General features: G+C 38.9%; 1 protein-coding gene across 1 annotated transcript; it reads right to left on the bottom strand.

Moving 5' to 3' along the window:
• Positions 1-35,538: 35,538 nt before the first annotated feature.
• TBX18 (T-box transcription factor 18) lies at positions 35,539-64,639 on the bottom strand. Its single transcript, XM_070419319.1, has 8 exons — positions 63,947-64,639; positions 62,574-62,778; positions 60,353-60,454; positions 57,180-57,351; positions 49,139-49,306; positions 45,994-46,058; positions 39,940-40,034; positions 35,539-38,677 (listed from the first exon to the last, which is right to left on the bottom strand). Exons 1-8 carry the CDS (start codon positions 64,242-64,244, stop codon positions 37,953-37,955), a joined length of 1,830 nt encoding a protein of 609 aa, XP_070275420.1. The 5' UTR covers positions 64,245-64,639; the 3' UTR covers positions 35,539-37,952.
• Between the last annotated feature and the right edge of the window lie 7,450 nt (positions 64,640-72,089).

The following is a 72,089-nucleotide window of genomic DNA, read 5'->3' as shown; positions in this document are numbered from 1 at the left end:
CTCTTCACTGCTACCTCCTTTGCCAAAATTATTCTCATCTCTCACCACAATGTCCTTGTACCCAGTCTTGCTGCTTCCACCTTTCTCCTTACAGTCCGTCCTTCCAAAAGAAATACAGTGAACTCTTGGATCGTAAACCAGACCTTGATATTCCCCAGTATTTATGTAGTATTATCCTGTGTTAAGAATTGCCCTATGATCTGTGAATAGAGAAAGATCACAATTCAATTCAGGAAATAAACATTCACATTGTACCTCTAACCATAATCAGAGTGACAGGTGCTAAACTAATAGTATGAACAAACATGCAGAGATTAGTTTTGACTATAGCATTAGTAGTTGACATGAAGCAGGGTTGAAGAAATTATTGGCTGGTCATGCATTCAACAATAATTTATTGAGCACACACTATACCCAGAACTGAGCTTCTTGGAAAAAATGTATTTTAATTGAGCAGAATAAGCAGGACTTGAAAGGGACATTATATGCCGAGGGACCAACACATGCAATGCAGAAAAGCAACTGACATGTTTTTCTGAGAATCTTGGGTGCCCCAGTGTGTGGAAACCAAGGTTATAGGTGGGGAAACCACAAGGACAGAGCACAGGAATGATGAGAGGGTCTACGTTATGTTAAACCTGGAAGGCCCAGGTAGGCCTGAGAGTCTAGAATTAACCTGGGGGCAATGGCAATCATTAAAAGTATTTTGTTTTGGTTTATCTTTTTTAAAAATATATATTTTTTATTGATTTCAGAGAGGAAGAGAGAGAGATAGAAACATCAATGATGGGAGAGAATCATTGATTGGCTGCCTCCTGTACACCCCCTACTGGGGATCGAGCCCACAACCCTGGGCATGTGCCCTTAACTAGAATCGAACCTGGGACCCTTTGGTCCGCAGGCTGACGCTCTATCCACTGAGCCAAACCAGCTAGGGCTTGGTTTATCTTTTTAACAGTGGAGTAACATGATCAAACTCTCAGGAGCCAGGATGAAGAATGGTTTAGTGGTAACAAGACAGAAGTCAAGGAGATCAGTTAGGAAGCTGCTATAATAGTTTAGACAAATGATGATACAGACCTAAATTGGAACAGGAACAAAGAAAGGAAAGGATTGTATCAGAAAAAAAAGTCACAAACTGACAGCTTGCAAATCCAACCTTGTCATAAATGTTTTGTTTGAACTATGCAATGTAAGCTTGTTTTGCCTGACTTCATTGTCAACAATTTAAAATCCGGAGACTTCACATAAAATCTAAATTTCCATTTCCTCTTTGGAAATACCAGATCCGCAGTACTGAGGCACAATGCGGTATCACACTTTGCCTGGCAGTAAGAAACACTTGCTCTCTTCTTTAGACGGACATGCCCTCTCCACCTGGCCACGTCCTCTCTGGCTTGTTTTATTTGACCGACTGGGCCTCTATAGGCATTTGAGAGATAATCTGAGAAAACCAAAAGGCCCTGGTAGTTGGTGGCTGTGGAGAGTGAGGGAGAGGGGCAGGCTCCGCTTCAGGAGCCAGCAACTGGAGAGGCAGCCACCTGAGACAGCGAGCGCAGGAGAAGGAACAGGTTTGAGGAGGATGATCATTAGGTCAGTTTTGAACATGCTGAGTGAATCTGTTATTAAACTAATCTATCATCCAGTTAGGTGTTATTAAAGGAAAAACCATCTCCTATTATAAGCTTTTAAAAACAGATGACTCTCCATTAAACCAACCTGCTAATTCTCTTTTATTCTGCCAAAAAAGTCTTTGATCCAAAACATATAAATGTACTGTGTGCATAAAGAGATGTCATTTTAATCGAATTTATATTTGAAGTGTCACAAGGAATTTTTATTCTTCCTGTCATTATTTATGTAAAGGAAAGTATTGCCAAAATTAAAGGCAAAGGAAATTAGCTTTCCTAGTTAATGTCATAGGACATGAAATATTTTTACTCTGATAGAATGAAGAATTAGAAGATTTTCGAAAAATTCTATACAGAGTTCATTTAATCTTACTAGAAAGGGCTATAGAGCACAATATTGAAAGGCTGATTCTTTTTTTCCCCTAATGAGGAAAAATGCCAAGATAAATGAGTTTTAACCCTGGAATTGGAAACAGATTGTTTATGGAGAGTTCATAGGTTATTCCACATTCCAGAATGTTCTCTCTCTTGCTTCCTCCTCATCACTCAGAGTACTTAAAGGTCCAGCCCCAGCCACACCTAGCTCATTGAGAAGTCACAGAATCCTCCAGTCCATATCCATCTCTTCTTCTCTAAACTCTTCTAGTTTCTCTAAGAGTTCAGCACCCTCCATTTTGCCTAACGTTTTCATTTATCTTTATGTTACTTCTCTAAGTCAGTAGGTTCATTGAATAAAGAAAGCAAAGCTACGTTTCTTCTCTGGTCCTCAGAATACTGTACACACACCAAGTGCTTGGTCAATTACTCTTGCCTGGTGGAGAGACAACATTAAGTGGCAACATAGCACAGGTTGTGGAGCCAGCCTGATGCCAGCTCCTTCTCTCACTAGCTGTGTAATGTGGGCAAGTTATTTCTCCTCTGCAGCACTCTCATTTGTTAAATGATAGTACCTGTGTCATAGTGCTGTTGAGATGATAAAAATAACATGAGGAATGCACTTAATGCCTGGCACGTAGTAACTCTCAATAAATGTTAGTTATTGTTATTATAAATCTAGGTTCTGATACAGATTGCCTGACCTTGGATAAATTATTGCACCTTCCTATGACTCAGTTGTTTCTTCTGGAAAATAGGGATACTACTAATACCTGCTGTGTAGGGTTTTCCAGTAATTAAAGGAAATGATGTATGTAAGGTACTTTTGAATAATGCACATAAGAAGAACTCAGCGAACGTCGGCCATTGTTATTATCATCTTATTTATGCCAAAGCTATAGGGGGGGGGGGGGTCGAGCTCAGGGAAGAGAGTAAATATACTTAGATGGGGGAAAAGCAATCAAGATTTCTGGCATCAGGTAGAAATGATCTCCAACAATGTTCTCATATATTTTTAATAAGTCCTTTGCCAAGGAAGAAACATCAGTTTCTACAGTAAATGAAAAACTGGCCCCATGTGGATAGTTCAATTCAGCAAAGTGGAAAAAGCTCAGTGATTTACTAGGCCCTCATCAGTAATCATTTGGATAAGACAAGGCTGAGAGCTATCACTGCAAATATATGGGAAGAAGGTTTGTTAAGTAAATTAATAGCATGGACAATAACATATCTAATTAAGTTTTAGAATAAATTTAGTTTCAGTATTATAGAAATACCCATTCATACATGGGAAATTAATGTGCTAACTCTAAACTACTAATTTCTCAAGGTCTATTATTTTGAAATATGTTTACAATCTAGTTTTAGTGACCATCCATCTTGAAAGTAATAAATTGTAATGTTTAAAATTTTAATAAACATATAGGCATTAGACAGTATTTTTTTTAATTATGTTAATGTATTATATTAATTCAACATAGTAGCATTTTAGCACCAACCAAGTGTCAAGTTCTTTCCAAATATTATTTAATTTAACCTAACAATATTCTTGCCAGTATATATTACAGTCCCAGGGGTGATAGAGGTTAAACAACTTTCTTTGGGTCACTCAGATCATGTAGTTGAGCTAAGATCAGAACCCAGGTCTGTCTATTCTAAAATTCATGTTCTCTTTCTATATCATATTCCATTTAGAGAACATTCAAGTCAAAAATGTGCTGTGCACCAAATATGTATTTGACCACCTCCTCATCACCTTCATCTATGTATATAAAAGCCCAGCGACTGAATAGCAGAACGACCAGTCGCTATGATGCACACTGACCACCAGGGGGCAGATGCTCAATGCAGGAGCTGCCCCCTGGTGGTCAGTGCACTCCCACAGTGGGAGGGCCATTGTGGGAGCAGCCACAAGCAGGACCAGGGTGAGGCCGAGTCTCTGTACCTATCAAATACCTGAGACAATCCAGACTCCGGCCTGACCCCACCCGCTGATCCAGGCCCTCTAAGGTGTGTTCTAGAAAGACCGTGGGGAGTTGGCATAGGCGGATGGCAAGAAAGGACATGACTGTGGACCCCCAGGGAGGCTATCCTGATGGCTGCCTTGAATATCCCTGATGGTGTCACTGACCTGGCATCACACATCAGGACATTCACCAAGTGGTTTTAGGATGCAAAGCTCTCCACCAGGTTCCTCCAGGACACAGAACACGCCTTTACCCAAGATATTACCCTGGAATATCAGCTCAGACTAATTTCCTCATTCAGCAGCTGCTCAGAGGGCAGGTCCACAGCCACTCCGCTGACCAGGATGAGTGGTGCTCCCATAGTGGGACATCCTTGCAGGCCATGCCCCCCACCAGTGCATGAATCCTGCTGCTTTGAAAAATTTAAATGCATCCTCATAAGGCAATAATTTTCCTCTATATAATACATTCAAAGAATAGACAGTACATGCCCATAGCATAGATCTCAAAAATGTCATATTGAGCAGAGAGAAGCCAGCACAAAAGCTCTAGAACAGGCAAAACCAGTGTATAGTAATATAAATCAGATCCGTTTGCTGAGGGCAGTGGGAGTGGAGGCTGTGGTGGGAAATAGATGATTACAAAGGGGTATGAGAAAACTTTCTGGGGTGAAAAAAAGATCTGTATCTTAATTGGAGTTGTCATTACATAGGCCATACATGTTTCAAAACTCATCAAATAGTACCCTAGAATATAGAAAATTTTGTAAATTAAACAGTTTGATATTTAAAAATGAAATAGAGAAATTCCTAATACAGCAAATATAATAAATGTTAATGGTCAATATTAGCAAAAAAAGCTGTGCTATTTTAATATAAAAAAGGTAGAGTTCAAGATAACCATTATAAGGTATAAAGGAAGATATTATGTACTAGGAAAATAAAAATAAATTAGTAATATAAAATACACCTATAAAATACATAACATATATATATATATACATAAATGTACATATATCATGTATTTAAGAGACAGAAGTATGAAAATAAATCACTTGGTTAATAATATAGAGATTTAAAAGTTTAACACATCTCTCTTAGAATGTGATAGATCAAACAAATAAAGAAAACATATGTGTAGCATTATCAATAAGTTAAACAACTAATAAACAGAGAAACATATTCTTTTTGAGGAAAAAAACATTCAAAAAATTGTACTAGGAAATATGTAAAGCCTGAATAAATTATGTAGTATTGAATTCATACAATTCATACAGACTATATTCTTTGACCCTCAGGCAATAAAATTAGAAATCAATAACAAAGGATCATTAAAATAATCCAGAAATTTAGAAAAAATACTATAACATAAATTTTATGTTATAAAGGACATTCAGCAAATATAGCTCTAGCCAGTTTGACTCAGTGGATAGAATGTTAGACTGTGGACTGAAGGGTCCCAGGTTCGATTCCGGCCAAGGGCACATGCCTGGGTTGCAGGCTCTATCCCCAGTGAGGGGCATGCAGGAAGCAGCTGATCCATGATTCCCTCTCATCATTGATTTTTCTATCTCTCCCTCTTTTTTCCTCTCTGAAATCAATAAAGAAATATATATATATATACATATATATATTATAAAAATATATAAAATATGGAAAACTGAAAGACAAAAAAGCACTATATGTCAAAACTTGTAAAAAAACAGATAGGAATTTTAAACATTCAAAGGCTTTTATCATAAAATAAAACTAAAAACAATAAATTCAAGTTTTTTGTAGAGTAAACCACTCCCAAAAATGCCATCCTCTCTCCAAACAGTAAGAAATAACATAAAAAGAAAATAGTAGTAATCAATGAAGTATACAATAACAAAAGATTAATAAAACTAAAACTGGTTCTTACAAAAATCAATATGATAAACTTTTTATAAGACCAACCATTACAATAAATAAGCTGTAAATAAACAAATGCATACTAAAAAATGAAAGATAACAATAAATAGAAACTCTTAAAATCACAAAAGAATATTATATATGACTACATGCTCATAAATATGAAAGCTCAGAAAAAATAGATACATTTCTACAAAAATATAAAATGTCATAATTGGGACAAGAAGAAATTTTGACAATTGAATTCATATGCCAATAATCTCTACAGACATAAAGTGATTTTAAAAAATTATTTCCCCACCTACAAAAGAGCTAAACACAATTTGTTTAAAAGGTGAATTCTATTAAACTTTTAAGAAACAGAAATTTTCTATTTTATTCAAGTTATTGCAAAAAAAGAAATCTGCCTGATGTACCTTATAAAACTAGTATAAAATGTATTCCAAAACTAACTCTTCATTTTAAATTAAGAAGAGAAAATATAAGCCAATTTTACTTAGAATTCTAAAATAAATATTAGGTAACTAAGTCCAACAGTACATTAAAAATAATTCTAAGAATTCAAGGTTTAACATGAGAAAATCTATCAAGATATTTGGCATATTACTGAAAAAAAGAGAGGAAATCCCATGATTATTTTAATAGATACAAAGAAACATTTAATAAATCTCAACAGATATTTATAGTTTCTTAAAAAAAAACTCACAAAAATAAGAACAGAACAGAATGTTCTTAACATGACAAAGGCAATCTACCCAAAAATGTAGACCAAAAGACCAAATGACATAAGTAATAGGAAAATTTTAGAAATATTGTCATTAAAGTCAAGAATAAGACAAAGATGCCTATTATTATTTACTATAAAACATGGAAACAAAAGAGATCCTCACAAATATAATGAGACAAGAAAAAATAATAGTAGGTATTTGGAGATATGTAGATATTAACTCCAAATGAAATCAACAGGCATTAGAGTTCAATAATGTTTCCAGATATAAGATCAATTTGCAAAAATATACCTTTATATCAGAAATAAGCATATGCAACAAAATTAATAAAATATCTAGGAAATTTAAAATGCTTTACTTATACTAAAATAAAAATTAACTCTATTGAAAGATATAAAAGAAATCTAGAAGAAAAGATATACCATGTTCATGGATGAGAAGATTAAGCAGTCAGATCCATTCATTCCTTCTGATTCATTTTTTTTTTTTAAATTTAAAGTCATTCTCATACACTGCTGGTGGGAATTAATATAAAATGGTGCAACCCTTTTTTCATCAATTTGGCAGTTTTAAGAAAGTTACCCATAAGACCCAGCCATTCCACGTCTAGTTATTTAACCAAAAGAAATGAAAGCATCTGTCCATACAAAGATTGTATTTGTACAAAACCAAAGACTTAAAACAACTCAAATGTCTTCCAACAAGTGTTTATTTTGCAACTTGTGGTATATCTGTACAAATGAATACTATCTAGCAATAAAAAGGAATGAACTACTGATATACATGGCAACAGAGAGAAATCCCAAAATAATTGCTAAGTGATAGAACCCATTAAAAAAAGAGTACATATTTAACTTCTTTTGTATTTTTAAAAAGTCTAAAAAACACAAACTAACCAATCTTAATAGAAAGCAGATCAGTGATTGCCTGGAATTTTGAGGAGTAGCAGAAGCAGTGGGAGAGAGCGATTATAATGGAGCACGAGAACATTTTGGGGAATGATGGATACATTTATTATTTTGATTGAGGTGCTGGTTGTATGCAACTCCTTATAAAAATGTCAAAAATTATCAAATGTACTTTAAACATGTGTAATTATTGTAAGTCAACTATATCTTAATAAAGCTGTAAAATAAAAAGTTATAGTTAATTTTTTGTGGGAGAACTTGACAAAGTGGTTCTAAAATTCATGGAAAATTTTTGAGTAAAAAAAGATTATTATTACTAGATATTCAGACACCTTCTAAAGTCATGATAATAAATACAATATATTATTGGCACAAGAACAGATTAAAAGAAAAATGAAACAAAAAAGAACTCATAAATATGTAATTCAACTTGCTGAATGATGGATGTGGCATCACAACAGTGGACTATTCAGTAGATGCTTTTTGGAAACAAATCACTGAGGTAACAAATCACTGACAGACTAATAGAAGATACTTGATTCTTCTAAAATCAATTAGAATTTATTTGAAATATATAAGAAACTTCTATTAATTATTAAGAAGGCAAGAAATTATTTTAAGATAGCAGAGGAAGTATGCAATTAATGTTATAGAGTTTGCAAAGCATTTATCATATCAGCTATCTCATTTTAATCCTGAACACTTTACTGTGAGGTTAATATTATTATACCCATTTTTCTATTACTCATTTTCCACTAGATTGTAAATTCCAAGGGAGCCTGAACTTTGTCTTATGTCCCCAGAACCTAATAACTTCCTGAAATATTGTGGGCACTTAGATTAAACACAAAATTTAAAACTAAGTCTTAGAAATATTGTGACTTGATTACAAGAAGACCTTTTTTATTTGACGTATTTTAGTACAGAATGATATTATGGTCTAATGCCTGATATACGGAAAGTAAAGCCATCTCATTTATTCTATGGATAACCTACAATCAAACAACATATAGATAATGCTAGAGGATCTATTAATATTCATTAATGAAATCACTTTGGGAATTTTACATGGAAAAGAATCATGTGTATTAAGAGACTTTTCCCCCTCTTTAAAATATAGTCAGTTGATTGACTGAAGGACTTGTATGCATGCATATAAGCACAACCAATAGACACAAGACACTGGGGTGGGAGGGCGGGCGGTGAGGGCAAGTGCTGGGGGGTAGGGGAGGCCGGGAGGAGATCAATGGGGAAAAAAAAGACATATATACTACTATTTGTAATACCTTATACAATAAATAAAATAAAATAAAATAAAATATATTCAGAAGACATAGTTCACAGGCTTAACAAACAAAGGCAATCATTTTTAACAGTGTTTTAAAAGTTTAGAGTATTATTGAAAACAAAAACTCTGGTGTTCCTTTAGGAGAGAATAAATAGCAAAATCTGAAAGTAGAGGCTGAGTGGAGAAAAGCCTTTAAGTAAGTAATTGGGAAGCTAAGGGTCTTATAATAAGCAGGGGAAATTGCTGGAGTTTTAATTTTAAAGTGAAAAGTATCTTGTAAATAATCTCAGAATAATTTGCTTGTAGATAAGCCAAAGCTAGTACTTATTTTGTAAAATATCTTGAGAGGAAAAGGAGGAAACCATAATAAAGTTAGTGGTTATTGTACAGGTTGAGTAAGAGTTAACATACGATGCCTAAATATTATGTTTTTAAAATAATCTTGTTATAGACCTTCTCTGTGTTTATTTCATCTCTTACCAACATATAAATTTATAGAAACATATTAATGAGTAGTGCAGTTTTTCAAAAAAAAAAAATAATAACCGGCCTCATTCATGTTTTTATTTCCCTTTTCGGATACCTCACCTAAAGCTAACCAAACCACAGTGGCTTCCTTGTCCACCTGGTGGAAATGCCTGGAATTGCAGGAATAGTTTTCAGCGGAACAAACCTCTCCAACACATTGCAGAAGGAAGTTCATTCATGCATTCAACAAACACTTATTAGGTACTAAAAAAGGTGAGATGCTAGAACACAATCATGAATTTCAGTGACCACAAAGTCACTAAAAGTTTTAAAAGGCTTACAGGTACATTATACAATATGTGTAGAAAAGGGTTTAAATGCAACTCTAAGGAGCCTAACACATATAGCACTCAATTATTCAATTCAAAGTGCTACAATCTGTTTGCTCTAGTTGCACATCTTTCAGCACTTTAATTAAAACCATATGTCTAACAACTAGATTCCAGTTCCTGTGAGACGAATTTTGCCCAATATATCTCTCACAAAGGTCACTGTCCACTCCAGATTCTGTTGGGCCACTTTGAGTACCTGTTGCAACTGATAGTTGCAAAAAAAACCGAAAAGAAAAATAATTATGTGTTCTGATGAGCAATTTAATACAGGATGAGCATTATTCATTTCTTTTCTTTTCTTTTCTTTTCCTTCTTTTTTTTTTTTTTTTTTTTTGGATATTGCTCAAGTTCACCACTCCTCAGGGGAGGAAAAACCTAAATTTATTTTATTTTGCAACAACATAATCTAAAACACTCTAACCTATGAACTAAAAATGCCTCTTTTAAAACTTGTTGAAAACTATGACTTTGCTGACTAGTTCAGAACAGTTGCAAATGCATAGTCTATAATTTAGGGCCTGAGCAAATTAAAACTATTTCCTGGCCTGCCCAAGGCCACATAAGTTGCCGTAATAGGTTCTGGAGCCAGTTTGCAAGGGAACTAGTGGATGCATGAACACTTTTTAAAATGCACATTTCTTTTGTTTGTTTCTGTATCACTCAGGGATACAGAATGAGCCAACAGCCCATTTTAGGATGGGCTGCATCTCTTGATTAGGATGCAAACACTTGATTCAGAGATGGTTTTCTCTCTTTGGACCAACTCTGGTCTTGAAATAGGAGGCACTGATGTGCATGTTCATGTGTAACCTGCTTTCTGACTAAAGTGATGAAATGGCCACATCAGAAATCCACTTTCCAAGCTGTCAATTTGAACAGCCCGAGGCAAAGTCATCCATGAAGAACACAGCTACAAGACATAAATAAGATTTAGATCTATAACAATTCATTCAGGATTTTTTATTTATTTAAACATTTACTGAGCATATACCAGGTATAAGATACCTGGTCGGGTCTTGGGATAAAATAAAGATAAAAAATGCAGAAATGCTATATTATTTCACTTATAAACTAAGTGAAAAAAATAAACTAACAAAACAAAAAAAAAGATAAAAATTGCGCTCAAAGAGCTTACTGTCCAGCAGCCAAATGCCTACATTTCATTCTTACTGAGCTTATGAACACTGTCCTCAGATCCCTCCAGAACTGCCAGCTGAAGCTCACTTTCTGGGCAATACTTTGCTTAACTTACAAAGAGCATATAAAAATTGAAGTCCTTAAGGAGGGGTAGAATCTTGCTCAGGGGGAGAATTTCGTTCATTCCATCCTATTTCCTGCCCATCTTGATAGAACAAGAATATAGGGGAGGAGATCATGGGAACAGTATTGGCACTAGAGTAGGGAACAGCATAGAGAAAACTCCTCTCAAGGCACAAAGGGGGAAATTGGCTTTGCTGAATTGTTCTCCACTCAAGGCAAAGAAATCCCACTTTGATAAACAAATCTTTGGGACATACATGCTCCATGATCTCAGTACTCAGCAAACACTTTAATCCTGCATACCACCTCCTGGGAGCTGAGCTAGGACCCCAGGTAAAAATAGGGTCCCACCCAATGGATGAGAAAGAATGAGAAAAGTCAAGAGGAAAGAACTGAATGTAATGAAGTTAGAGAGGAAGTGAAGTGGAGAAGAAGGAGGAAAGAAAAGGAAAAGGAGCTCAAGACAAAAGACAATTGAGAGTACAGCAAGTTGGACAAAAGGAAAGAATAATAAAGTACTAAAACCGATTGCCTTAGGTGCACTGTTGGGATATCCACATTCAGATCACTGCCCTGTGATTTATTCTTTTCATAATATTGGTTTGCTGAGATATAGTCTAAACGTAAATGAGCTTACCTTGAAAAGTCACCAGAGAAATATCACTTCCTCTGTGAGATCTTCCCCAGCCTCCAAGGAAAAAGCAAGATTCCCCTTGTGTTACTGTAGCATTGGACTCAGATCTGTTATAAGATGGAATTTTTCCTATTGTTCTGTGGTTCCTATTGTCCCTATTGTAATTAGAGTCCATACCTGGCGGGGGAAAGGTCTAAGTATCAAAAACTCTAGGGAATCACTAGAGAATGGAGGCTGACACCACACACCTTTCATAGTGAGAGACACCAAAACTGACCAAACACAGACACTGCCACCAGCACCACCACCACTCTGTGATTCTAAGGGAGGTCTGGGGGGAAGGGAGAGGGGTCTTGTAAGATGCTCAATATTCATGAAGAAAGAAGAGAGGAGGATGGAGGCCTCAGAGAATTACTCTAAAAATGCGATGATGCTTATAGGAAAAGCAGACTAGCATTTTGTTTCCTGGTTGAACATAATACCCTGACCCTAACTTCTGAAATGAGAAAGGAAATGGCATGGTAAAGGATTGCTAGGTGGAGCGGCACAAAGAGCATTGTTTGGGCATTCTCAACGTTATAGACAATAGGTTCTGTGTGGACATAAAGACACAGCGTTGACATTAATGAGAAAGTGAGATTTGAAATAGTCTTTCTGGGATTGCCACAGGATGAGGAGACTGTTGGGGGGACACACAGGGCATAAAATAAAGGAATGTAGTGGGGTTCCACCACCTGGGTATTGGCTGGAAGATGTGGCCCAAACTCAAGAGACTACTGATTCATATATAGAATTGCATGAGATGAACAGGGGCTCATTAGTAAACTGCTTTCCTCATCATGCCCAAAGACCATCAACTAGAATAGTTTACCACCAACCAAAGTGAGGACTGCAGTCTTGCCCTGTGGAATGATGAAAGATTTTCTCCTCTCCCTCTTCTGCAGCCCACACCAGAGGAGCGAGAGCTCTGGAGAGGGAGTTATCGGTGTCAGAACCAACTACACTTGCTTCCAACCACAAGCCTATGTTGGGGGAGTGAGAGGAGAAGAGCTTAAACCCAAATAGGAGGTGATGATTGTTCTAAAATGGACGGGCTGAGTATTGAATATCACACAAGGCTGTTCTGGTAACTTAGAAAGCATGCAGGGAGAGAATCAGGTTAATCTTCCAGGAAGGATATACACAGCAGGAAAGGTAGGTTAGACAGAGTACAGTTGAGTGATACATTATTAAAAGAAATAATTTTATGTTTTTACTTCAATCAGTTGAGAGTCCTCAGTAAACTGGTTTCTTATCTCAATGACAGGACTTATCAAACCTGACTTGGATATGCCTACCTGCCCTACTACAATGTGAATTCCTTGAAGGCAAGGACCATTCCTCAGTCATCCTGATATCCCTACCATCAAGCCTAGGGGCTTCTACTAGTAGGTATTCAGTACCTATCAAGTCAAAACTTGTATGCATATATGCATAACCCATGAACACAGACCATAGTGTGGTGAAGGCCTGGGGGAGAGAGCCAGACTAGAAGGGGTCAATGGGGGGAAAAGGAGGACATATGTAATAAAGATTTTTTTTAAAAAACTAAATTTTAAAATTCATTTTATGACAAGGCAAGACTAGGTTGTCTATAATTTTTGTTCACATTCTGAAATTCAACAATTTCTCCTGTAACCCTCATTTGAGAACATGGGTTAAAGCAGTTGGAACTAAAAGCACACATTAATTTGATGATACCACTGTATTATCTTTCACCGGGTGTGGCAGACTTTTACAGTAATGGCCCCCAATTTGTTCACACCTCTTTGTATCCAATGTCAGGTAGTCCCCTCCCACACTGACTCAGGGGGTTGGCCATATGACTCGTTGTGGCCTATGGAACAATAGCAATTACAATACAAGAAGTCCTTTGGAATTGGAGCTTGCTTTCTCTTCCAGCTCTTGGAATCCTGCATCTTCCATAAGAAGCTTGAGCTAGCCTGCTTCATGATTAGAAAAACATGATCCAGTCACCAGCATCACCTCATCCAACAGCTAACTGTCACACAGGTACACGATGCCATCCTAGATCACCTAATCATCAGTCAACCTACCATAAGGTGAGGAGGGAGGCGTGAGTTCATCAGAGGCCAAAAAAACTGCCCAGGTTGACCCACAAATTTAAAAAAAAAATCCATTTGGAAACATTTATGCATCTTCCCCACAACATTCATTTCTAAGGCAATATGAGTAGGGATATGATGTAGGGACATAGAAGGCCAATTATTATTCTGTTATGTCCAAAGAGGACAATCTGTCTTTCAATGGAATACAGGGGAATTTGTAACCTTGGATGAATTCAGGATCCACCCCACCCAATCTTTTGATCCATTTAAATAAATATATTTTGGAGGGGTAACAAAAACTTGAATGGCTGTATTTAGGAATCTCTTCTGTGTGTGTGTGTGTGTGTGTGTGTGTGTGTGTGTACATTTGGCTCTCAATATTTTCTGGGACTGACTTCTACATAATATATTTCTTATTTGTTACTTAAATGTTCTTGTGTCTTCAAATAATACATAAAATAAAGAAGTTCGTTTGGCAGGGCAAATTTGCTCTCCACAAAAGGGCCAAACAACACACCATCTTGAAATCAAAAACTCCCAAATCTTTTCCTACACCGGCTCTGAAGTTAACCATTTTAGGAGCTTAACTGCCTAGAGAGGGAATGAAGACTGAAGGAATCAGAGTTGGCAAGAAAAAAGTTTCTCCCTCTGAAGGTTCCAGCTGCACATTCAGTAAAGACAGGACATTTGAAGCAAGAGCCTAATCTACCTGTCAGGAACATTTGATTTCATTTAAATACCAGACAAACTGACAACCACTTTCCCACAACTGAGAAGAATCTCCCAACATGAGAGGCACTTGAAGACGTGTTAAAATTTTTGCAGCTATTAACACATTCCTAAGAAAAATACTGCTGGAGACACAAGAAAGCCAAGGATAACAATCTCCTCTTTCCAATGAAAACGTTCCATCTGTTTGATTAAAGGAAGATAAATGAAGGGCTAGGGCAAACTCACCTCACATTCTGTGCTACAATTCAGTTTGCCTTGAGACTAAATTCTCCAGCTTAGGACAAATGCAGCCGGCCTGTCTTCATGTCCCTGCGTTCCTGGAGCAGGGGGTCCGATGAGGAACCACTTAGCATTCAGCGGAAGAGCCCAACTGGCTCTGAAGGGCCTCATTCTCCAGCACCCTTTGCCAGGCAGAGGCTGAACAGAGAAGGTGGGGCAGAGCCTAAGTGCATGTGACCTTCTTACATTTATTCCTATTCCAAGGGATTCCGGGAGGTGCAAATGAGCCTAGGGAAAACATAGCCCTCTGAACCAGGAGACCTGAGCTCTGGTCCTAGCTCTGCAATCACCCGGTGACTTGGGATAACTCCTTTGAGGTCTCTGGGCTTCAGTTTTCTCTTCTAGTAAATAAGGTAGAAAACTATATTCCAAACTATGAGTTGTCACCATTAGAAGGACATCATATCAACTTAGCAGTGGTCCTCAACCTTCTGGCCCTTTAAATACAGTTCCTCATGTTGTGACCCAATCATAAAATTATTTTTGTTGCTACTTCATAACTGTAATGTTGCTACTGTTATGAATCGTAATGTAAATATCTGATATGCAGGATGGTCTTAGGCGACCCCTGTGAAAGGGTCGTTCGACCGCCAAAGGGGTCATGACCCACAGGTTGAGAACCACTGACCAAGTGGGTTGTAACCGGCAATTTTTTTAAAAGGGGGATAGGATAGGATAGGATAAAAGATACATTCTCACAATATGCTTTATGAGACTTCTGTTTCAGTTATTTAGTTGTGTGTGTGTTGTTAAACATAATTCTCACTAAATGCTGTTTTTCCCCCAATTGTGGTTTGCTTTAAATATTATATATATTATGTTTTTAAGAAGCTTTGATTAATACTGGGTTAAAAGATATCTTACTCCAGTCTTTTGGAGTTTGGTGAAACATACAGCCACCATTTTGATTAGCCTACATTCTGGGTCAATGACCTTGGTACACTTCACCACTCAATATGAATCTATTTTGATGTGTGTTGAAACCACTGAAATGTGTGTGTTTGTGTATTGATGTGTGTGCGCATTTGTGTCTTTATCTCACCTGATACAGGACCTGTCCACATAGACAGCATTGAAGTACAATGTGACTGACTATGGTAAAACAAAACAATAGGTAATAGCCTTCAACATTAGTGGAAGCATCCTGGATACCATGGGACTGTGTTTGCCTAATGCACAGAAGGAGGAAGTGAGAGGGCCATACTCATATTGTTATAGTCTAGTAACCACAAGGAATGCTTCTTAGGAAGTACACCAGCACACAATAGAAGTAGTTGTTTGTAGAAGCAAGTTACATGGTCTTGTGACTGAAACAAGAGTGTAAGCCTAATAAAGCATTTTACATGCCTAGTTTATTCTATGTTTCTTTCCTAGTACCTGTCACTGTGCCCAAGACACCGTAGACACACAGTAGATGTTCGTTGACATCTTATGTGACTTTGATAGCTTGGGACAATCTTCTATCTCAGTAGCTTGGCTCTTTGCCCCTCCTAACGAATGAAGGACAGGAATAACTATGATATCCATCTCACTGGCCAGAATCCGGTCACATAGCATCACCCTAACATATAGAGGCATGAAATAAACATGAATATCCAGTACTATTGGCCTCTGTTAACATGATCACTCTCTTCTTCTTAAAACATTTTATTAACATGGTTTTCAGAATACAACTCTCTTGGTTTTCCTTGTATCTCACTCTCCGGTCCTAGGTATCCTTTCTGATTCCTTTTGCTCTGAGTGTGTCTCTTATAGATAGCATATAGCTCAATTTTTAGCCCACTTACATTTATTGCCATCCTTGATAAATTTAAATGTGTTTAAATTTTCAGCTTCTATTTGTCGGGAACAGAGTAATAATAGGTAAATAGTGAGACAGATTTGGTGAGATCTAGTAGGTATGTCACCTTTCCAGGGGGAAGGGTAGGAGTTGATGAGAGAGTGGCCTAGCACATTGATCGGTGGAGGATTTTTTCATAATATACCTACTGGACCCCAAGAAAATATTACCATTAGACGTGTAAGAAAAATGACTAATCGTATGTATATTTCCACCTCCATATTTGAGAACTACCTATACTTAGAACTAAGTTATTCTAGGTAATATTTTAAGTACACTCCATATTTTGAATGCTCAAATAAAAATTGACATATAAATGAATACCCCTTTATAATGGAGAGACAATGGTCTAAAATGTAATAGTTTTTACTGTATACTGCATACATGGTACAATGGCAGCTTTTCCCCCTGACTAACTCTACCAAATAGCCTATAAAACTTGATAGTCATTTTTGTGTGTGACTCATGGCACCCAAACTTCTCTTTTATAGAAATCCCATTGGCCAATGTATATACTTAACTTAGTGATACTCTGCTTACATAGTGCTAATTATGTACTGGGCACTGTTCTAAATGCTTTACATTTATGAGATGATTTAACCTCACAGCATCTCTATGAGGTAAGCACTATTATTATCCTATTTTTCCAGATAAAGAAGCTGAGGCTCAGAGAAGTTATAGAACCTGTCCAAGGTCTCAAAGCTAGAAAGTGTAAGGACCTGGACACGTGCTTGCAAATGTAGCACAAAGTTCCTTTCATAAGAATGTGGTGCAGCCTGGTTGGCGTGGCTCAGTGGTTGAACGTTGATCTATGAACCAGGAGGTCATAGTTCGAGTCCTGGTGAAGGTGGGGCATATCCTGGGTTGTGGCTCCATTCCCAGTGGGGGATGTGCCAGAGGCAGCTGATCAATGACTCTCTCTCATCATTGTTGTTTCTGTCTCTCTCCCTCACCCTTCCTCTCTAAAATCCTGAAATCAACAAAAATATATATTTTTTAAAAGAATGTGGTACAGAAATCAAATGATCTATTCTATACCTATAGAACAAAAAGAATATCTGAGAATGTCAGGTGAAAAAAATGATAATTCAGATTATTTTAAAGACAAGTAAGGAATTCAAAGCTCAGAGAACTTGCTATGTGGATTATCAACTTTCCTTGATTCTCCTTCTCTTATAGGGCCTTCTATTTTGTATTTCTAAGACTAGGAAAGCTGGAAGAATCTATACAAAGTTGAAAAACAAAATACATATCCCCTGTTGAAAGTTGGGGTAAAATTAGGTGTCTTACAAGATTCTTATTCTTCTTACAGAGCTATTTCAGAATGATGCTCCAGTAAGTTGAGCATCAATCCTCACACCCTCGTTCTAAGTTCTTTCTCTTAATAAAAAGTCCCAAGATATGTGCTATGAATAGACTATTTGAGTTTGCCCAGAAGCTGTCTGTATGCTACGCATGTGATTTTCTTGCTAACCTCTTCATGTTAGCATTTTTTATTGTTGTCCGTAGTTCAAGAGCAATGAACATAATTGCAGAAATACTTTAGGATTATCAAAGATGATCCATTCTATTTCTATTCAATTAAATAATAGATAAACCAGATAAACCTCTGTCCCACAAGAGTTTTATGTAAAAGGAAAGAGGCAGGGTAAAGTTGATTAAGAATAATTCCAGTACATTCAAACATCATCAGTATATATGGTATATATCTTTTTAAATAAATGTAATCATTATTAGTAGTATTGTATTGTCTTGCCCCCTTCTCTCCTCACCCAGTATGAACATGAAATACTCGACATCCATCTGGTTGACTGGAAAGGGGATGATAGAATTGATGACACAAAATCACTCATCTTCATAAGTGTGGACCTATTCTATTGAAGAATCAATTTTGAAAGTTTATAGTACAAGTATCAACATATAGGCAGAAAGTGTTAATAGGGCCTGGTAAATAGCCTGTAATGCTAAATTTCTGTATCAATCAAAACTTATAGTCAAGATGAAAAAGCTATAAAGAAAATACATTTATGTATCTCAGACATTGGTGGATCATGAGGAAGGGAGGAAAAGCAAGTACTCTTTAGAAAAGACACAAAGTAATGGGAAAGTATTTCTAACTCAGAAACGTTTTGTGAGAGTTAAGCTTAGGAAACAGATTTCTGGTGGACTAGCATTTGGGTCAGCCAAACAATCAATAAGAGGTAATCTGGGGAGGCCATTTCGTCCTTCATTCTGCTGGAGGCAAAACCGTGTTGATGTATAAATGTGCCTCCTGGTTTCCAATTGTTGTTCTCACACAGCAATGAGGCGTGAAGCCTGGGAAACCACAGATATTTGGATCTAAGAAAGTATTTTATTTCCCTCTCCAGCGCTGTAGAGTTGAAAATAGGCAGTTTATCTTAGTCTTGTGAGTTCTCAGAGATCTATAATCCTTTTCCTCTGAGCTTCAAGCTCATTAACTTAACCTGAACATAATTTTATTATCAAAAATGGTTCCCCGCTACACACCAGGCCAAAAGGGAAGATGGGTGGATTTCTTCCCTCCTGACAGGCCACACAGCTTACCTTGTAGCTTTCAGTTACCAGAAACAGACCATGTTAAAACAAAGCAGCAGCAACCTCTTTGCTTAGTTATTTAGCCTCCATATGCTTTAAGTTTCTCACTAAAAAAGAAAAAATTGGTCCTCACTTTGATACACACACACACACACACACACACACACACAACTCCCTCCCCCTCCTAAAATCTCTGTATCATCTTAATTCCTTTAGGACTGAGTCTATCCCAATATCTTCTATCAAGGGGGAATAAGAAGACAGAACAATGAATTCAGGGCTTTCCAGCATGGTTTTTACTTTCCAGATTCCTTAGAGACCTCCCTCCACAACTTTTTTCCCAGCTGTACTTGGAAGCTGTAACAGATCCAGAGACCATTTTAGAACCTCATTTGTATTGTCCTGACACTTAAGAATCCAGTTTCTGTTACAGGGATGTCATCAAAGTTGGTGGGCTCAAAACATGACCTACTTTTTAAAACCCATCTGTTAGGAGCCTATAGATTTTTCTTGGTTTGTTTGTTTCTGACTGTCTACAGAAAGGGCAATAGCAAACATTCTCACTTTCCAACCCCACCTCCCAAATAGCAATCAGCTGAATGCTCACCAAGAAGGAGCCGACTGTCTTTCAAATATACAGCAAGCAAAAAAAAAAAATGTTTTTAAATTGATTTTCCTTAATCAGGAAGGAGGGCAGGAAGTAGTATTCAGTTTAGTTTATGCATATCCAGGCTATTTCCCATCAAAATTGTACTCCAGACCAAATTGGAGCATTAGTAAGTAGAACACAAGATCTATCAGTTAGCTTGCCAAACTTTCACCACTGAGGGATTATGGTTCGCTCTAACAATGAGTTTCCTAACATCCTGCAGCCAAAGAAGGAGAATGTAGGAACTGCAAATTGATTTAATGAGCAACTTCACATAAGCCACTATTGCCCTGGATAACAGTTCTTCAATGTGTCCTCTCCATTGATTTTACCTTAGTTAAATGGCTAAATGTGTGCATGCACACACAGACATACACACTCACACACACACATACATGCACACATACATGATGAAACCTCTAAGTTCCCCAAAGTTGATCATTTTTGGACTGGAATAAAGCCACAGATAGGAAGGGTTAAAAGGAAGAAGGGAGGGAGGTTGAGAGGGATGGAGGCAAGGAGGTAGGGTGGGTGGTAGAGAGAGCAGAGGAAGGGGAAAGCAGGAAGAAAAAACAGGACATTCATATATACTGGCTATTCAGCTAAATTGTTCATCTCTATCTATAAGTCAGATTCCAGATTCTATTAACATTCAATTTCACAGCAAATGAATTCCAAAACTGACTCAGTAGTTCATTATAATATGGTTCAGGAATCTATTTTAGAGTGTTGTTGCTTTTTTAAAGCCCAGGCTTCTCACAGTCCTGCCTCCAATCTCCATTACTACAGAGAATCTTCCTTACATACAACTGATCCCACGATCCACTTTACTCTTCAACTTTTATGCTCAAACCTGTCAGTGGCTCTACATGACCCCCTGGAAAATGTCCAGAGTTCGTGCTCTCATATACAAGACCACGTCATCTGGCTCAAATCCTCAATTTTCAACATATCTTGACTGTGCCTCGATTTTGAGGCTCACAAAATGACTCTTCCATCTCTATGATTATATCTAAACTAGAGGCCTGGTGCACAAAATTGTGCATGGATGGGGTCCCTCAGCCTGGCTGGCCATCAGGACCAATAGGGGCCATCTCGCCCAGTCCCTATCAGGGCCCATTGGGGCCTGCCAGGGGGAGGGACTGGGGAAGTTGGCCATGGGAGCACACTGACCACCAGGGGGCAGCTCTTGCATTGAGCATCTGCCCCCTGGTGGTCAGTGCACGTCATAGCGACCAGTCGACCCGTCGTTTGGTCGTTTGGTCACTTAGGCTTTTATATATATAGATTGCCAGTGCACATCATATATACTGGCCAGACAGTTGGACAGTTGAATGAACATACAATTGGTCACTTAGTCTTTTATATATATAGATATTAAATAGTCCCCAAGAGCTGCAAATGAGTTAAAGAAGATAAGTATTTCCCCAAACAAAATTGAAGTTCTGATAGTAAGGAAGACAAGAGTAACGGTTATTGGGTTGGCAACTTGCAATGTCTCTCAAAGGGCCTAAAGCCAATAGTGCAAAGTGATTGCATATATTTTCATAATGGAAATTAGACAAAAATTTCCATGGTGCAGGGCTAAGTTCTGCCTCGTGGCATATGAAATTATGTAGAATTTTGCTACAAGTCAACCCTAGACAGGTAGGATATAAACTATCCCAAATTATTACATCCAAATATAAATACCTTTTATAATATTTTTGTTCTCTTTTCTGAGTTCTGAAGCCAAATTAAGAATTGCTCAGAAACAGAAGGTGCTATACCAAATAGGTTAAATTACCAGAACTATGACAACTCAACTATTCCATTAAAATAAACTTAGTTTGGGGATATAAATGAATATCAAAATTACCCAGCATTTTAGCAAGCAGCTTGAGTCCCGTCACATTAAGGGGACTGATATCTGTGTTGAGTCAAGAAAAAATTACATGCAGCATCAGTCTGAAGGGACTGAAATAAATCAGTTTCTACTTGAGAACTTGCAATAAAATGGAAAATAAATGCAAGCATAGTGTTTTTAAAAACTTATCTACAATCACTTTCAGGTGAACTCCTGGGGGGAGGATGTAGTGACCCAGTCTACAGACTCTAGTGAGTCACATTCTTGAAAACTCTGGCAAGCAGTGCTGAACTGTTGCTGGGAGAAGGAAAGGAAGCCTTTGCATAACCACAGTGAACTACGTGAAAGTGTGCCTCGAAGGAACTAAGGGGAAGTCTCTCCGGGGCTGGCACCAGCAGAGAAACTTCCCATCTTTTTCCACTTTGTCACCAGTATCTACTGAGTTGGGCAGGTCTCACTTTTTGGTACTCTTAGTTTTGGCTTCTGCACCATCTTATCTTTATAATGTAAGCTCCCAGAGATTGGTGGGTTGTTTGTTTGTTTGTTTGTTTTAATTTTAGCATGCTTCTAATCCAACACCAGAGAGAACGGTTCTGTGCAGAAATCTGAAAAACACAGGCCCAGTCCAGGGACTCAGCCTTCCAAGCTGCATTTGCAACTGACTCGCCGTGTGGGCTTCAGGCCGTTCATCTCTATCCTTCCATTCATCTCAGAAGTGGGAGTGATAGCAGCCATCCTCACTTACGGCACCGTTTCCTTTGTCATTAAATATTTATGAAGCATCCACATGCATGACACAAAGTTGGAGCTGTACAGGCTAAACCAGACAGATGCTATTTCTGTCATTAGAGAGTTTTCATAAAGCAAAAAACAGGCAGGATCTGGGCACATAAGCACAGGGTAAGAGTGCGTGGATGTGTGTGTGTGTGTGTGTGTGTGTGTGCGTGCACTGAAGAATAAAAGCTGGAACCATAACCCATTTGACATACTTCTAACTACATGTGTTTGCCTTGATTTTAGGTTAACTTTGGCCATTAATAAATGAAAATATATTTGAATTTTAAAAACTTTGGATTTCACACTAGAGCATAACTAGATTCACCATCTTTTCTGTTTGCACAAAGGGGCATTCGCTAGCCCATGCCCAGAAGGTATTCACATAGCGGGTACACAAGAAGAATAAGGAGTGCTCAAGCATTCACAGCACCAATGCAATTGCCCTGTGCTGGTGTGAGCTAAGTGCATCATACCACTAGGGCATTATTCATTATGGTGCAGGTCATAATGGGAATGAATTATAATATTTTTCTGCTAAGAAAATAGTTTCTCTGGGCAGAAGAGGGCATTTAGAGATGTAGTAGCCAAGAGGGTGCAGATTGGAAGTTACTGTGTTAGTATGTCTCCAGCTAGGAAGCACCAATCCTTCCCACTAACCTTGTGCCAATCTGTATTATTAAGAGACAGTCAATTACGGAAGATACGTTATAATTTTTTTTACTCAAGCAATAGTTGCAAGTTTTCATCTGGGCCCTCGCTGCGTTTCCCTTGTTTGCTTAATCTAGGCTTTCGGTCTTCCTGAAAGATGAAAGCTTGCCATTTTAGCCCCAATGCCTCATAATATGTGCGTTAAACTCACCACTGCCTCATTACTTATTAATGTCAAGTTATTATACTTCAGTGGAGGATGGGGGCCGAAGCCGCAATGGTGACAGATGTTCCAACAGATCAGCTTATATAATGAGAAGTTGGGTCAAATCTGTCGAAAGGGGTGTTTTTTTAAAAAACACACTGACTTCAAAGAAATGAGTTGTGGCATCTGTAACATCTACGGAGCAGTGCCAGTGAGGCAAGCGGGTCTGCAGCCGAGCGGTGCAAGTCATGCGATTATTGGAGCTTGCAGCGCAGTGACTGGAACAACATCTGGGCTGCAGCAAGCTGGCCAGGACACTTTAAAAGAGCTCCTGCGGTGCCTCAAACTTTGATTTTACAGAGCTGTGGGGAAAGAAACAGGCTGCATTCAAGAGCTCATGTGTTTTGGCTCACACATTTCTTCCTCAGTCACTGCGGAGGGCCCCACTCAGCGGGGGAATCTGAGGGACACCCTGGGACTGTCGTTCTCCATCCACTTTGCTAGCTCAGTGGGTTTGCGCTGGGGTCTGGGCAGGTGATCCTGAAAAGGGTCTAAAATAAGAAGTGCCTCTCACCAATCCATGAAAACTACTTATTCTTTCTCAGCAAGAATCTCTCAAGGGATGCATTTGTGCAAGAACTTGACACCTATCAGTTGGTTTTGGATAGTGTTCGAATTGGAAACTAAATAGTACAGTGTGTGTGTGTGTGTGTGTGTGTGCACGCATATGTGAGTGTGTGTGTGTGTGTGCACGCATATGTGAGTGTGTGTGTGTGTGTGTGAGTGTGTGTGTGTGCTTGTGATGAAGGAGTGAGGAGATTGTGTCCCACAACTGAGAATTAAGAATATATATTCCCAGTATCCCAGCCCCAATTCCCAGCATCACGATGTTTAAAAATCATTTTCCCTTTGTAGAGTATACATTTATTCAACAAGAATTATGGTGAAATTACCATGTGCTACACACAGTAGAAAGTGTCCTGGGCAGAGAGAAGACCCGGGACTGAACTGCAGCCTGGCTGCTTGCCAGTTCCCTGCACCTCACTTGCCGCCGAGATGCTAGGAAAGCATTCACAAGGTGCTTCGGAAACCCTGAGGCTCACTAACATAGACCAGGTGACGGGATGGCAGGGCTGAAGAACCCAGTTTCTGAAGCCAGAACGCTTGGGTGCAAATCCTGACTTTGCCACTTACAGATTTTGTGACCTCGGATGCATGTGCAACCTCTCTTTAGTACTCGATGTCCGCCTCTATAAGATGGGGATGATACTAATGGTAATAATAATAACCTATTGCAGAGCGTGCTGTTAGGACCAAATGTGTTAATACAGAGGATGCATTCAGAATTTTACTTGGCACATAGAAAGCATTATATAAATATTTGCTTCTTTAAAACACACATATGCATGTACACAGCACTGCCCCCTACATACACACACATGAAAGGTGTTATTTTAGAACTGAAACCATCAGATGTGAAAACCAAAGCTTTCCTCTCATTTCAGCATCCTTCTCTTTTCAGCTCCATTTGGCCAAACTCCGTCCTGCACTTCCTGACTCCCTTGCTTTTCAAACTTTCTGTGTGTATCTTTTAATCAAGATAAGCTTCCTTTCCTGATTTTTTACGTATTATAAAGCTTGGAAGCTTTCCACTCCCAAAACACAAGCAGGAGCAGGACCCAAAGGACATGTTGTACATGCAAATCAGAAAAGGCAAAGGAAGCACGGGGCCTCGAGAGAAGCACTGGGCAGAGGAAGGCGCCGGGGCTGAGGAACCTGAAGTGTAAGACTCTCACTTAGCAATACCTGCTAACACTTAACGACGCGTGATAAAGTGGCTGCGGATGAAGCAGACCTGGCATGAGTCCTGGCTTGAGCATTCGCTAGCTGTGTGACGTTGGTAAATTATTTAATCTCACTGAGTATCAGTTTCCTCATCTATAAAATGGGAAATATTACTTCCCTCCCAGCACAGTTACATGGATTGCATTATTTAAAGTAGATAATAGAATATTTGAAAATAGTAAATGCCTATTAAAGAGCAGTTGTGATTATTAGCATTAGCTGTACCATTTCCAAACAGAATCCTCATCCCTAGAGAAATCCCTGCCTCCCCCCACCCTCTCTCCCCAAAGCTCATAATGGCACAGGTGTGACAACCCTTAGTGGAATCAACTGACAACCTCAGATCAACATTAGGGAAGAGTTTGGAGAAAGGGATAAGGAAGAAAGAAAAAGGGAAACCTGCTAGCGCTCTGCCCGTCTTCATTTCACACCACAGATGCTAACAGAGCCTGAAAAAGCTGCCTCCTCATTGCTTGATAGAAAGGAAGTGGGCTAAGAAGAAACCCTGGGCTATTTACTCTGGAAAACAGAGACTTACCTATAATACAATCAACATGAAGACCAAATTTCTAAAGATTTAGAAAAAAAGTATTGTTTTCAAAAGGTCAATGACCACACTTCTTTGTGACTGGAAACACACACACACACACACACACACACACACACACGTACACACACATACACACAAGCCAAATATGCCATAAGAGCAGGAGGAATTAAAGAACGACTTTTATAAGATCATAATCTTAGCTATTGCATTTGTTCCAGTCTCTAACAGGGACAGTCCCTGGGACAGCAGCTCAGGTTCTCAGGCTTCAGGTCCTACAGAATAATCCCAACGTGGACTCCCATAAATGAGTCACTTGGGGAACAGCACATTTTTCTTTTCTTCTTATAAATTCAGTAACAGCAGAGAGAAAGCATGATCTCTAGAAGCCACAGCGATAATCCTCCTTATCCAACCTATTTTCACTTCAGAAGGAAAGAGGGTGTCGGGGCCCAGAAGAATTTTCTTGAAGTTTATGATAGGTCAGCTAAACAGACAAGAGGTCCAGCTTCCCCTTTTTTATAGGCTCCCCTCCCCCCGCTTTCTAATGCCAACTCAACTTTACTTTTTATTGAATTCACATTCGCTCAACGTTCTTAATGAAGACTCAGTTCCTGCGACTTACAGATGATGGTAGTTTAGTACTTTGAACATCACTAAGCAACTTGCTGTATCACGCAGGCTGGTCCCATCTCATCAAAAGAAGTTACTATCTTATACCCCAGCCTAGAAACCTTGGCATGGGACACTCTCAGAAAACCTGGATTGTATCTAAAACCATGTGGCAGGGAAGCCAAAGACAGGCCATCCTGGGAAACTTCCTGTCCAAGGGGTAGGGAACCAGCCATAGGGAGCAGCTCCACTGGCCAGCCCACTAGGGTCCACATTTCTCTGAGTAATTTCATTTGTTTCCATATCTTGCCCTACCCTGACCCCTCTGCTTCTATTATAGTGACCAATAAATACAAAATCCAACCTCATATTATTTCTTCTTTCCAAAATGCATGCAAATCTAGCATACCAGATATGCCTAATGCTTATTTATCATAAACCAATAATCATTTCATGGAACATGAAAGAAACTCCTCTTTGGAATGGCAGCCACTAGACACTGGTAGCTACTGAGCACTTTAAATGTGGCTAATGTGAGTGCAGAACTAGATTTTTAATTTTACTCAATCTTAATTAATTGAACTTTAAATTTAAAAACAAGCAATGTAAAATATTTTTTCAGTAAACACAACTTTATTGTTTTACACTAAAAGTTGGAAAATTTAGCATCCAAATTGAGGTGTGCTATCAATATAAAATAGACAATGGAGTTCAAAGACTTAGTCCTCCCAAAACATAAAATCTCCCGTTAATAATTTTTATATTAATTACAGGTTAGAATGATGATATTTAGGGTATATTGGGTTAAATAAAATATTTTACTGAAATTAATTTCACCTGTTTCTTTTTTTTTAATATATTTTATTGATTTTTTTTTTTTTTACAGAGAGGAAGGGAGAGGGATAGAGCGTTAGAAACATTGATGAGAGAGAAACATCAATCAGCTGCCTCCTGCACACCCCCTGCTGGGGATGTGCCCACAACCAAGGTACATGCCCTTGACTGGAATCGAACCTGGGACCCTTCAGTCCGCAGGCCAAAGCTCTATCCACTGAGCCAAACCGGTTAGGGCTCAACTGTTTCTTTTTAATGTGGTCGCCAGAAAATTAAAACTACATATGTGGCTCTTTTTATATTTCTAATGGGTAGCAATGCTCTAGAAAAAGAAATTATAAAGAGAGTATAAAGAGTAGTTTCTACATTGAAATGGGGAGGGAGAAGGATGGAGTGAGAATGAGAAAATACTAATTTAGCCCACCTCACTAAATGAAAGAAAACAACTGTATCTGAGACTAAATCACTGACTCCTAAATGCCTGTAGAGGTAATTTTCCATTCCATGTTTCTAATGAAAACCTTGCACTGGCCACTTCTGGGTGAGGAGATTGCTCTGTGTGACAACTGACTGGACATGGCTTGCTCCCCTCCCCTTATCAAAGTGCTTAAAACGGTGTAATAAACACACAGCTTACAGCAATGGCATTAAACGTTTCCCTACACGGTATCCATGTGGAGCTTAAATTAGATGGAAGGATTACAGGCAAAGTTTGTGTCATAACGATTCTTTAAAGTGAAACCGTAGATCAAAGTTCATCACTACCAAATATACAACTTGAGAACAAACTCAAGTGCTGCTATTAATCATGGTTTCTGGGGATTTGATGACACAGATTACACTGCTGTAAAGAATACTGCTGTGCATCACATTCTTGCAACTGTCATCAACGCTTCTGCCAAGTGTTCACAGAGCAGGAGGGAAAGCTGTTCAGCATTTACTGTAGGTACCTCTCTCACTGAGCAAGTCTGGCAACAGGTTTGTGTTCATGACAACCCCGCGAAGGTACCCTCAAATCCTCTGCTTTCTCAGAAGGAGAGGAAAGTCTTGGTGAGATTGAGAGCAAAGTGGAGGGAGAACATGTAGGGACAAGTAAATTGAGATCACATTTAATTTCATTTCCATTTAACTTTCAATCGGGTACATCTTTCCACAAATATTCTACAGAATATTTTAAGTAAATTACAATATGCCATATTTTAAAGAGCTGAGGCTATGTAAGATTTTTGTTACATTTTTAAAATCTTCCAAACAGAAATGCACCTTAGAGTCAATGGCATCTCACAGTCGCTGCAGTACATAGGCAACATCTATGATGAGGTCATTGTCTCGTGCATGCTGTGTGCCCATTCAGTCATGCTGGCCCTATTTTAATCACTGCCTTTGAGTTTTTTGCCCTGTCAGTACAACAGGGGTTGAGTGTAACCACAAAATAAAATGTGTTTAAGAAGATTACATCAGGATACAGCATTGAGACAAAAGGCTATTGTGCACATAAAAAGACATGGAGAGAAAAGATGGAGCATAAATCTGACATCAGTGAGGTCATCATTGTAGGAATGACAACAGTTCCACCTTTTCTTATGAGCAATAACCAAGTGTTTTATGGGACCAAACAAGTAAAAGAAGTCACCATATAGATTGTTGGAGACATGTGCGGAAGGAGAGCCTACTGCATACCAAACAATGCCATCAGGAATGCAGAAGAAATTGCAAAGCAATGAAAGACTTGTGTGATTGGTTCATGTGTTGCACAGAATGATGCACAAGGCCTTGCCTCAAGTATAATTAGCATCATGTTTTCTTCCTTAGTGGTTCAAAAAATGCACATCTTTGATTCCAAAAAATTAATTATGAAAGTAAAGATACAAACTGAGAGTATTGAAGAGCGTGTGCCCTCAGTTTATTTTGGGCCCCAGTGATACACTCCCAAGGGACTTCCTTGTTTTTGGTAAACAGTAAGTTGTCCCCTGCCCTCCCTTCTAACCAGGGGGTGCTTGGATAAAAGTTATGTACTTCTTTTTTTTTAATGATTGTTTTAAAATATGAATCACTTTGGCCCTGGCTGGGTGGATCAGTTGGTTGGAGCATCATCCCATACACTAAAAGGTTGTGGGCTCGATTTACAGTCAGGGTCCATACCTAGGTTGTGAGTTTGGTCCCCAGTCAGAGCGAATACAGGAGGCAACCGATAGATGTTTCTATCTCACATCTCCCCCCACCTCACACACACAAAAAAAAAACACAAAAAAATCAATAAAATATGAATCACTTGGGTTTTTATAGGTAAGCAACATTAAATTATAGAAATGATGAAACATCCCCTTGCCTACATATAGAATAATCTTCCCTTTTTTCTTACTTAAGGTCTAATAGATATGACCATAGAGATTTACTAAATAATGTTGGTAGGAGGATGCCAGAAGAATTGATTGCTTGCTAGTTAGATGACAGATGAGACCCAAACCGGTTGCATTTGTGCATCAGGCTCATTAGTGTATCAGGCTTACGTTTTTAATGTCATCCTCTCTAGAGGTTTCACGAGAAGCATTCCCCAGTCTTTTGTAGTAAAGCAGTATCACAAACATACTTGGCTTGCAGACACAAAGAACTTAAAAACCAGTGCAACTCATGTTAAATGAGGGGCAGCAGTATAGTGTGTCTAGTACACAAGTGTATGTGTTTGCGGTTTAAACTTGAAACCAAGACCAAGAGTGTCCTTTCTTTAATCACATTCCCCCTAGTTGGGTGCCTGCAATGGAAACAGTCAATTACTGAAACTATAGCTTAGCCTGTTGAAGCTCCCTAAATTAAATAATCTCCAAGTTGCATGTAATACATTTTTGCTTTAGGGGTATTTCCCCTTTGAATTCACAGAACATCCTAACAGCTTTCGAAGATATTCATAATAAAATACCTACAGTTTGTGGGAGAAGCATCTTATTTGGATGCCAACCACAATTTTCTGTTTATAAGACTTAGGAGAGAGAGAGAGAGAGAGAGAGAGAGAGAGAGAGAGAGAGAGAGAGAGAGGCTTTCTCATCTTTTCATGAGGAAGCTACATTCCTATTCCTGTACTGATAATGGCAAATTGGCAACTAACCAAGCAAAACCTTCAAACCTATCAAATTTGAGGTTCCATCCTGAGTCTACAAAATTTACTCATTTTAAAAACACAATGTAAAACTTTAAACAATAAAGAATTTTATTTTAAAAAATGCATTGGCCTGGCCAGCATGACTCTGGTTGAGCATCAACCTGTAGGGTTCGATTCCTGAGCAGGCCATATGCCCAGTTTGCGGGCTCAATCCCCAGTGTGGGGCGTGCAGCAGGCAGCCAATCAGTGATCCTCTCTCATCATTGATGTTTCTATCTCTCTTCCTCTGAAATAAATAAAATATATATTAAAATGCATTTATTCACACATTTATTCATGTATCCATTCTTTCAAGACTCACTTTTTATCTTTATCGTATGCTGTGGCAAACATAAACAAGATACAGCTCCCTCCCTATGGATCTCCCATTATAGCTGGGCTGGTTGACTTACATGAAAAGCATATGTTGAGATATATTTCTTTCAAGACAGGCATGCACAGAGTGCTGTGACAACATTTTAGAGGGAGAATGTATTTCCCTGGGGAAAGGAAGATGGAAGAGATGGAAACTGGGAAAGGTTTGAGTAAGTCCTCACAAAGATGAGAATGTAAGTTTGAAGGTCATTCAGACCTGAGGGAAAAACAAAGACAAGGAAGCTTGAAAATGTTTGATGTGATTGGTGGAGACTATCACTGTATTTGCTGGATATCTTTCCTGAAGCTTGTAGATGAGTCAAAATTGTTACCTCTGAAGGTCATTTGCTTCTCCACACACAACTCTCCTACTTGATCTCTCAGGATCTTCTAGCTCTAAATTTTTGTATTTCTGTTTCCCTACCCTCCCAGGATCCTCAAAGTAAAAATTAGTAGACGGCAGACATTCACATATATACAGCTTCTAGTTCCTGTCTTCTCCACACAACAAAGTCATCAAATTCAGAAAATAAAATGGGCAGAAGCTACAAGGGACCCACCGTGATGTTCATTCATTCTGAGCCAAGCTTCCCTGAGGCAAGGGACTACTGGAACTGTGCAAAGTCCCTTGACAGAAATGCCTCTCTTTATTGTTGCTGAGTGAGAGCTGCTATTTTGTTTGAAAAACATACGGTTCAACTAATTTTACCCTGAAATGCATTTAGGCAAATTAATAAACCAGAATCTGCAAATCTCTGCAATCCATTTCACCAAATACCTTTAACAAAAATGTGCACAAGTTTTCCAAAGCCCTAAACAAGCAAGGTTTTCCTTCCTGCTATTAATAGAGAAATATCTTATTACAGTTCCGTAAACAGAGCCAAATTGAGAAAATTGCATTTAAATGATGTTAGGGTTTCCAAAAAAAACCACAAAGCAAACTCAGAGTTAAGGCGATAATGCATCCCTGTTGTATCTTGGCACAGGAGCAAGCATTTTGCAGTGACCATCTGGGATGTGTAACATCGTAATAAGGGTGAGGGCACCAACTCACAGAGAAGCCAAGAGGCAACACTTTTTCCTTGCCAACTGTGATATATTACATTATGAAGGTTTTTTTTCCCCCAGGAAACCAGCATTTCAACTTTTACAAGGCATTTAAAGACACCAAACATTTTTCTCACTCCTGTACCCCAAGTGTCTAAAATAATGCCAAGCAAATAAATGCTCAATAAGTATTTATTGATTGAATAAATATTGAAAGTGCCAACTTTTTCTGTGGTAATAAAAATTTGATGATGCTTTCAGATCCTTTTACCTTCCTTTCAAGACACTGAAAAATGTATAATTATTTACCCAAGAACATTTCAGGTGTGTTGGGAGGAGGGGTAATTTACCAAGTACTATTAAACTTATACACCTGAAAATCACTTTAAAAGTCCACTTCTGTTATTGTTACTTCTACTAAAAATGAAAAGTCAAACTCACAAAGTCCATTGAACTGTCCTGACCCTCATACCAAAAGCACAAGCCACAAAAAAAAAGATAAATTGGATCTCTTTAAAATTATAAACTTTGGTGATGCAAAGGAAATCATCAATAAATTATAAGACAGGCCACCTAATGGAAGAAGATATTATGCAAATCATATCTGATGAGACTTGTATCTAGAATATATAAAGAACTCATACCTCAATAATAAAGACAACCCAAAGAAAAATGGGTGAAGGATCTGAATAGATATTCCTCTAAAGGAGATATACAAATGGCCAATGAAGCACAGGAAAAGATGCTCTACATCATCAGGAAAATAATATCCTCAATAAATATGAAAATCAAAACTACAGTGAGATATCATTTCATACCCACTAAGATGGCTAGAATCAACTGTTAGTAAGGACATGGAGAAATCCGAGCCCTTGCACAATGTAGAATTGTAGAATGGTACCACCTTGTAGAGTGGTACCACCACTTTGGAAAACAGTCTGTAATTTCCACAAAACATTATGATAGGACATAGAAATATCATTCCTAAGCATATACCCAAGAGAAATGAAAACATATGTCCACACAAAACTTTTACACCAATGTTTTCAGCAGCATTATTCATAACAGCCAAAAAAGGGGGGGAGGGGACAACCAAAAGTCCATCAATTGCTAAATGGGTAAATAAAATGTGTTATATACCTAAAATAGAATATTATTCAATGATAAAAAGAAATTAAATACTGATAAATTCTACTATGTGTGGACATTTAAAAACAGTATGCTAAGTGAAGTAAGCCACTTACAAAGAACCACATATTGTATGATTCCATTTACATGAGATGTCCAGAATAGGTAAATCTAGACAAAAAGTAAATCAGTGATTGCCTAAGATTTTGGAGTAAAGCAGGTTGGAGGGAAAATGGGGTGTGACTGTTAATGGACATGGAGTTTTTTGCAGGGTGCTGAAAATGTTCTAGAATTGATTATGGCAATGGTTGTACAACTCTGACTATACTAAAAACCATTGAATTGTTCACTATAAATAAGTGAATTCCATGGTTTGTGAGTTATATCTCAATAAAGCTGTGATTTAGAAAAAAATGTATTGGACTTAAGTTATTCTATTGACCATATTAATATAATTTAAAACAGGGACATAGAATGTGTCTATTCGTCCAGCTTTGTGTAAACTCAGAGAAATGCAGAGTAATCAATTATTTCATTTTATTGTATCTGAGTTTCAGCATGAATAAAAACCTTTCAAAATGACAAACACAAGTGTTTTCTTGATGAAGATTTTAATGAATTTTTGAATGAACTTGGAATTACTCTAGATATTTTATTAGATTCCATACTTATTCCAAAGTAAAATAATTTTATGGTATGCAATTAAGAGCATCATGGAAACAATTTTTATCAATCTTTTCTCATTCACTAAAGGAAGGAAATATATTAAGTTCAGCTTCCTTTAAATACTAAAATACAATATGTCCTACATATTGTAACTAAACAATGCACAGCTCCATTTAAAAGACAAATTATAAGTAGGCCAATACATTTAAAATAAGCCTTGTGGTGCCCTAGCTAGGTTTCTCAATGGTTAGAGCATCAGCCCATGGACTGAAGGGTCTCAGGTTTGATTCCTGTCAAGGGCATACCTTGGTTGCAGGGCATGTACGGGAGGTAATCAATGTTTCTCTCTCTGTCTCTCCCCCTCCCTTCCACTCTCTAAAAATCAATGGAAAAAACATGCTCAGGTGAGGATTAACAAAAAACAAACAAACAAATAAATGTAAATAAATAAAATAAGCCTAGTGGTGTTATATTCTTTGTAAATACATATATTCCATATTCTAAAAGATATATTTTTATAAAATTATTTTCCTACTATTAAGCTGAATATTACCTTTATACTAAGGTCATTTGAATTTGAAACTGAAATAATAAAGATTTTTCATCCCAGCTACTTCTTTCACACAAAAACACCTGAGACCTAAAGTGGCTAAGCTTTTGTCCAAAATCATGATTGAGAAATCCATGGATTGAAACCAAATGTCCTAATTCCCAAGGAAATGATGTTCTCTCTACACAAAAATTCCTTTATTATTTGAAAATCTATCAGCATGTAGATGGAAACTAAGTTTACATATTTGTTAGATGTTTCTATACGTGAATATATATTATTTGTTCATTTATAGCACTAACAATGCTCTTAAGCTTGAGCTCCTAGAAGGCTGCAATCATGTATGTCTCACTCTCAGCTTATCTAAGAACCTCTTATAAAGAATGGTAATCAACAAGATTAAAACACAATGTAGTAATAATTTAATAAAATTATTTGATTTCCAGTGGAAGGCTTAAGAAAACCTCCATAAAGATGGGTCCATAAATACCCCAGGAGGAAACTCAGCATGGTTTTATTTGAAATAAAGGATTCTTTACAGACTTATCCAACTAGCGCATTAAAGGAGCATCCTCCGACTCTACCAAGACTCTTAGAAGAAACTCATGAAATTATTACTTTTATTGGCTTTATACCCGGTTTGGTTAGAAATCCCTCTTCTTACACCTTCTTTCCCCTATTCAAATCTTCCCAGAATTACCCTATTCCAAATATTACTCTTTTATCCTAATAAAACCTCCAGCTACCTATAAAGCTTCTCTTTATCTATTTCATATTAAAGTGTAAGTTGCTAATAGGTCTAAATATGAGGAGTGATGTCTCAAGAAGAATTCAGTTTTAAAGTGAGGTTCCTTTTGTTCAAAATTGTCCTTAACTAATGTAGTGAGTGTAATTAATGTAAATAGTGATCCTTTGCTATATCAGCAACTCTGTGCTCCAACCTCCTCTGGGGGCCACTGAAGTCTCCTGACCCCCTACATTCCAGAAATAGGGGTCAGCAACTGGGTGCCCCACTTGTGAAAAGCTGTTGACCTCTGGGAGGGAGCTTGTATGGAAGCAAGTGTTAATTTTCAAAATGTGGCTGGGTGTGATAGCAGCAACCTCACCTCATCACAATGCCCCTTGGAATGTTTTCTCGTCAGAAGGTCTAGAAGTGATCTGTCATCACTGGTCAGTGGTACAAGCAGCTCATTCTTGTATCTTTGCCCTTCTCCCCTGGACCTGAAACAAAACATACCACACTGCCCTCCTCACATTTGAATTTGCATGTGTTCAACCTCTGTCAGGGGTTCACCTTCAGTGGCATGGTCAGAGCACCAAGAAATTATATTTAATACATGAAAAAGGAAAAAGGAAAAAAAAAAAGGTCATTTCTCCATGCCTTCTAGTGGAAAGCTACAAAATTTGTGTTTGGGGTATGCTATGTGTGTGCTTATTCTTGGAGCAACATTTAGAGACATTTTAAATGATTACCCTCTAAAGTCATAAAAGGCTTTAGTAACACACTTTAATATATAATTTCTTAAGCACTTTTAAAAATAAAATACAGATATATAATTATAATTACCAATGCATGTATGTCATTTAATATCATGATAAAAAGACTAGTCATTGAAGTGACATGTGATTAATATTTACAGAATAACCAAAGGAAACAGCATTTGTACAATATTGCTAAATAAAAAAAGATTAATAATACTCATATTAAGGTTTCATTTCAAACCACCAACAGCAAAAGGAAAATGCTTTCCTTATTAATGCATATGTGTATAGATCATTACTTCCATTTTTTCTGAATATGGAGAAATCTTGTCCTCCTTGAATTATACCAAGCACTAAGGCTGGGATGTACTCATAGGACTTCTCCCAAGTCTTTGTCAATCTATTAATACCACACACAAATAGCTTATATAGATCCACCTATTGGAAATATTTCATGTCCCTTCATGCTAATCTTAAATTTAAAAATCAAAATTAATTTGACGAACTGTTACAGAATGCATGAGGAAACTTATCAATATCTATAAACAGAGTCACAACCTGTGCAAATCCTGTTGAAATAGTAATCCCCGAAACATCTAACAGCTGTGCTGCTTGAAAGACCATCAAGAGCTACACTCTTAGAAGGTGCAGGCTATTGGGTCTGCAGGTAAGAAGTTGCCATGCTGCTAGGAAGTCGTGCTTTCCGTTTCCAGCTGTTTACCTACTTCCTGGGAAAAGTAGTAGCTCTCTGTAGCATCATGGAGTTTGGAACCAAATTTTTGCCATTAAAAACTGGCATTATATTGAACCATTCATTGAGAAATCAATCAAAATAAAAATTTTTACTTTTACAACCTAAAAAAAAAAAAAAAAAAAAAAAAAGAGCTACACTCTTTCCCCATCTAAACTAGGGATGAGTTAAAGCAACTCTGTTTAGCACTAAAGGCAATCACACTGCTTTCGCTTGGAAAATATATGAACTGCAATGAGTCGATGGACAGACACATTGTTTTAGTTTCTCAACAGACATATGGTAATGTTTCTCACCATGCATTCGTAGCCTTTCCTATTCATCTCATAAAGAGCTATCAAGGTTACTTGTTCTAAAATTTTAAGCCATGTATACATTATTTTAGGAATTTTTAAAAAATGAATGCTGTTTTCATTTTTCCATTTTCGAAGTTAAAAATGCTGCTGAGGTTAAAAGTTTTATGGCTCCTTTATCATAATTGGTATCTTCCTCCTTAGTCCTCCAAGAGGGCCTTTATAGTACCGGGCTTTGGCCTTTGCACTACAGCTCCCAAAAGACAGATTGCTGGAGATAACCCCCTGAAATTCCTTACAGTGTTACTTAACACCATAAAGGCCTAGAATCTATCTGTTTTGGGATTCAGACAAAGAGACAAGGTTAAGAAGGGGAGAGGTTTCAATTTGTAGGAGTTACAAGACATAAATAAGTAGCATAAATGCCTTTTTCCTTGCTAATAGACTATGGGTCAGGAATCTCACAGCAAGATGGAAAAAAATATGCTGAATGAAAAACCACACTATAAAAATCTAAGGGATAATTGACAATATTATTCCTCTTGATTTAAAAAGATAAACATTTCTTATTGGAATCAAAGAATTTGATGTGGATTTGTTTTCTCTTTGCCATTCCATTCATATATCCCTTCCCCAATGAAAACTGGAACTTAAAAATGTTTACAGAACATTCTTTAATGGACTAGTTGGTAAACTAAATAAAATGAGCAAAAATCCAAAATAATGGAAATTTATTCTCTGCAGATGAATAAACATCTCTTATATGCCCAATGGAAAATGGGAAAAAAAATCACAAGCCTCTCTTCCACCTTCCTTAGGGAAATAATTATTATGGGTTATGGATTTACAGAACCACGGTCATATACTATCTGTGATAAGCAAACAGGAACACAAAAGCTAATCCTTCACAATTATAAATACTTCAGAACTAACACTAAAACTTCGACTGGCTTTTGCATTTTAGTTTCTCACACTGTGCCCAACAATAACAGAAATCACAAGATTCTGTGTGCTGGTTACTGCTGTTTATCAACACTCAAGTATGAAACGGCCTAGAGCATTTTTCTGATAAACTATTATAAGTCTTAGCCTGGTTCGTATCATTGCCAAGTTTTAAGTTTGCTGTTTGGTTTTTGAAAGAGTCTGAGAACTCTGGTTAAACATACTACATTTATGTCAATACTCTGTGCAACTGGGTGAAGTAGGGGGAAAAACAGAAAGAGGATGTGGTTTTGTAGACTTCAAAACTCCACATGCTCTGTACAGTATACATATACACCATAGATAATTACAATCTCACCATGAGAAAGTAAAAAAAAAAAAAAAAAAAAAACACAAAAAAAAAACTCAGTGAGCATTCATTTTCTATTATATGTACATTTTACAAGCTACTCATAGTTTCTTTTCATATTGCTTTTTTTTAAAAAAAAAAGAGAGAGAGAGAAAATGAGGACAGAAAATACATTAGATCAATTTGAATGTATATTAGACTTAAAGGCTTCATCAGACCATATGTGCAGACACTTGAGATGATGACAGAGTTAAACTTCCTAGGGTCCTAGAGTCAAAGAAACTCTGCTGGCCCCCACTGCTCAGCAGGTGCACTCCTTCCACAGGGGGCAACATCTGCCGATCAGTCATGGTCCCACTCGGCGAGGACCCCAAGAAACTTCCTTGAGAAGAAACAATTTTCTCAGGACTGGCAGCCAGTTTGGGGGATGTGGAGAAGTTATATCCATACAAGGCACAGGGGCTGTGTAACCTGAAAGTGTTATAGGAACCCTGATGGGTCTGGTTAGCAGCAAAGGCGTTGCTGGAGGGTGAAGGCATGATGTACTGGAGCTGAGGGGACATCCCCGAAATCTGCATGGACAGGCTGGTCTGTGGGCAGCTGAAGGTGTCTCCATCAGCGCCACCCATCGACATGTTCACAGAGGCGCTGCTGCTCACGCCCACATAGGAGGGAGTCCTGGGCGGGGCGAAGGTGTCGCTGGTCTGGTTGGTGAGCCTATTGTAGGTCTCCGCCAAGGATGTGCTGTATCGGTTGAGGGTGAGGCCTGACCGGGTGCAGGCGGAGTAGTCAGCCGGGGCCAGACTACACAGCTGGCTGGTATTGGGCCCCAGATGGAAGGCAGGAGAGGAGCAAGGGGAACCAGACAAAAGATGAGGATGGGTGGCAGCAACGCCATTCCCAGAACCTTGGAGTAAGGTGGAGGAACTTGTATTTCCTACGAGAGAAGGTGAAATGTAAAGAGCAATAATTCCACAGCCGTCTTTTCTTTTCAATTTTATAAACAGGAGCTAGATACTGACTTTCCCAAGCAATTTTATAACATATAAACTTCATCTTACTATGTATCTTGTTCCAAAAGTGTAACCATTGGCTCTCTTCCACCGAGCTTCTACCTTTTCTTTCAGCAGAGTTTGCTCTGGATCAATATATTTGCTTGCAAGAAAAGGAAGGAATTCAAAGGCTAGAGCACATCTTGCCTCAAACACATCTGCAGCTGGCCACTGAAAGTTTGCGTGTGTCAATGACTGTACTATTCAGAACTTTACATTTCTTCATTTCCAACCAGAAACAGGTTGGAGCATCCCGTGCTAACACAAGACCAGATGGCCAACACACAAGTAGTCCTGTGAAATAGAGAGGGTGGCGAGCCCTATGTCCAATCAATAACGGTGATGGTGGCTGAATCCCCTCTCTGGATTGGCTGGAAGATTGGTGTTTGCAAACCTGACAGAACTTAGGGGGAGAGAAGAATTCCAATGGACTGGACAGGTTGTAAAACAGTCATTGCACTAGCAACAGTGTTTTATATAGCTTCTCAAAATAACCGAAAGTCCAATTCAACCAAGGATAATTATCTAAAACACAGCAGGCTAAGTTCTCCATGGGGAGCTGGGCAGGATCAGGAGTAAATAGCCTGAGTGATGACATGGACTGAGAGTCCTACCTACCCCAGGTAGAGGAGGAAGTGGCTTGGAAGTGTCATTCCTATCCAGGCAACTTCTTCTAGGGAAACACTAGCCTTGAGCTTGGGAGAAATACTCAGGGGTGAGCCCAGGGAAGCCTGCCCCAGTGTGCCTGACTTTCTCATCATAAACCCTGCCTAGAGGCAATTCTGGTGAAGGAAGAAAAGAAAGAGGCTGGCAAGAAAAGTTGAACTACAACCAGCAATGGCACTTTCTCGTGTAGTGCACCTGGCACCAGAGCCCCCTAGAACACCTCTAATTTTAATAAGAGATTTAAGGTGAGGTGAAGGTCATGAAATATATAAACATCCTAAGACATCGAAGGCTTAACCTAAGACCACAACTGCCATTTTTCCTGGTCCATTGCCATACCACACAGAAAGAGTTGGATCCTGTAACGGGAGGATGCTGGTGATGAGGTCGCCGCTGTGAATAATGACTTGCTCATTTCTCAGTTCCTGAGCTTCTAGGCAGGAACTGGCTGTTTATTTGACTGGAAGACTCTGTGATTTACCTTGCTTGGGAATTCCAGGAATATCTTCAAAGGTGAGAGTCCGTAGTGAAGGTCTCCAGAATGCATACGACTCCACAAGGGCTTCCAAACCCATTCTAAATGGAAGGACCGGGAGGGGGATGGACAAAAGAAGCTGCGTTAGGAGCACTGGAGCCTTCCTCAGCAATAAGCAGCTCAGAAAGCAGCGGTGGTGTTGACTTTGGCAAGTGAGAAGCTTGGCACAGGCGGAAAGAAATGCTTCAGAGATGGGCTACCATTCCGTCACTAGGGCACAAGAGGATGACCACCCAAGAAGTCCTGTTAATGTTAGACAACTAAGCCGACCTCGGAGGATAAAAGGCTGTCCCCTTGGGCTAAGTTGAGGTAAAGAATGACCATCCTAGCTGATGTGACTCCAAGGCTATGCTGTGATCTGGAACCGACCCCCTCTCCCTGTTACATTACTTCCTCTCTCTGGTGAGGAAGTCTCTGCCACAGAGCATGCCCTGTGAAGCCACCTCTTTCCTAAGAGACATTTCTGTCCATCATTCGTTGCCTCAGCGGCCAGCTTAGGGGAGCACTCATCCAAAGAAAACTGATTTCTCTCTCAAGGACTTGATCTCCATCACATCTGGGGCGGCCAGGGTGGGCTCTCACTCCAGCAACAGGAGGTCTGAGGGGCGGGGCAGCACTGGCCTCTCAGCCCAAGATGCAGGGGGGATGATAAGAAGGTGGTCTCACAGGGCGGTAGGGAATACAGAGCTAGGATTAGCATCAAACATTATTTTTAAATTCCTGCATACCCTTAAAGGATGGACACTTAACAAGACAGAACAAATTGATTATGGACTATTTACATGATATATGCATGTTTTAAAACAAGGGCAACTACTCTAACTACAGATATATGTGTATGTATCTCCTACCTTAAGTGATTCAGAGTCTTCCCCTCCTTCTATCAGATAACTAAGTCCTCTAGGTTCTGGAAATGAGGCCCTTCATTTAACTAGCCCATTCCCAAGACCTCACCACTCTTCCCTCAACCACCTCAGCCCTAAACAATTTATTAATGTAGATAACATTGTGCTTTTCATGAAACATATAGCTCTACTGTAGGAAATGGCTGCTTCCTGCATGTCAAACAATACTCAGACATCTCTTGTGATTGTTAGATACAGTTTTATTTAATATACATATGTAATCTGTGTATAATGTAAATATTAAAGATAGGTCCATCTCTAATAGCTTAGACTCAGTGTGCTACCTCCTCTGCCTTCCCTGCATCTCTAAGTCAGAAGCTGTGAAGTAAGACTACCAGTAAATCCATAGACTAAAGGACCCTTCCTCCCCCGAGACAATAGGAATGGTAAGTGATGCGTGCAGATAAAATCATCTCACATGACCTGTCCTTCTCTACTAAGGTTTTGCACATTGAATTTGCTTCTATAGAGTGATTAGAGTACAGACTCATTAATTTGTTGATTTCTGTCATGACTCCATAAGGAGCATTACTATTTCATCTTAGTGATGGGAGACAGCTATGTGTGTGTGCATAGGTGGTGTGGTACATGCACAGGCTTGCATACATGAACCATCCTCATAGGAGACCCACATGGACCTGACTCATTTCTGAAGTCACAGGTTCATCGGGATCCTGCTCTGGGAACACTTCCAAGAGCCATCCAGTGTCACACAGGTGCTAGTACTGGGCACAGAGTGGACCTGCACGGACCTTACCTGGACTGTACTGAGAGAGAAGGGCAGACTCTGGCCCCAGCTGCAATCAGTGTGCCACAGAGAGCAGGGTTAAGGACACTGGATTGAGGGTCAGGAGAACTGAATTGAGACTGAAACACTAAAACTCACCATGTGACCTTAAGCAATTGTTCTAACCTCACTGGATGTCAGCTTCCCACAAAGTGAGGATTAGACTACAAAAGCTTTGAATCCTGTCCTAGTTCTAAAGTCGTTTGCTATTAAGTGATTTTTCGAAAACCAAACATCATATCTGTGGCTGAACCACCAGCCAAATCCAAGACCACTCTGCTGAGTAACATTCTGTATACATTGAAGTATTAATTAGGGGGAGTCTGGCAGCCTGTATGTAGCCTGCATGTCATTTAATACTGTACTATCAAATGCCAGGTGCTATTTAGCTGATTACTCTATATTTAGTTTATACCAGTGGTCGGCAAACTGCGGCTCGCAAGCCATATGCGGCTCTTTGGGCCCTTGAGTGTGGCTCTTCCACAAAATACCACGTGCGAGTGCGCACATACAGTGCGATTGAAATTTCGTGGCCCATGCGCAGAAGTCGGTATTTTGTAGAAGAGCCACACTCAAGGGGCCAAAGAGCCGCATGTGGCTCATGAGCCGCAGTTTGCCGACCACTGGACTAATACTAAATTTGTATGACTTTCTAAAAAAAAGCTTTTTTGAATGTTAGGACACAGTTTTGTATAAAACTGTTTTTTATTACCACATAGATGAGTTTCAGTAATCATAGTTTTAAATATTAAAGATACCACAGTGGTCATGAAGTGGTCTCAAAGGAGATTAACTAAGAGATAATTAACGAACAGCCACCAGACTTAAAAATGTATTAACTATAGAAATGAGCATTACTGCATTACTTGCGTTAGCAGCGTACACTTTATTATGCTTCAAATACAAATCCATAGACTAAATTCCTGGGTGGGGGGGGGGGGAGTTTTTGATCATCCCAAACACAGATGCCCTAAGTTTTAAAGAGAGGTTCTGAAGGTGACATATCTACAAGTGATCTAATTTGGAGCTATTGATATTTTTCTTGAGGCTGCTGTTTCACACTGCAAGTTCCAGAAAGGATTTGAGATATTTTGCAGGAAACAGTTATAAAATATTTATTAGCTGAATCTGGACATTTTTTTTTTAAAAAAAGCCTTCATTTTCTCCAGTAATGGAGACTTTTCCTGTCTAGTTAAAGAAAAGATAAAAGGCACCTCCTGCAGGAGTGTAGCCAAGGCGATAATTTATACAAGATGCCTTTGAACAATTTCCACATTTTATCACCACCCTAATTTATGCTATCAAATGGCCAAGTTTATTTAGTAAAATGGTTATGTTTTTCCTGAAGTATTTAAAGAGAAGAAATTTTTGTACCTTCCTGAGTAAAAAATTTTATAGGGTCAAACCTAAGGCCTAACTGAAGAATGAAACTATTCTCAGCACATAAATTCTCTTTCACGTAGCAAATGTCTTGCAGGAGAGCTTTTAAGGGCTGAAGCTACTGATTCCTATAAAATAGGCTGTACAACCGTAAATAGCCAGGAAGGGATAATTTTTAATTAAAGCAAATTGTTTTACAAAGTTTAAAAAATCACAAGTCCATGTTTATTTCTTATCTTGCTTAATTTGTTTATTTCATTTATAGGGGAAAATAAAAATAGAATTTGCATTAAAATTAATAACAAGAGCAACAGAACCAGGGATAGTAAAGAAATATATTGAACTTTTTTTCATGGGCTTTCTTCTCTGATATATATATAATATCACTCCTCCCTAAAGCCCTCTGCACCAATGTGTAACCTCCAAGTTTTAAATATAATTCAGGTTCTTTTTTTTTAAAAAAAGGAAAATATTACATAAATTAGAAAGCTTTAAAGCTGATCAAATTCTCTCTTCTCCAGATAAGTGCCTTTTGCATGTATCAATGGAAAATGTTAAAAATCAAATATTTTTAAATGGGGAATATTGGTTTATAGATATTTAACATTCCAAAATGAGCAATGAAGAGCTTAAGTATGAGAAGCAGAAGAAATAATTTTACTGAGAAGACAAGTGAAACTATTCATTTCACGACCAAGAAAGCTATGTAGAGGCTCAACACGTTTGCCCTATACTAAATTATTGTTTAAACATTTGAAGCAAAATAAAATTTTTAAAGTTTTAGAAAATTTAAAACGTGTTAACACATAATTCATTATTTTATGTAGATCCATTAAAAACTCTAAAAGTTTTAAAGTCAAGAAAGAAATAGTAGTAAGCACCATGGATACCATGCCTCTATACTCCTGAAACCGCCAAAGGGAAGGAAAATATCCATCTTAAACCTAGCATTTTTACCTCACCAAACAATAGACTTCGTAGCTGACTTTCACCAAAGCCACTGATTTTTTTCACTGACCAAATTAAAAAACAAACAAAAAAACCCAACCAGATGCCTTTGCATTATGCTGATGTTTACAGAAATCTTTCTGAAAACTTATCATATGCAGCCTATCATCTCACTTCTACTTGTAGGTTTATTCACTATTATCATCTACCCAAACTATGCCTTTGAAAATATTTTTAAATTTACTGCTTCAAAAATGAACGAACAGTGTGTAGGCAGTGTGATCCCCCAGGGTCACAGCAGTGAGGTCTTGCTTAGAGCTTGTCTACTGGAGAATGTGGACACGGTTCCTGGCTGGGTACTCTCCATTCCTCAGTGCTGCCCTCCTGAAGTTTTAGTGAATTTTAATAAATGTATTCTCTGCTTTTAAAAAAATTAATTACAAAACCTAAATATATGCAAGACTCTTAACTGGATAAATACTATTCAGCTCTAACCAAAACCACAAGAAGATTCCACCAAAGTATTTGTCAAATTAGAAGAGGAGTCCTCCCAGAGGCTCCCTTCAGTCACCTCTCCAGTAGCCATCTCCCTTTCTAAACTATTCAACTTTCAGGAACTCCTCTGAAAAGCAAAGTTCACCAGGAGCCAATGTAACATAACAAAAGCCAAGCAAAGTTTTTCTCCACATTGAAACACATCTAAAAACACAGAATAATTTCAATACAGCCATATCGTAGCATAGGAACACATGCAAATCTTCCCACACAGTGAAGAATTGCAGAGGGAAGCCCTATTATTAGTCTTCTTGATCTACCTGCACCAAGTTAAAGGCTACTCTACAAGTAGTATTTTAGTTGCCTTTTAGTCCTCACATTGTATGGTGCTTAAATGATGCCATTGCATTGAAAGATGAAATCAAGTCTCTGCAAGCACTTGAGTGTATTCTGAGAAAAGGTCTTTACACCTGCCTTGCCCAATTAATCAGCTGAAAGAACTAAAAATCTGGGCTACTACTTGAGTGTTTTCTTTCTACAATTTTAAATGACATTGTCCCTAAAATAAGATAATTGGGGATTTTGACTTCATATAGACACAACCTATCAATACCAAGTTTTCAAAGAGTAGTAGAATAATTTCTGGAGTAAAGTAATAAAAATTTCTCAAATACCTTTTTAAAAACAAAATGCTTCTAAAAACATTTAACTCAAAGCCTTACCCTGAAAAGGCATCTGGAGAACGTTAGTCTGTTATTACTCTCTACTACTATCAACAGTTATTTTAGAAAACGTTGCACTGAACTGTACTGGAATAAAATCATATCAATAAATTCAAAAGCTCTTGGCACACAGACTAGGGTGATCTGCTTTTTGATAAAAGTAATAGAGTGGAATTCATTATTGTAGCTCTCCCACTTAGTACAAACACCATAAAACACGACACAGAAAAAATAAACAAGTGTGTGGCTGTCAGCAGAGCCAAGACAAATTTGGAAACTAAAGAACATCAGCTCTCTTGGCAATGGGGAGTAGTTTCATATACAAGTTGGAAATCTGAGGGAACAAGAGACCTGCCATATTCCGAAGACAGAATCAATAGATAGTTGTGACATCACTAAGCAAATTTTAAACCAAGAGCAGATGCAGAGAGGATACGGACTTGGATATGGAAGCCCCTAGGCCTGTAAGAGCAGCCTTCCTTATGGCCCCTTCAGGGGAACATGTGCTATACACGCTGAGAACTTCCATTTTTACCCCAGCATCACACATCAAAGTTCACCTTAAGAATGGGCAGGTCACAACACTACACCCCAAAAATAAGTTATAAACAAGGTCCAATAGTATTAACAAACTTAAACCCTCATCAGAAATGGTTTCCTAACCATGTCAGTAAGTTTAACTATTTACTTTGTAATGGAAAGGTAACAATGAAAACAATCAAATATATTTACCACAGCCAGAATGTTCTTCACTAAGACTTACCTGTTACGCCCAGAGTCTCGGAAGCCTTTGGCAAATGGATTCCTATCTATCTTCAAGCGAGTAATCTGCAGAGTGAAGAAAAAAAAATCACATCGAATCTTATTATAAATGCCAAGTAAGGTTATTAAAAATGGAAATGAGGGAAGAACTACAAGTAATTCCAAAATTAAATGTCAGATGATTCTATTGTGTTCCTCTCTCCTTTCCCGTGTATTTTATTATTTTAGCAGCAAAGTTAGAAGAAAATTTCAGAAATCATTCAAATGTTTACTGCTATGAAAAAGCATTCCCCACCCCTAATTCAAGTGCTGTGAATAAAGTCTGTTTTGCTGTTAATAGGCCTAGAAAAGGGATAACTTGCCCTTTGTTTTCCCATCTCTCTGAACTAAAGTTCTTCCCTTTCCTTTAACTCTGTGATATAGTTGAATCCTGCTTCTCTTACAATGGTAGTGATGGGAAACAGCTCATCTCCAACTTCAATTTAACGGCCATTTATATGCCTGAATGTTGTTGAGCTCCTGCATATTCTTCTTCTCCTTCAGAGTTAGGTAATATACATTCCATTAACTTTTCTGCCTATTTTTCTGTCTCTCCTTGAACCATCTTTATGACTCTCATCTGAAAATCTTACTTGTTCCTCTTTTATCTATGGAGTCCTGAACTCACCAGAGTACTTAACCAGCAGTAACCACTATTTGAAGGTTCTAATGGGATTATGTCTTATGTATGTAGTAGCAATAAATGAAGTTTTAATTTTTACTACAGTTCTAACTTGTTGACTCATAACCAGCTTTTTTCCCACTCAGACCCCAAGATTTGGGGGAGGGGGTATATTTACAAATAGTCTAATCATCTCCATTAAAAATTTTTTTTTGTTATATCATCTTGCAATTAACACTAGTAAACGGCATCTCATCTATTTCTTCCCAGATCGCCACTTTACCCAGAGGAATTTACAGCCTACTTTCTAAGAAGCACAACATGCTTTGTTTCCTCTGTTCCTTGGTTTAGCAGAATCTACAAAGTTGATGAACATACTTCTGACTGCACCATTTTGGTCGAAGACAAACAAACACTGTTGGCTAACACTAAGGCAAAGAAAGGCATCTTTGGAAAGTCACCTCCCATATCCCTATGTAATCCTGTGTGTGCTCCCAGCCATCCTCCAAGCAGCCATGTAACACCTGAGACATATGAGTTCCATATGATAGGCTTTTAGTATGTCGATAAAACTACATGATAAATTACATAATGTAAGGGTTTGCTAATTAATTTATTGTGTCTGCCACTCTCTCATTGAAGGAATTCTTTATAATTCATTATAGCTCAATTCTGTGTTCATTAAATAATGTTTTAAAAACATTAAATAATTTAAATATACATTTAAAACAGTATTTTTTAAAAAGAGTACAGATTTATATAATGGTACCATGTCTAAACAAAGATCTATAGCACAATTAACATTATCATCATTTTTATTACTGACATCACATCTATTGAGTGCATACCATGTATGCTGTACTGAGTTTTATGCATATTATTATGTTTAATTCCCATAGCAACTCATATGTAGTTATTATCCCAATTTTATGTTTTCTTTTAAACTGAGGCTTAAGTATCCTGTGATCATAAGGTTTCTTGGTGGTAGAACTGGGCTGGGACCCCAGACTTCAGAGCCCATGCTGTTAACCACCAGGCTAGGTTGCTTACCAATTTTCCATAAGTTTTTCAAAATAGCAGCTAGGAAGTTTAAAAATAAACATGATTGCATTTTATCATTATTTATTTCCCTTCTTTTAATTTTCTACTCTCTTAATCAATTTGTCAGCATTTGTTAAGTGGTGTTAGTCACCAACATGTACCAAGAGCTCACTGTATCTCATTTATTGTATCACAGAGGCTGGGAGAAAACAAACAAACAAAAAAACAACAACATTTAACTCAGTTAATTTTTGTGTGTTTGAGAAAGAGACAGTGACAGAGAAAGAAAATGAAATGGAGTTGGGTACTAAATGACTCTGCTCTTTTCTCCACATGCATTATATTTTTCCTTTAAAATATTCATTTTCTGCACCTAACATATTTTAAGAATATCTTCCTAATTGTCTCTAGCCCTTCCAAGGGTTAATTTCCTGTTGCTTCCGAAGAGCCTGCAGAAAGGCCTGACAATGTGAGCGTGAGAGGGCAGGCGACCCTGGGCAGTGGGACTGGTGCCTGCACAGGGATGAGAGTGGATGAGTCTCTCAGACTTAAAGGGGGTCACACAGGACGGGAACCACATCTCAGAAGCTTTAAAACAACAGAAACCACAACAGAGAGATTATAAAGCCTTAAACTTTTAACTGAGATGTATAGAAATTGAAAGAGAAACGGAGATCTAAAATAGTTCTGCTGACAACTGACATTCTTTTTAAAAATGTGCCACACACCACATCAACCTCAACTACATCCCTATTTCTTATAAAAACTGACCAGAATTGCATGGATTAAATAATTGGTTTGATTGAATTCTCCACCTACTTAATACAGTCTTAAAAATACATGTATGCTTACCCAAACAGACAAGAAGTATTTCATTTATCAATTTATTCTCAAATTTAGGAAAGGATTACTCCTCAATTGCTGATCTCTCAGACTATAAACATATGCATCACCTTCTATCACAATTAAAGTGCATCTTGAAAGAAACCGCCCTTTTTGTAAATATCCCCAAATAACTAAAAAGGATAAATGCTTCTGAAATATTTCTCATTATAGATAGGTTGTAGTTTTAAAATAAGGTGAACTACCAAATCCCATGCTCTATGATACAATTCACTTTTCATATTCCACATGTCTATTTCCTAGACAATACACACACTTTCTAAGTTTACTATGACATCATGATTCAATATCACAAAATGGAAAGTAAGCCTACACTGTCAGTCTTGAGACACATTCTTGTCTAAAAAAAATCCTCAGTAGACTAGTCTTACTTGAGGAATCAAGAATAAAGAATTTTTACTACAATAAATATACCCTGAACATCATCTACGACAAATGCTTTCTGGCAATTCATAATGTTTAGATACAGTAAAAGGATAGCTAGCTTTCTATTTACAACTGAAATGAAAGTCTAGAAAGATACCAATTCTTACAACAATACCTGCTGATTCTGATAGGCCGTGACGGTGGTGAAGACAGTTTCGGGAAAGGAGAAGGCTTTCACTCCCTCCCCAGAAGGCACAGGCTTGATGGGAGAAAGGTCATCTCCACAGTCTTTACGGATGACGTGGACGCGTGGTTGGTATTTGTGCATAGAATGAAGAATAATCTATGTCAAGGAAAGAAAAGCCAAATTCATCAGGAACTTCTGCCCAATCTCAACACCATGACTAAATATTTAATATGTAAATTAAATCACAGTTGGAAATTAAAATTTCCAAGGATGCAGAAAGGCCAATTTAATAAAGTATATCAAAATTGGAGAAGGAGAGCTAGGAAGTTATCTGTTAAATGTGCATAAAAATACAAAAAAAAATCATTATTTAGGTGAACCCCAGTGTGTTTAACATCAAATTTTCTGTTTCTAAAAATACAAAAATAAATTCATAAGTATTTTACTTATAATGAGCCAAATTGGAACACAGAGTCGAAACCAATAAAACTAAAAGTGAGATTGAAATGATTATTTAAATTCCACCACACCCATCCCCTAAAAAAATAAATATCTCACACCAGGGTTTTCTTCAGAGAACATTCTTCCCCCATTAATGACTGCAACATGTCTATTCAAGGGCAAAGGGAACTTTAAGGATACCCCAAGGTCTGCCTTATGTGTGGTTCACGAAGTCTCTTGTTTGTCTAGAGAGCCCAGTGTCCATGCCTCCATCACAACAAGGCTTTCAAAACCCCAGACACTGGGGGATAGGAAAACTGGTGCTCTTAGCCTCTGCTGGGGGAATCTGATAATATGCTCCAACTACCTTCTACCCAGGGATTCCAATTATGAGAATTTATCCTAAGGAAATATTCAAAATCCAGAAAAGCATTTCATGTACAAAGATGTGCAATGTGCCCTTTACAACAGTGGAAAAACTATAAAGCACTCACATAAGTAGATTGGTTACGTTAATGAAAGACAACACAACTGGATATGGTACTATTCAGCCATTACTAATGCAGTTTAGGACATTTTTAACCACATAATAAAATGTTTCCTTTTAAATATTACACGATAAAAAAGGACCCAAGTTGTTTATAAACTAATCAAAACTATATAAAAATAGACAGTAAAAAGGACCCATACTAAGATATGAATAGTGATCATCTCCGAATGATGGGTTTATGGGTGAATTTTTTTTTCTCCTTCTTCTTTATATGCTTGCTTTCAAGGTTGAGGAAGTGGGGTAAAGAAATAGCCTCACCCAAGAGGATTTTCTATTTGCTGCTGGGGCTCCATATTCATGAATGGGTTTAGTTAACAAGCCATTATCTTTCCTAAGCTATACAATTTGAATTCAGGTTTGGGGGTGTTGGAGTTTGGAGAGGAAATGCTTAAACAAAAGTCTTGGAAAAATACAGTGGTTGACCTACCTCGTGGTTTTCAGAATTCAAGCAGTTTAATAAGCCAAACTCAGAAGCTTTGGTCAGCCCAAACACGAAGAGCCCTCTACTGGGACAGTGCATCGCTGCCACAAGAGGACGTCTTTATACGCTGGTAGTAACCAACACAGTGGTGAGGTTTTTTTTTTGTTTTGTATTTTTACCCTAAAATTTCCTTTCTATTAGGGGAGGAAATGTGTGGATGACAGACATCCTAAGGGGGAGGCAGCATAAGTATGAGGAAAGGAGAAGAAGGGATGGCAGCCCTCAACATCACCTGGGGATACTCTGCACCCTCTAGGAAAGTCTCTTTCCAAGTCTAACAAAAGACAGTTTTCAGTAACCCATTAGGGGCCCACAAAATCAATTTTCTACCAAAAATGTTTAAAATAAATGAAATTATAAAATAAATCAGAAACTAGAGTGTGCTACTTGTAGTAAGGGTAAGTATTGTTTTGCAAAACATTGTTTTCTGTGTGCACATGGTCATACCATAAAATGTATGTCTGACTATGAGTCAAGTGAAGATCTGAAAAACACAGAAGCGAGATTTAATTCTAATGATCAGCAACTTCCAGAGCAGAAGAAAAACTGGAGAAAGCTACCTCACATTAAAAAAACTAATTAAGTGCATAACTAATTTCAGAAGACTACAGTGAACTGACTTGAAATGAAGGAAATGAAAACTGATTTGAGTTTCTGTTTACCAGTCAATGAAAAGAAGGTTCCTGTTTTATGAAGTATTTGTTCTCTCAAGATTTCTCCACATAGCTATCTACATTTTAACTTTATTTGTCTATATCCTTATCCTCAGTGAGGTATACTGAGGTAGGATACAGAAATAGCTGATCTATGCCTATGTTTGCACATTAAAGGACAACTGCCAATAAAAATCTCAAGATTAATTAAGCAAAATAATTTTCAATATTCTCTATAGGAATTTAATATATCCCTGGAAAATTTTAGGGAATGCTAAACAAGCCTCAGTTCTTTTTTATAACATAGCATTATTTGATCTTTAATGAACTATCAAACTTATAATGATGAGCAGTCAATAACAGTTTGCTTATTTAATAGAACAAGTAGAGCAAGGAGAACCACTGGCCTCATAAACAAGGAGACCACAATGATAATGCCCATCACCGAAACTCAAATAATTACATCTGATCTGCATGTTCCACGCTCTCTGATCTATTTAGCTGGAGGATTTCTTTTCTTTTTGGCATTACATAGTAGTACAGATATCTCGTGGGCCTATCTCCATAATACAGAGTGCAGCTTTTCAGGTTCATACACATTTTTTTTCCATTTTAAACACAGTAGGCTTGAGTCAAATGAAGCATGATATTACTTATTTCTGATCTGACAGGACAAAAAATGACTGTGGGTTGACAGACACGCCAAGCTGTACCTTATAAAAGAGCTCAATAGGGAAACACTATCTGCTGACTCTGGAAATTTTCTAGATGACCTAAATTCAGTGTTGATACAAGTCAAGCAAAGTACCAATGAAGAGAGATAACAAAAACCTGGCTCCCTGTATTTTTGGTGATACCAAGTAATGGCTCACTTTAAATGGTAGGGGTCAATGCAGTAACCTCAAGTTGCCAGCTCCACAGCAAGGCGACCTTGGTTTTGTTTCAGGCATGAAGCTGTATATAAAGCACTCCTTAGAAATATGTACTTTCAAGTGAACCAGCTTCATTTGATTCACTCAAAATTCTCTGGTTCCAACATAACTCATGAGGAAACTAAGCCTCAGAGAGCCAAAGTGACTTACCCACTAACATGAATGCGTTGGACCTCTAAGCTGTTACAAGTTCTTGTCATCAAGATCTTAGAAATCTCCCCTGTAATACCTTGCTTCCCCACTGCATTTTCAAGCAGGAATGAGAAGATTATGAGGGCAAACTTAGAGGTAGGGTTCCTCTATATCATTGAATCCTCAGCAGCTGGAAAACAGACCCTTTCACAGGTACCCGGGCTGTGGCTGCCTGGCCATACTTCCTGCCAAAGCAGGGAGGTACACCTGTTAAATGTCTTCTAATGAGGTTAAAGGTACAACTTTTAAGTGTCTTCTAATTCTTCAGGAAAATGCTCATCTAAATGTTTCCCTTTAGAGCAGTGATGGCGAACCTATGACACGCATGTCAGAGGTGACACGCAAACTCATTTTTTTGGTTGATTTTTCTTTGTTAAATGCCATTTAAATATATAAAATAAATATCAAAAATATAAGTTTTTGTTTTACTATGGTTGCAAATATCAAAAAATTTCTATATGTGACACGGCACCAGAGTTAAGTTAGGGTTCTTCGAAATGCTGACACGCCGAACTCAAAAGGTTCGCCATCACTGCTCTAGAGAGCAAATTCCAGGAGAATAGGGAAACATGCACATGATGAGAAGGAAATAACCACCCAAGCACGCTAAACATCTGCACCTCGGTAAATCAGTCTTGGTTTGTATACAATCCAACATAAAGCCGGCTACAGATTCCCTGAAGAGCAAGTAGGGATTATAAATTCTTTACAACATTCAAAGACTAGCTGTGGAGCAGTGGGACATTTCCACTCTAGATTCTTAATGTACCTCTCTAAACAATTGGAAAAATGAAAAGTCACTTTGGGGAAAACCACAATGACACCTAATCTCAGATCTCAGGTAAACCTAGATCCAGTCACAGCCCTGTGAGAATTTGATTCCTACAATCACTATGGTTTTACTAAAAGTTTCAGGTCTACGTGAAGTTCTCACTGCATTGAACACTTGTACATCTTTAGTATAGTAAAACTGGGAACTGGGAGGACAGAAAACAATTTAGGAAAAAAAAAAAGCCAAATTAGAAAATCACTTCTCATTTGAGTCTTTAGCTAGATTAGTTAGAGATTAGTATCACTTCCTTACAACTGGGGGTGGGGGACCACAACCATACAAGGGCAGAGAGGGGAGTCCCTGAGAGCTCTCTGCAGGAGGACAGGAACTTCTGAATTAGAAAGCTATACCATAATGATGCCACTGTCTCCCAGACCTGAAACACATCAATAGAAGAATAAGAAACAAATTCCTAATCTCTAACCTAAACTAATTTGTGGCCATTAAACTGAGTAAATAAACTCAACAGACACTCTCTTCAGGAAGCCTCCTCAGTCTCTCCTGGTGGGTATAAGAACGCATCTGAACTTCTCTGAGCTGACAGCATGATTATTTGCGTGCGGGTCTTCTCTCCCCATCTAGGCTCCAAGACCATGGCTTCTTATCTAACACTAGTGGCCCAGTGCACGAATTCGTGCACATAGAAAGGAAAATAATTAGGAGAAATATTGTAATATCACTATTCGCCCTTTCTCTATAATAGAAGTGTCAACCAAAGTCGCGATCAACAATGACAGATTGAAACACACGCATGTGATTGGCACCAGAGAGAGCTTTATATGTATTGCGCATGTGCGTGTCAACTTAGCCTTTTATAGATATAGAATAAACTTGCTTAATTAGACCTGCTTTCTGATTTAGCTAAACTTTTTCCAGCCCAGTGAAGCACCCCAACTTCTCTTTCAGGTAATTGTTAGCAACACAGCAATAAATATCAACACAAAGCATGTAGATCACACAGGGGGAACAAAGGGTAAAATACTTAACTGCAGCAGTGTTTGACTATATTCTGTGCAGTCAGAAAACCTGAAGTCATTTTCAAGTTCCACCATTTCTTACTTCTTTTCAGTCGGGTCAAGTTTCTAAACTTTCTAAATCTCCATTTTCTGGCTAATGGAAAGAAAATAGGATTCTACTGAATCTCCTATCTACCTACTCCAGGACTTCTGTGAGGATCAAATGAAATGAGGCACATGAAAAAGCTTCATAGACATTTGGTTAAAGTGTAAAATGTCTGCACCTGGCTATAAAACAAGTCGTGTTCCTGGGCTGAATAAACTCCAAGGAGGCTAGTTGCTAGGGAGAGGACGCCAGGCGTTGCTACATGACGTCATTACCCCGCACCCTCAGCAACCATTTCCGGGCTGGGCTGGTCTGTGGGCCACAATTTGCACCATGGGGTCTCGGCAGTGTTGACTATGATTTGGTGGGCTGTTGTTTCAGGGTGGTGGTGGGGCCTGTGTTCCAATTGGTGGAAGCCGAGTGTCGGTTTGTTGGTGCCAGGTCTGTGGTGCTGTTTCTTTTTAAATGGCCAGTGCACATCACAGCAGCTCCTGCATTGAGTGTCTGTCCCCTGGTGGTCAGTGCGTGTCATAGCTACTGGTCGGACGGATGGTCGGACAAACACTTAGGCTTTTATATATATAGATTTTACAAAGCCTTCAAAAATATGTTTTTACAAAAAGAGCATTTTCTCTCCTACATTCTCTTCTAGTATCAAGTGATCCAATACATTTTTACCACTTGCCAAGGCAATTTCCTTGTTACCAAAATGCATAAATATATATCTTTCTTTCCTTGTTCCCCACACATATTAATTGTCTCCCTTTATTAAAGTATTATATCTACCACAACTTTACAAGAAAAATTTCACTGGTAGATGACACACTTATCTGACTATTTTGCCTATTTTCTGCTATGTTTTTGTTTTTCCTAATAGTGAAATATAATAATCATTTAGTTATAAACAACTGAGTTTCAATTTGTAATGTTTTTTGTTTTAAACAAATACTGTGTGATAATTAATTTTATGTTTCAACTTGGCTAGGCCATGGTACCTATATATTTGGTCAAACACCAGTCTGGATATTGCCATGAAGGTATTTTTTTAGATGAAGTTAACATTTAAATCAGTAGACTTTGAGTAAAGCAGATTGCCCTCAATATTGTAGTGGGCCTTATCCAATCAATTGAAGGCTATTAAGAGAAAAAGACTGAAGTCTCTGAAGAGGGAATTCTACCTCCAGATTGCCTTCAGACAAGAACTACATCATCAGTTCTTTCCTGGGTTTCTAGTCTGCCAATCTACCCTGCAGATTTCAAACATACCAGCCCCAAAAATGGTATGAGCCAATTCCTTAAAATAAATCTCTATATATACATTTATATAATCCTATTGGTTCTGTTTCTCTGGAGAATACTGTTTTAAAGTCTAGTAAAATTACAAAATTTAAAAAAAACATATAAATTACTAGATCTATATCTAGTATTATAGATGGTGAATATTAGATATAAAGCCACTAATCTAATCTGAAAGCATCAGATTTATAAAAGGATTTAAATTATTAAATTATTGAATTATTAAAAGGCATTTGTACCTTATCTATGACAGTTTGTCGCTTTTAGATCCAATTATCTCTTTAAAAGATATATTCTTAAACTGTTGAACTCAGAAAAATAGAGTATATTTAAGCTTTTTAAAACAAGTAACACTTAATGGCATTTATTTTTTAATTTTCTATTCCAAAAAAATAAGATCCTTCAATGGACATGTTGGCAACATATCAAGTCAGCTCCCTCAATGAGACTGAAGTCAACTGAAAAATAATTGGCAGATCTCAACTGTGTAAATAAAGAATAAAAAGAAGAGAAATGAATTAATGCACTAAAATACAGGGCATGAAGTTGGATTCAAAAATGAATCAACCATGCTTCCTTTCTAATTCTGTTTTAAATCATAAAAGGCAACAAATAAACAAAAGCATCAACAAAACAAGACAGATGTGTCTTAAAATCTAAATACTGCCTTTGTACCACAATGAAATTTGTACTTAAATGCTTTCATTAAGGTCCATTGCTTAAGTTATTGTCTAGCAACTTGCAAATCTTATCCTCTCATCACAGTATTACTAGTTTATGACAGTTTGCACTTGTGCTTTAAAAGATTTGCTCATAAATATGCTATCATTATGTCACTCCTTAGAGAAATGAACTAGTTGGTTCATCATTTTATGTATGAAATACTAGTCAAAAGGCATTTTAATCCTGCATCAATCAAACCCCTCTCAAGTAATAGAAACCTAATAGAAAGAGCTAGCTTTCAATGGAAATCAGCATATATCCAGAATTACTTATTTATTAAAATAATGTAGAAGTCTTGCTTATAAACAATATCACATAAAAATTAATAAGGTGGTAAAATGACTATATTATTGGAATAGCTGGCTTTGACTTATGTATCATATTTCAGCAGTTTTAAGACTAAAAGGAATTATTATTTTGACACATTAGATGTCATTACAAAACAATTGGGGGTTTGCAGATGGAACATTATTGAGAAGCAATGAGCCTCAGCTGGGAAAAGAGCTGGATGCAGGGAAGACACAATAAATCATTATTCCAGTTAAACCAACTGGTTTCATATTCAGAGTATAATGATTAGCACCTCATGGGATTTCAAACAAGTGTTTTGGCTAAATAGTCTGCCTGGGGTACTTTCATTCTAATACAGATGTAGTTTCTTGTTTTAATATATTTAATGCTTCATAGTATACTCTAGCCACAGGCATAGTCTCTGATGCAAATACCACCTTGATTTTGCACAGCTTATGCACATGCTGATCTACCAGGAAAGTCTGATCTTAGAAAAGTTCATTTCCTTCAGTCCAGCACAGTATGGGTATGGGTGCACCATCCAATGGTGACGAATTATAGAGGCCATCTACTCACATGGCCTTGGTCATCCAGTTCATTGTTGGTGAGCTTTAGCTTGTCGAAGCTGATCACTTGTCTCATCCAAGTCTCCCCTGAGGCAGGCGAGTCTGGATGAATATACACCCGGGGTGGCACAGGGGAGTCAGCGTTTCCAGCCACCATCCATTTAGAGCTGTGGTAAACATACCTAAAAGGCAATGACAAGGCATAGTATGTGAACTATTGTTCTTAGAATCTAACTCAGCAGAATTAGACAACATTTTAAGTCTAAAATACAATAATTTCTTCTTTACACCAAGGCATTTAAAGTAAGATTTCGACAACTTTAAAAAAAAACCCTGAGGCAGCAGTGGCCTACTGACCACTCAAGGTGGTGTATGAAGGGTTTAGTGAAAATATGCATACTGCCACCACCATAAATGCAAGTATCCTAATTCTTATGAATTACACTTACTCGTGTTAGATATTGTTCAACTGTGAAAAACTATTAAGTTGTCAAGCTCACCTTTAAGTAAATTTCAAAAATACTTAAGAGTTATACCTAAAGGTGTCCTGCTTCTTTATCAATTCCCTTTTTTAGGCTTATGTACAAGTTGATAAGATAGATGGCAGAAAGGCAAAAAGAAATTGTCAGAAGTTTCAGTAACGTTTATTTTCATAGCAAAAAGTTTTATCTATTATCATTTAGAATTAGTTTTTCTAACTCTATCACACTACAAATTAAGGATAAAGTATTCCATTTAATTTTTAGTTTGAACAATCATAAAATGTAGAATTTTCTCTCCTACATATTTCTTTTTTTACTATTATAAGAAAATGCTGCAAATTATTATTAAATACCACTAATTAAAATATGCATCAAACTTTGAAAACTATGGGAGATCTAATTAATATTACTCTCCTAATTAAGAGGTAAAATATCATAGTCTGTTTGTTTATATGTATCAAAATAGTGACTCTAAAAATAATACATCTAAATCCCAATGTTTCAAGTAATCCTACATTCAGATTATTATTTGTGCTAACTTAACACACACTAATTCAAAAACTAGAAACTAGTATGTCAGTGACTAACTTAGGAATAGAAAATAAATTACTGTGCATACTTTGTTGTTTTTCTTCCATTTGTGTTTTAAAATATAGCATACAATGTATAGGGAACAATTACCAATAGTCTCAGAGAAATCTACCTGTGTTGTATGCAATTTTTTGTTTAAAGAGCATGAAACACTTCCATAACATCTCTAGTGAGACCCTGTTTCAACTACGGTCACATATTTCACTCTATTTTGAGCTCAATATGCCTTCTATTCTTGAATTCCTTTTCTTGGAAAAAAACACAGTCACACAATTAAGAACAATTAAAAAATTCCTTTATTTGGTATAGTGTAATTTCAATAAATAAGTTCCTAAATACACAGGCTTTTGTTAATATTAATTTTACATTCTAATAAGTCACAATCATGTTTAACTTGATCAAATGCCACTCTCTGATAGCAGAGAATAAGCCAAAAGAATATTTTTTTCTATTAATACTGAAAAAGTTGGAAAATCAAATACAAATCTTGGAAATGCAAAAACAACAACAAACAAAAAAAATTAAAAACCTGCACTATGGATAAAGAGTTATTACCAAAATAAATAGAGTAACATTCTCTATCAAAACCTTGAAAAAGTATGCACATTGAGTAGTTCAAAAATCCACACCCACTAAGAGAAGAAATGTTACATGCTACATATTCTTTGTGCAACATTCTAAATACAAATGCTAAAAATAAATTTCTTAGGAAGCAATATAAGTGAAAGCAAATTTATGTTTTACAGTTTGATCATTTAAAATTTGGTATCTTAATACTAACACTTGAAATTGTGCTTGCATTTTATGTAAAAATAATAAGAATCAGTTATGTAAAACAAACCGTCCAAAATATATGGAAGAGATCTGAAGAAAGAAATATGAGACAAACTTAGTTGAGAAAGGAAAGAATTTCTTAGCCTATTAAGAACTACATTATCTTCATCAGCACAAAACCCACATAGAATATGAATTTTAAACCAAGTATATTTAAAAAATAAACTTCAATGCCTTCTAGCCTCTGTCATGTAGTAGATAATTTTATCAAAACTCCCTAATGAGGTAATTAAAATAAGCAATATAATGTATACACAAACACAAATAATTAAACTGTCCCTTTTATTACCCATTTTTTAGTATTCCATATGTGCCTGTACTAATTAAATCTGTATACTTTGACACCATAAACCTGTTTCCAAAAAGCAACTCCTAAATTTTAAAAGATAAAAACCAAATCTGATTTCATTTAATAACTTACTGAATGCTCTAGGTATTTATATAAAAGAAAAAAAAAACAGAAACAAAAAAACAAAATTTAGAGCAGTAATTTCTGGTCTCTCACTCAAAATCTCCTTTTCTATGTTATTATTTTTAACAGAAAAATAAAAAGAATAATCATTAAAAATTATTGATTTGCTTAATTTCAGGAGAAAAAGAGCAAAGGTTGGTTTGATACTGAAGACTGTATATCTTTTCCAACTTTACTTGATGCCTGCATAAATATATTCTCTTTCAAAATCCAAATACTATAGTTTTTTTAACTACCAAGCAAAAAAACAACACTAAGGTAATTAATTCATTACCAATTTAAAGATGTCTTAATTTCATAATGGATTATGAGATTTTATTTTTCTAAATTATAAAAAAATCTTCAATCATTTCCTCAAAAATGAAAAGCCTTCAAACAGGCACAATTTTGAACGTAATCAGATAAAGTGAATTTATTAAAAGATAAAAATCACAAAGAAAACAAAACATTTTATTAAATATTACATATATGTACAAATTTAACATTTCCTCTCAAACTTCTAATCAAAATGTGAATCAGTATAAAAAAACAACTTGGTTTAACATCGCTAAACTAGCTCCTATTAAAAGTCCTCAGTCCTTAAAAGACATTTCTGTACCTATAAAAAGCAAAACAAGAATTAAGTTTCCACATTTACTATAAAAGAAGGCATCCTCTGGGCTATTGGATCTGAAAGGTCCTGGATTGTGGTTCTGGGAATTCTACAGGCTTTTGGAAACAAACATCATAGTCACAAATCAAACAGACATAGCCTGTAAAATCTTAGCGTTTTCCTATTCTCCTCTAGCCATCCAATCACTATACCTGTATCTCTTGTTGTCCACTGGCACAATATCCATGGCAATGTAATATTGCTGGTGAGGATCTAATCCTGAGATCTTCACTCTCATTGCTGGAAACATGCGCCTATTTATAAGGGAGGGGAGGAAAAGGGGTTTTGGTTTGGGTTTTGCTTGTGATAACACATGGAGAATGAATAAGCAAAAGTAATCTCCAGAATCTCAATTTTTCACATGAACAAATGTACACCATTCGCTTTGGTAATTTAATTCAAAGAATCAGAACAGGGGACATAGCAAAACCAAGGCTTTTAAATGTAATTGGTTGCACCTTATACTTGCTTCTGTGTTTACTGAAATGTCAGTATAGCTAAGAGCAAAAATAATTGTATACGTTGAAGGAGTCAAGGCACTAAAGAAAGCACTTTAAAAAAATCAATAAGCAAATTTACTTTAATAATACAGATAATAAAATGTCCCAAATGGTAGAAATAGAAATTTTGAATTTCTGAAAGTGATAAAACATATTATAATGTGAAATTTTAAAAGGGTTATAAAAAACCACAAGGAGCCAATGTGCCATGCTATAACCAAACAATATGTTCTTTATTGAGACAGGACTTCCTGTCTGCAGCACGGTAAAGGTGAAGTGCAAAAGTTGCTCCAAATTTGAAAGGTATAGTAAAACTTCTTTATTGAAAGCAGAAACTAAGCACAACGTATATTTACCAAATCGTTCCTTCCCCTACCGTAACCTGAAAATACTTTCTCATTTAACCACACTTACTCAAAACATTGCTAATTAAGAAAAATGAAAATCTGAATTTCTCTTAGCTTCCCACAGATGCATCATAGGAGATGCTAAACTAAATGCACCTATCTGTTAAAAATGGCACAGGAGCAAGGCATACAACAGCAAATTATTGTATATAAAAAAACAAATAGAGCAGTTCTTTCTTTTTTTTAAAAAAATTCATCTAATGATGTATGTCTAGGATCCTTGCAGCTAATCTAATTTTTGCCAATTTACCTTATAACACGAATTTTAGTACTGTTATCTACTAATTTTTTTCCTATAACAATGCCATTAAAGACCACTTGCACAAAAAAGAAAGTCCATTATTCCTAACTAGGCATGAGAGCAGTTTAATACGCTGGTTGTTTTAGTGTTATTTCAGTGCACCTGTAAGATAAAGAGTAAAGGTCTTTAACTACATCCTTTATAAGACAACTGTTGCTTTGTGTTGTTGAAAACTGAATTTGGATCATTACTAATAGCTCTGTGAAAATGTAGAAGGTAGCATATGGATTCAATAAAATATGTTTTTGTAATTTCTAATAAGTTTGGATACTTTTATGCTATCCAGGTTTTTGCCATGTGTACGCCCTGAAAGAGTGGTGTGTGCTTTTTACCTTCCTTTTAAGGAAGATATTATTCATAGATTTCACTGCACCAAATGAACTGAAAACTTTAAAATGCAAATATTTCGGTGCCTCCTTCAAATTACTATGATCTGGCCCAAAAATCCATTTATTTTACAGAGGAATGTGCAAATTTCACTTTCAACAAAAAACGGACATAACTTCTTACAAAATTTTTTAGAGTTCTTCAGCAAATTTAGACTAACGTGTTGGATTTCATTGAGGAAAAAATGTTAGCTGCGTAACTGTGGGTCTACAAAAGTGGTTTTTAAAAATCAAAGGTAACCATTTTTCAAGGATTAAGCGTGCATTACCAGAGATTCCAGTAATTTTTCATCCTAGTCTAATATCAAAATAGCACAACACACCACGTTCTCACATTGCAAGGAAATCTTTTGATAAAGAACCAAAATGGGTAAATTTCAAATCTGAAAAAGGCAAATTAGATTGCTAAAGAGTCAACTGCGTTGGTTAAAAGGCGAGGGGAGTAATCTGTTCCACAGTCCCAGAAGCGATAACTAGAGCCTAAGTCAATGTCTGGACAGATGTAAATATGGTCACAAATCTGTAACTACCCTGCACGCAGCGTATCAATAGAACCGCTAGCATGTTGGCGGCGGCCCTGATTTCCTCCTGAGCATCCAGTGAAGGACTATGCCCTTCACTGACTGCGTAGGTAGGGAAAGCCAGTCTCAGAAGTGATCCACTACCCAGGGCCTTGTCCTTCTCTATACGGAAATGCTTACTGGAGACCAACCTCCTCCCCCCTGCCTAACCCACCCAGGGGGTGCGGTGAGGGGCCATGCGCACAGCTCGCCCTTTACCTGCCCGCCTTGGTGATGATCATCTCTGTGCCGATCTCGTGAAAGCGCTTCCAGAGCTCAGCTCCCTGCAGATCCACCCGCGGGGCCTGCGGTGATGGCAGCGGGGTCCCAGGCCTGGCCAGGGCCGGAGCCGGGGAGCCCTTTCGAGAGCCTCCCGGGGATGCCAGTGGGGACGAGCCCTGCATGAAGCCATCCTCACAGCCTCCTGGGCAGCAAAGAGTAGAGAGGGGTAACCGGTGAGGGCCCGAGAGAGGAATCTTGATGGGGAGATGGACCTCGGGAGGGAGGCTGGGGAGAGGTAAAGGACCAGGAGAAAAGGGGAAACCTTCCCGTCATCGGGTCCTTCTAACAAACAGGTCCACAGTTAAACATCCGCACTGCCCGCCAAAGGGACGCTTGACCTCCAAGTCCCCGAGAGGTGTGCGGGCCGAGTCCACCCCACCTCCGCCCCGCCAAGGCCCCAAAATAAGTTTCGCGCGGCCACCGGGGTCTGGGATGCGTGCCCAATGGAGCCTGAGATGGACTCCGGAGTTCAGATCCCCAGTGCAAACCCCAACACACCCCGCGCCCCTCGCGCGCTCCCCGAAAAAGCGCCTAGTGCCGGGACCCTGGAGGTAAGCGCCAGGGCCTTGCTTTGCAATGGGCGTCCGTAGCGCCTGGCTTCGGGCTGGGGCTGAGGCATCCTCTAGAAACATTTCGAAATATTTCTTGCTCCGCTCTTGCCAAATCCCCCGGTCGCCCTGAGCTTTTCAGCCAAACAGCTAGCTAAGGACAGGAGAAGAGCGCGGAAAGCAAGCCCACGGTCGTTGTCGTCCTTGCCAGCGGGAATCTAGATTGTAAGGGACGGGAAAGGTTCAGCTACCCCTCGGGAAACCACGTTTGCACATACGCAACCCTCTTCCTGGTTTGCCCAAATGTTTAGGGCATTCGTTCCGGTTTGGGGGGGAATTATACCGTCGCTCTCTCCACCTCCAAGCTTTTAAAAGCTAGGAAAGAAAACAAGAGCACCCATGGGCTGGAACCTCAAGTGAGGCAGATGCCCAAAGCGCAGGTCTGCACGGCGGAGCGCCGCAAACAGCAGCCGCAGAGGGCGCGGACCGCCTAGCGGGCGGCGGCAGCCTAAGCAGCGAGGCTGGACGCGGCGTTTTAACCGTCTGGAGGGCGGCACGAGTTGCGCGGCGAGATCGACCCGGGCGGCGGCAGGCTTTGCGCCCCGACACCCACCGCTGGTGCGTTAGTGGCCTCCGACGCGCAAGAACACCGCACTCGCGCACGCCCACAACTCGCAGAAGTTCGGGTTCCCCGCGGCCGTGGGGGCTGCCGGGACCCGGAGGGGACGCGCCGCGAAGTTGGGTGGGAAGGGGCCGACTCACCCGCGGCTCCGCGGGAGCTGCAGCTCAGCTCCAGGTCAGCGCAGCTGCGGGCGGGCCCGGATGCCGCCCCAGCCGGCGGCGGGAGAGCATTGCCTTCGTCTCCCTCGGGGGAGCCCTTTTCGCCGCCGCGGCTGCAGCCTCCGTCCTCTACGGCCACGGCTGCCTCTTCCGCGCCCAGCTTCCGCCGCTTCTTCTGAAGCTGTTGCTGCTTCTCCGCGCCGATCAGCGCCTCCACGGAGAAGGCGTGCGCCTTAAGGCTTAACATGCTGCACGGCGAGCCCCTCCGCTTCTCGGCCATCCCCGCCGCCTGGCGCCCGCTCGCCCCTCGCTCATATACACTCACACGGGCACACACGCACACTCGCTCTCCTTCCCCCACCAAAATTTGAACGACGGTGGAGGCCTCCCGCGGGCCGAGAACTGCCCCCTTCCCCGCCGCGGGCAAAAACAAATTTGGCGTTTCCTCTTTCTCGCTCGTGTTGGGATCCGAGGAACCAGCGGCGCGCCCGCCAAGTTTCCTCTCCTCGGTCTCTCGTGCGCGCTCTCACTGATGCACTCCTTCGCTCCCACCCCTTCCACCTCTTCCTGCTCTTCCAAGATCTGCCTCAACTGATGCGCCAAAGAGGACTAACAGGGGTAAAAAACACTCTGCGGACACAAATTAGGGATTGTAATTGAAATTTGTTGCCTTGATCTGTCAGCACTTCCAGTCGGGAGAGCGGTGGGAAGAACTTGCTCATTAGTGTCAATAAAGCGGCGGGGGTGGAGTACGGAGCCCTGTCAATCACCGAGAAGGCCGGCCAATCAGGAGGCGCCGACTCCGTGCAGCCCGCGCCCACTTCCTTACAAGGTTGCAAAAAACCTCGAGTGAAAAGCGCCGCCGTCTGGCTTGGACGTGCCAACCCCTGGGAGCTGGACCCGGTCAGTCTACTTGCGGCCAGCCCAGTCCAAGCCCCAGTCTCCAGCTTTCCTCACCAGGACCTGGAACCGCTGAGGTTTCTGACATTAAACCGAGATGATCACCAAGTTAAACTATCCGGGATATTTTAAGAAACCTTACATTCCCTTATCACTTCATATTGCTACAACTCTGAACATGGCGAGGAGTAGGGAAAATTCACATCCACCAGGCCCATCTTTTCTCATTTAAACATTCCTGCACCCACTGCTCCAGGTGCTTATTTTTTCGTTTGTTTGTTTATTTATGTTTTACTTGGTGGATATTTCTTGGGGAGGGAGTGGGAATCCAGATGTATTTAAATCCTGTATATTTAGGAGAACAAAATAAGCTCAGCCCCTCATATGAACTAGTGAGTAAAAGTAAGCCCTTTCTTGGAGTCTCCCTTTTCTTATAAGCGTGATAATTAAAAACGTAGGGCCTAAGACTCTAATGATAAGGACTTAGTTTTAAAACCCCTAAAAACTTCCCAAAGTGAGAGAAGTTTTAAGATGCAGTAAGATTTCCCATTGCAGTGTTTTTAAACGCCTGTGATTTAACCTGACTTCATTTTTGTCCTGCTTTAGACAGGTTGCCTTCCCCTCCCTCTTAGGCTTTTAAAGAGCAAACTTGTTTCTTTAAAACAATTTTTTTGAAAGAACAGTGTTTTTAAAACAAATAATGCTGAACATATATCTGTAGAGTTGTTTTGTAATTTCAACACGACTTTTTGTCAGGATTAACAAAAAAATGGTTTTGATGTAAGTAGAGTAAATCTCTTGTGGAATAAAAGATGCATGATGCATAATACTCTTAAACGTTTGGTATAAAATAGACAAAGGGTTGTGTTCCCTCTCCCTCACTCAGTTTAACCTCCACAGATGTTTGCTGCCCTATTATCTCTGACTTCTCTCTGAGCTTCCAGCAGAGTGATTCTGGGAGTCGTTTTGCCACTTTGATCTTTCTTGGGAAGCTCAGAGAACGAAACCAGGAGAGGCAACCCGGGAGCGGGAACCTGAGCAGGAGGTGCCCAGGAGCAGAAGCATCACCTACTCAACGCCTAGGCCTAGCGGGGCCTGACAGCCTGGGGTCAAAAACGACTCAGTAACAATCTTATGGAAGAGGCCCTGTAAAAGGCTTGAGAAAAGGATTCAACTGGGAGGAGTTGTTTTGCATTTGTTAAAAAAAAAAAAAAAAAAGCCTTGCAAAGGACAGCGGAGTGTCTCAAAGCCCCGCGGCGCCCCAGGCGGGTATTAAAGTTAGCCTGGGTTTCTGAAGCCTGGTGGAAGGAAGACGCCAGCAGGGCTTGGGCCTGGAATGGGAGTGGGTGAGGAAGTCGGGGAGGAAGACTGTAGCCGACTAAGCAGAGGCCTCTCCAGGAGCTGTACGTGGCTAAGGAGTGTGTGGCCCGCATCCGCCGCCTGCGAGGACGCAGGGCCCCGCTCCAGGCCCCAGCTCTCGGTGACCCGGGGCTCTTCCCAACTTCCTTTGGGGCCTCAGAGAGTTGGAGGCGCTGAGGTCCAGGGGTGGAGTCGCCGGGGCCCTCAGCCTACTCAGCCCCACGGTAGGGGAAAGAGGAAACCCGCGTCCGCGAGGGACCAAGGCGATTTCCAGGGGCGAAGCCAGCTTGGTAGATAGGTTCTTGTCCATTTGTATTCCCCGCGGCTCAGATGATAAAGGAGGGACTACAGGAGCCTGCAGGATGCTCTCAGGAACACACAGGCCCCAGACCTCCTCTATGCCTCAGCCACTTCTTTCGCTTTTACCCGAGGCAGTAAGGGGCGCAGACCCCCGAACGCGCGAACGCCGGGGAAATGGTGTCCACATAGACGACCGGCTGGAAAGCCACGCCTCACAGACACCCACGATGTCAGATAAAATGTGTCCCTTAGAAGTAATCCAGTGTGCATTGGGCGCAGGGGCAGGACGAAGGCGTGGTTCCCCTTAGTCTAGGACAGGTCCAGGCTGAACTTTGCGAAACGGAGGGATGTAGACGCCCCGGTCGCTCTCCGCCTTCCATTGGCGTTGAATCAAGCTCGGGCTCGGGGACCCAGCAGGACCAGCTGCCCCCCACGCCGTGAAGCGGCGGGTCTCAGACCTCCCCGCAACCCTATCTTCGCTCCCAAAGAGGGGGCCTCAAACCTCTCCCGAGAGCGGGAGGGAAGGAGGGTCTGGGATGGCCAGCGGGCAGAGATATACCTAACAAGGCGTTTTCTCAAAAGCCTGGCACTTGTGCAAGGGCCAAGCCATTTCGAGTAAAGAGAGCAAAGCAAGCAGAGACAGGGCGCCAATTGGCAGGAGGAAAGCTCGGCGCGTGCGTGCGTTCGCACGTGTCTATATGTCCATGTGTGTGGGCGCGCGTGTGTGCACCTGCGCGCGTGTAAACTTGGGTGGGGGCGCAAGTACCAGCGAGCGTGTGCCTCCCGTCACTTTGAGAGAAAAAGTCTTTTCTCAATATGAGCTACTTTAAGGAAATGATTAAAACTAAACTGTCAGGCCTCTGGCAAGACTAGCCCAGCTCCATTTCAAATAAAAGTCACCCAGGAAAGAACATTAGCAGAGCGTGTCTGTCTCAGCTACTTGGGCGAAAGGGACGGGCAGAAAAGCCTTGCGTGTCCAACGTGGGAGAACGGTACCCAGTGGAATCCATGTCCCGCCAGACAACTAACTGGGGCGGCGGGGGAGGGTGGGGGGAGTTTTTTAAAAAGCATATCCGGTTCCTCTTCCTTATCTTTCTTGGTGCAGTTTAAAATTGGGCAGTTTCAGAAGAGTTTTTTAAAGTGCATTCTCTGTCACCTCCCCTTGTGCTTTCTCAGCCTAGAGGCTGTTTGAGAAAGCGAGAGCGAGCAAACTTCCTACTTCATGTTACCTTACATAGACTACTTGTATTTTCTTTATAAGCAATTGTTTATTTCTAAATTTAAAAACCATCGGCCTCAGGATTTCATTCTCCAGATAGTTTTTTTTTCTTTTATACTTGACCATCGCCTTAAAAGTTTTTAACCTTTAGGTCTGATTTCCCGGATTCAAGACCTGGCATACACGAGAGACTGTTTTTGGCCCCTGAACGTGAGGCGCATCAAGATGTCCCTGAATTTCCAAACAGGAAAGATTGGGACTTCCTCCCCACGCACAAAAAGCCGTTTAGTTAACCCGGGGAGAAATACAGAATAGATGGCAGAGTGAAGGGGAGTAAGAACCCTGTCCAAGCACTGAGAGGGGCACTTATGTGGCAGCGTTATTTGGAATTTAATCTGGGAAGGAGCCAAATCCTATTGAGGGGCAGTGGAGAGCCCACACCGCGCTGAGTCACAGGGCAGCGCTACACATACCCGCTTAGGCTCACTCTCTCCTCCCTTCCTTCCCCTTCCCTTTCTCATTCTCCTCCTTCCGTTTGCACACACTCTGCTTCTCACCGCTCCCTCTGATCTGGTTAACAAAAATAATAAATTATAACCTGTATAAATTTACAAAAGCTACGGGAGTAAATCGGGTGGCCGGGGCTGGACGACTGCGCTCTCGCGGGCCTCCTCCCTGCCGGGTTTCGGGCTGCAGCTTCGAGAGCCCAGGCCCAGTGGAGAAAGCGATCGATCGGAACCGCAGTTCCTGGCTGCTGGCTCCTGCTGAGGGTTTGCACACACAGACAGCGCCTCCCAGGTGTTGGTGACTGTTGATTATCCACTTCCAACAACCAGTCTCTTCCAGATTCCTATCAGCTGCAGCCGAGTCCTGTCACTCTTCTGGTGGCCCAGGGAAGAGCCCTTCGGAGCTCCGGAGAGCCCAAACTGGGCTCCGGCCAAGAGAGGTTCTCTTCTAGTGTTGATTTTTCAATCAATGCTCATTTCACACTGGGGCTTTGGGGAGGTGCGAGATTTGGGGAGAGCTAAAGGAGAGTGCACTTTGAAGGCGAACCTGCCTTCCTACTTTTCTCCCTCCAACCTTTCTCCAACTGGAGGAAGAGAAAGGAAGGGAGAGAGGGAAGGAGCCTCTGACTGACCAAGTCTGGGGGCGGTGAGGAAGTAAGGAACATATGATGTGGCCAAAAGAAAACTAGGCTGAACGAATGATTTTCCCACTCATGTCCAATTTCTAGCAGTATCTGCTCTGCCTTCAGAGTCCAGACAATAACAGTTATTTTTCACCCTGTGCGTGAAAATCCGCAGCCTTCAATTCCTCATTCATTTACCTCATTCATTCACATTCCTCCCACAACCCTACATGTAGAGGTTAGTAACAAATATGTCCAAGAAGTCCACACTTGTGGCTATCACTAATGCCTGATCCAACTAAATGATGTCTTGAAGGAGGTAATGAAATTAACAGTAGATGTAAATGAATACCCAAAGATGAGTAGGAGGACATTGCTGATACCAATGTTGCATAAATCGATTTCGACATAACTCACACTGACAATGGAGAAATTAAATAATATTCTCAAACTAGTTAATGAGCAGCTTAATAGTTTGTGCTATATAATATGATGTTTAAATTGATATTAAAATATGCAGCTTCATATTCCTTGACTTCAATATCTAATGCTGTTTTCCCCTATACTCAAATATTATCTTGAGTCTAGTGGTTTAATAAAATGAATTGAAAATGCAACTAAGTGCCCCTATTTAGACTCGGTTTAAGAATCACTAGGTATGGTGTTTAGCTTTTTATAAAAATCATTACACCCTCTAATTGGCTGTAAATTGGGCCCTGTTCTCGTATTTCACATCTGTAGATACCAACAGTTCTTAAACAGTGGAAATTCTGTGCACATTTATATAATCTGCTGAAAGTATAAACAATGAAGAATGTGGCTGGAATTTATTCATATTTTTGTACTGACAGATGAGGCATTTCAGTTTCAGCAGAATGAAAGGACTTTTAACAGATTAATTTAAAGCTAGAACTGTAACTGCACAAAAAGAAGTGAGCTATTGAAAAATATATTAGCATTGGGAATCAACCCTGAATGTAAACACATGGACAAAATTATTGACAACAAACTATAACTTTTCTACATGACTTTTGGTTTAGTTTTCTTTTCACTTTTTATTGTGAAAACTTTCCTATCCTTTAAGAAATGTATCATAAGATAAATAAAAAGTTGAAAGGCTTAGGGGTTTTTCCTCTTTTTCTATATGAAAATCCTAAACTTTGTCTCAAAATAATCTTACTGGAATATACTTCCAACCTAGTTTTCAAGAAGAGCCAAATGAGAATCTTCAAGCAAAAGACCAAAGAATGGTAATAATAATAATTACTCTACCAAAACATTTAGACATTTTGGATATGTTGCTTGTAAAGAATCTTCAGCATAACAATACTGCATTTTGGAATTACTGAATTTCCAAATTCAGTCGCCTGAAGAAAGGGGGAGGGGAAAAAACTATCTCAATCTATGCATAATTGGTGATGTAAATTTAGAATAACTAGCATTTCTAGAAAGACCTGTGCTTTTTTATGTTAACCTTTAGTCTTTGGTGCGGGTTCCTTCTCAAATTACATAAAATGTACTTTAAGAAGCACTCACTACCTGCTACAGATGTCCAAGAAAAACTGAATTATGGAAGTCGGAAACATATGGCAGTTGCCTATTGCACAAGGAAGGTACATATGAAAGTTATAAATTTCTTTCTTTAAGTCAGCATTGTAAACGCATTTTATAGGGTTCACAGTATGTATTACATCTGTAGATTTAATTTTTGAAATATACGTTTTTTGGAGATATTTGTGGTTTGGGATTCTAAGAGAAAACACTCATCTCTATGTGTCAGAAATGAAGAAAAAAACAACAACAAATAAAAATAAATATGTGGAGAGGCAAATATTTTAAATTTCCCAGCTGGTTATACTGGAAAGGACAACAGACCGTCTATTGGCAAAGGATTACTCACAGCACAGGAGTTGCCCGTCAGCAGAGAGTGCTGCATTTATTGAGTTCCCGCGAAGAAGCAGAGATGTCAACTTGAGCAAAGCCAGCTTGGGGCCCATATAAAAACCACCAAAGGAAGATTTGGACTAGACAGATGTCAAAACCTCACCAATTCAATCTGTTCTTGAGAAAAATTTCCCACTACTTTTCTTATCTTTCCCCCACCAAAATATTAGATTTAATTTTATTTCATTTAGTACCCTGAAACCATGTTTTGAATGCAATCATAATTTAATATTACATATTCATTTTTATCAATGGATGCCAAGTACTATCAAATACTAGAGTATCTTTCCTTAAACCTCAAAGTTATTTAAAAGTAATCCCTCCAATTTTCTACCTGAATCTCCCTGTGGTATCTTTAAATTTAATTTTAATTTGTGGATTTTAAGAGTCACAGCTCTCTTGTTCCAGTTTATTTGGAGAAATGTTAGAAGCAAGTTATGTGAATGGTCCTGGTCAAAAAGGAGTTTAAATAAATATATACTTGTTTCAATGCCCTGAGTGGGACAGGTGCCTCCAGGTAAGGTCGCTGTAGGTTCATATCAAGAAAACCAACCTCAGATTTCCACTGTGGTGGCGCAGAAAGTGCACAAGGCTTATCTCAGGTTTGTTGTACTAGGATGTAATTTGCTTTGGAAGGAAGGGGTATGCGAACTAATAACAGATGTGCTCTTCGCAGACATGTTTTATTTAGTTGTGCTTTGAGTTTCACTTGTGACCAATTGCTGAGTGGTCCCCTGTGTGGGTTTTCTTTCTCCGGTTCCTGCCTTACCGAAGGCTAGTCCTGGCCAAGCTTTTGACCACTGGGTCTATGTGGGTCTGTAAGAAATTGAGCTTTCATTATTGGGGGCCTCTGGATAGATGGTGGAGAGGAATCCCTGAGGCACAGATAAGACTATCCTATTTTATTATTATTTTTTTATTATCTATTCACAGAAATCTGGGAACAAGGACAGTGCCAGGGAAATTTCTGATTTCCTTCTTTTCCATGTTTTAGATCGCTTCCAGAGCTCCCACCCTGACCTTTCCGCTCCCCCTCTCATTAACATTTATAACTAGAGCTTTTCAAGGGGGAACCCTAAAATAGCATTTATTATTCATTATTATTTAATAACAAAAACAGCAATAACAGTAAAAAGAAATAAATCAGTCCAGTTTCCAAGGGCACCCTAGAATCCCTAGGGCGGATCCGACTGGTAAAACATTCAGGTTTAGGAATTTTCATTCTCTATGTTGTTCCACGCCGAAAATTAAAATCCAGGCTGGGTTTCTGAAGC

The sequence above is a fragment of the Myotis yumanensis genome, unplaced genomic scaffold (genome assembly GCF_028538775.1).
Source record: "Myotis yumanensis isolate MYYU_CA2020_CCGP unplaced genomic scaffold, mMyoYum1.0.hap1 SCAF_6, whole genome shotgun sequence".
Lineage (NCBI taxonomy): Eukaryota > Metazoa > Chordata > Mammalia > Chiroptera > Vespertilionidae > Myotis > Myotis yumanensis.
Note: the sequence above shows the minus strand (reverse complement) of the source record. Positions and strands in the feature narration are given on the sequence as shown.

Bases quoted from the DNA above. Each gene is read 5' to 3' on its own strand.
- TBX18 (XM_070419319.1), bottom strand. From the start codon at position 64,244: ATGGCCGAGAAGCGGAGGGGCTCGCCGTGCAGCATGTTAAGCCTTAAG. The intron at 62,779-63,946 runs GTGAGTCGGCCC...TTTGCTGCCCAG, and splicing joins CAGCTCCCGCGGAGCCGCGG to GAGGCTGTGAGGATGGCTTC. The intron at 38,678-39,939 runs GTAAATCACAGA...CTTCTCTCGTAG, and splicing joins TCCTGGAATTCCCAAGCAAG to GAAATACAAGTTCCTCCACC.